Here is a 70557-nt window from a genome sequence, read left to right on the forward strand (position 1 = left end):
GCCGTAAAAACGGCAACGCCGGCAGCAGATGTCGCGGCGGCATTCGGAGCGCGGGTGCCACGGGCGGCAGAGGCAGCGCGGGCATTCATCCGCGCGCTCCGGGGGCGTGGCAGGCCGCGACGGTGCCGGGTCACGGCGAGGGCGGCGCCGGGAAGGGCGCGGGCGCCGATCTTGGCGGCCACGGACGGTGGTCCACGCAGGCTCGGGCGGCACCGGCAGAGGCTCCCCGTCCGGAAGAACGCGGTGGATCTCCGAGCGCGGCCCGGGGCGAGGAGCCGCGGCGACGGCGGCGGGGTCTGGCGACGGGGACCGGAGCACCTGGGCGTAGGACGGGGGACTGCCGTCCAGCCAGCGGAGCTCGCGAGACCGCCCGTGCCCAGGAGTGGGGGAGGGGGTCGCCATGCCTAGCACGGCGAGGGGCGCTGGGAGGTGGACGCCGGGGCCGGACTGGCCGCCGGCGGGAGGGGCTAGGCGGAGCGGGCTTCGCAACGTGTATCCTGGTGCGTGCAGCTGTTGCTTAAATAAACCAAGTTGCCGCGGATAGAGGACAAACTGGTGGTCAGGACACACATGCACCTGTCAATGTTGAGAAATATGGCCTGGTCACCCCCAACTATTGATAGGAACAACTTTCAGCGGCGGATGTCCACCTCGAAGATCTTCAAGGCACAATTCGGCCACGCCTTGGCTTCAAGCCCTGGGACACCATGCTGCACACCAACAAACTCCACAAGGTACTCCATATGTTCTGGTTGGCTAGTGAATATGAAGTGTAGGCCGGGGAGACTTTCTGTGGAGTAAACCTGGCATTTGCAGGGCTGGGCTTTGAAAAGCCCAACCTCAAAATCCCAAGTCTGAGCCCAGCCCGACCCGAAACGCATGAACAGAGTCATGGAGTCTTATTAAAATGATGTTTTGGGGGATATTTAAATATATATCATGTCTATATTTCTAACAAAATAATAATTTATGCCCTGTTCGGGCTTATTTTCGAGCTTTCGGGCCAGGCTTTGGGTGGAGTCTTATTAAAATGATGTTTTTGGGGATATTTAAAATATATACTATGTCTATATTTCTAATAAAATAATGATTTATGCCCCGTTCGGCCTTATTTTCGGGCTTTCGGGCCAGGCTTTGGGTGGAAAAGCCGAGCCCGAGGCCAACCCGGATGTCGGGCTGTCCATGCCCGGGTCTAGCGTGGAGGGTACGGCATCACGATCTCCTTGGTTAACCTCAAGGTTGTGAAGAGTTGTCCTTGGAAGGGCAAGAAGTTTTGAAGCTTGACCAGATCATGGTGAATGACCTCCCATGTCAATCGGCTTGGTTGCGTCCAGATGGGTTTTCAGGGGAAATGTGCCAGCGCTGAAAATGGACACATGGGCAAATGATACATCTAGACATATTTACTTTTTTAAATCTCTTTCTGTATTTTTGTCCTTTAATTTTTATAATTTGAATAAAAACTGTTTGGACCGACAATGTTTTCGTCACTATTTTGGCATGGTGTTTTTTTTTGTAGAAAGGTCTCCAAGAAAACCATGAAGAAAAAATCTAGAAGTTTCAGGAGAAAGAGCCACAGAGGCATGCCACGAGGTCACATGTGGGGCCTACGCAGCGCTGGGCCACGACCCAACTGATATGAGGTGGGAGAGCATGGGGCCCACAGGTGTCGCCTCTTCGCCCATATAACCCCTCCTTAAAACCGCGACGCGGAATTTTGCGATTTGTCTCTCGAGGCGAAGGTACTGCCTTATCTGACCTCTTTCGGGAGGTTGATCCGACCTTCAGAGAGGGGGCCGGGGGGTTCTTCATCGTCTTCATCATCAACTCCTTCTCCATCAATGTAGGAATATGTGTATGGGAATTGGATGAGATCCCTCATGTAAAGGTTGCGGAATTGTTAGGTTTGATGCCTAGCATCCTATATGTTTTGGGATTGATGTTTCCGTGATTTTCTATGCTTAAGGCTTGACACTAGGTCCCAAATGCTATGATTTCAGATTTAAACCATGTGTTGTTTTCATGAATATTATATGTGTTTGGATCATACTTGCAGGTTGTATGCACTTGTTATAGTTCTGCACGGGAGGCGCACAAGTGTCAATAATCGAGACATCAAAGGAATGGTTGTAACTAGGATTACATTTATTGATTGTTATTGCTTTCTCTGGTACTCTGTGAAATGAATACCTTAAATACCCTTAATTTCTATTAGGATCCCATTGAAACGAGATGCTATGACAAAAGATGTTGCGCAAATTCTTATTGCAAGCACGTATACCTTCATACAAAATATATGCATATCTAAGTTGATGACTTTGAGCTAGACTACTATCTCCCTATGCTACCAGCTATTACATAATTGACTATATCCATCCTCATGCCTGCGCTTTTGATAGTTGTTGCTCTTTTTAAGATACTTTGCACTTGCAACTGCCGAGTATTGCTCCGTCACCTTACCGCAATCAAGCTACAATCACTTCATCACGTTTGCTAGTAATAAATTATGTCAAGTAAGTATTTAGAATTGACAACTCAATTGCTAAAACTTATAAATATTTTTTGGCTTTTCTTGTGTCAGACCGATACATTTTGATTGTGATACTTCCCATCAAATACATTTTCTCTTGAGGAAAAGAGAAAGATGACGGGCTGGAGGAGATCTCTTGCGCTGGATGAGATCTGACTATAAGAGTTTAGACGACGAGCCTTCCATGGAATTGGACCAAAATATTCTTCATCTAATATCTTTTAGGTGTTCACAATCAATTAAGGACAGAAATACCCTTGGTTGAGCTGGAGTATACATAACACTTTCTCCATTCAAAATATAATGCACGTTAGTTTTGTCTTTTGTCAAACTTAGAAATAATTACCCCGTCCATGTTGTTAGAAACTATATCAACATCCACAATACCAAAATAAATGCCAGTATGATACTCCCCCCGTCCCATATGTAGTGTAAAAACGCTCTTATATTATGAGACGGAGGGAGTAGTATATTTCATGATGAATGTAATGATATATGGGTACTATAGATGTTATTTTTTCCCTGTAAACTTGGACAAACTTTGCCATAGGACAGTGCTAATACGAAGTATACTATCTTGAAATGGAGAGAAGATGCATGTATATGGCTTCCTAAGCTTTAAATATATTTTTTGATAATTTCCTAGGCTTTAATTTGGACTCAATTATAGTACGTATTTGAAGTGTTCCTATTTGAAATAGAGAGTAGATGGTTTGCCCGTCCTCTTCCTGGCCTCACCAAATGGAATACGCAGCTCTGCATCTTGCTTCCTGATTTTCTTCTTTAGTTCCACGAAGCTATCAAGTATGTTGTGATACTCATGAAACATGAGTCCTCTTGCCCTACAATACATAAGAGGGACCCAAAAAAATAAATTAGGGCGCGCGTCTGAAAAGAAGACACGACCGTGAATCCATGATCCTACTTCCTAGTAGGGAACTAGGGATACAAGGTAGATACTTACCATTCAAGATGATTGCAGTATGTGACAAGATGGTCGGCAATGGTGAAAGGCCGCGCTGAGGCAATCATCTCCATGTCGTCGCGTAAGAGGTTCCACGCCGATGGCCTCTCGGTGGAGCCACTGCTCAGGGAGTGTAGCTGGACACCGAATGCCGAGGAGCATAGGTAATAGGAACAGTAGACAGAGTTTCCGGTGATGGACGGGAAGTGGCTGGCCGAGACGGACAGGCACCTGTCCTGGCCGAGGATCAGCGCACTATCGCCGATGCTGCTCACGGGGGTCAGCTGCCGGCGGTCCAGGTCCACCGTGAAGATCTTGAAGGCGGTGAGCGACGGCGCATTGTACGCGTAGACATAATGCCGAACAGCGAGCAGCATGCGGCCGTTGGACTCGACGAGGAAGTAGCGGCACGACGATGGGCTCCCGAGCTCGTCGGGGATGGGGGTGTCCACAGGAAAGTCCTTGCTCGGAGGGTACACCTGCAGGATGTTGGCCGATGTCCACGTGGTGGCGTAGAGACGGCCGCGGAAAAGGAGGACGCTCTGGAGCTCGACGTCGAGGTAGATGGCGTCCCGGTTGGCGTAGCCGGGCTTGGCCCAGAGCACGGCGTTTGTCCCCGGGAACCAGGCCACGACGTCGATGGAGTAGTCGCGGGTCGGTGCGTTCATGCAGACGGCGGCGTTCATGCGGAGGAGAGAGTCCCGGCTCCCTGCCATCACGCGGAAGGTCGGGGCGATGGGCGGGAGGTCGAGCACTGCGCGGGTGAAGGGGTGGAGCACGCGGACGGCGGTGGTGCGCTTGTGGAGCAGGACGAGGAGGCCGTCGCTAATGGCGACGATCCTGTAGCCCCGGAGGTTCGGGAGGCGGACACGGAGGCGGCGGCCGGTGCTGGGCTTGAAGAAGGTGACCGCGCGGGCGTCGTCCGGGCGCACCGCGTCGCCGTCGCAAAGCGCGACCCAGCCGCGCGGGCGGAGGCACAGCTGCTTCTTTCTCCCTAGGCTTCCAATGCGGCCGTCGGGCGTGCATGCTCGCCAACCGGAGCAGACGGCGCGGAGGACCAGGTAGTCCACCACGTCCCCGGTGACCAGCACCCACGCGGCGACGAGGCGAACCATGTCGCTGGGGAGCGACGCCCAGCCGCCGCTCTCCTCGACGATCCCCCGGCGCTTGCGGCCGTCGCGTGATCGCACTCCACGCCTTCCTTTTGCTGCGTACGCGGCCATGGCCGTCGCGCCTTGGCCGATCGCAGCCGCCGCGGGGGCGAAGGGTGGTGCGTCTATCGCCATTATGATGTGTGACCACGTCTCCTGTTCCTCCCTCCCGAGTACGCGCGCGATATATTAGGGTGGTGCGGTGCCGTTCGATCGCTTTTGGCAAGCCTAAAAGTGAGGGAGGGTGGGGGATGCGGTGGGGGGCGGGGGCGGGGGCGGGTTTAGTCGATGCGAGGCGGCGAGGGGTTCCCGATCGGCGATCGATTGGCGATTCGGGGGATGGGATTGCCGTTTTTATTACGTTTTATTTATTATTAATTCCGATCTTTTGAGGGGCGAAGTGTCGATTTCTTTTCCGGCAGCCTATTCTTATTTCACGAGAGAGTGCTTTCGTTAGGAAGACTGCGGACAGCATTCTTGTCATCTACTAGTTTCACGAAAGAGTGCTTTCGTTAGGAAGACTGCGGACAGCATCCTTGTCATCTACTAGTAGAATGCCCGTGCGTTGTCACGGGCTTTTCAAATATTTTAGAGAGTTACGTAAACAATTATTATGTACAATTTCACATGTAGAGAAAAGATAGTACGATCACAATCGTATAAAAGTTTAAACCACTTCCCTTGCAACCTAAATTGATAACAAAAAGACAATTTGACAATGAATACAATATAGAATGATGATTCAATTAAAAATTGGTTACAAATTAAGATCTATTTGATGCTCTAAGAAATTATTGCATAATATCATAAATGTTGACTTTATTCATTGGCATAATATTTGAGCAAGTATAATAAAAACGTCTTTCTCAACTCATACATGTCATCCACAAGCAATATATGCAGTTGGCACGAATAATTCACGTCGAAGGTCTTAAAATGTACTCCCTCCGTCCCAAAATTCTTGTCTTAGATTAGTCTAGATACGGATGTATCTAATACCAAAATGTGACTTGATACATTCGTATTTAGACAAATTTAAGACAAGAATTTTGGGACGGAGGGAATATAACAGAGAATACTCGTCGTACAAATTGGGTTTACTAATTCTTTACCATTCCAGGTGAGCATAAAAAAGGAGCCAGACAAATCTCTCCAATTTTGTAAATTAATGTTATCTCGAATATATTGATAATACAAATAAAATGTATTAGTATGGTCCTAATGCATGGAAATTCGAAAGGAGTGCCTAAGCGAACTAAAAAGAAATTTATGTTTTAGTCAAACTCGCTTGCCGATGTTCTTTCTCCAAATGTTTTCCTTCTTTCTTCATCCGTTGATCCAACCACCTCCACTACACCCCACCTGAGAGTATCTACATCCCGAGCACCCCAAACCGCCCTTATAAGACTGGTTGCATGGCTCGGTCACTAACGGGTCAAAAAACCGACGCTGACCAATGCCTCATAACAACCCTATATGCCTGGCAGTTGCGCATCCATAATATCCAACCCAAATCTGGGAAAAATATAGGGAGGCCTGGGCGCACCCAGACGTGTACACCACATCAGCCCAATCCACATTGGCCCACACCGACTCCACTCCGTCCCACTAAAATCCCCTCCCGAAACAAATCCTAGTTTCACTTCACTTTCGATCCACACTCCATTGATTCCCCTCCAGCCCATGTCCATCCCGTTGTCCTTCCTAATGTCGAGCATCGGCGGTATTGGAGGCGACAGATCTGCCAAAGAGGACGACTGTGAACGCCTTCATTCGCGAGACGAAGGGCGACATGGGCGGCAGCTCGGGCTCAACTCCACCACCTGTTACCCGCCATTTTAGCGTGGATGCCAGCACGGGCCCGTTCGGCACCGCGCAGAGCTTCACGTGCTCATCCAGCTCCGCGCCACTGGACCGCTGCCCTCCTAACCCTCATCTCCATAGCTCCTAAAGGTTATCAGTGGGTGCTCGTTCTCGCCCCACCGGCGACACGCACGCGGATGTCCGAAAAAGAGGCACCAGCAGCCCGCCGTGAGAGGCAACGTTCAAGGGAGAGGCCGCCGGCGTAGGAGGCGGTCGCATAGTCCTCTCGATGTCGTTGTTGATTGTCAGTGATGACCGATGAAGAGTAGCTCCTCACAGATATCTACAAACAGCTCCCTGATGACGACAGAGATAGACGCCCGCCGGATCCATCGAAAGAACGCAAAGGCCCTCCGCCTCGAGCTCGAGCGGTCGGTGCGCGAGGTGAAGAAGAGGGCGGCAGCGGATGCGAAAGCGGCGAAGCTCGTGAGGCAGCAAAACCGCGTCGTTCGAAGGATGGTTGGCTAGATTGACTCCCCCAATATCATCGATGGTTGCGAGGCCCCCCTCTCCTACCACAGATGCCTACATTGACGGCTACATCCGTAGCAACGAGGAAGTGGCGAAGAAGTGCGTCCTTCTCTTCGACTTTGTTACAATTTTTAGTAACATTTGTTTAGAACTATGTTCATCGGCTAACTATGGTGCTCTTTTGATCTATGTCGGATTATGTGGATATCTATGTCCCGATTATGTAGATTTATATGTTTGTTTGTTTCGTTGATGGTCAAAATAGTTTGTTTCATGTTGCATGCATAGTATGGATTTGGGGTATCATATATGAAGATCGAGGCTATGGACGCGACGATTCAAGGGGTGACTTGTCATTGTCCGGACACGCCCACGGACGTATATCGTGCCTAATTTGATGACCCCTGCAACCCATAGTTGAACCCACCAACCCCCTGCATTGCTTCTCCTCCACTCGGCATTTCCAGACTCTTCTTGATAAATGTTGATCCCGTTAATCATTGATGGTTTTAATTGAAGAGCTAAAGATGCAAAGTTCACGAACTAATCTTTCCTCAAGATGTCTTGAACCAAGTATCGAGAGCACTCATAATTGTAAATGTATGTTATACTATATCAATGCCAACATCGTCCTTCAGAACATTGGGAAGAACAAAATACATATTTGATCCTTTTAGAAGAAATGAAAAAGATTACAAAATATATGTCCCATGTAGTCAAGAACTGCAAATTTTGAATAAGCTTGTGCTTGTACTCATCTTTCACTGCTATATGATGAGCCATAATAACTAACCATCCTCCATCACCTCTTGCAAATATCGGAACCTCCCATCCTTGATGCACTAAACTGACTTTCAACATGACCAGTTCTGTCCCTCACCACCCTGCTCAGATGAAATGGAGACTGAAAAGAACACGATATAAGTACATCAAGCAATCATATGAGGCTATTGACAATCCATAAATCCCGAGTCCTACTGGTGGTATACATGAATAACCAAATGCCATTTACAATTATCCTGAAGGTGGCTAAATAGAAGGGTTACTGGTGGTACTAATTATTCTGTTGTTGGTAGAAAATCCTTTTGGAGATCATGGATGACTAACACGATGTTGCAATCAATATAGGCTGGTGTATATGGAAAATCAAAGCTAAAAATGACTCGTTAAGTTAGGGATACATAAAAAAATATTGTAAAAAGTGATAAAAACAAATCTGCAGCAACTCGCGACCCCACGAACTCGTATTCGCAGTGAGCAAGTTAGTGAGGCCGCCACGGTAGGCTAGCACCAAGGGACAAGGGCAACAACCGCCTTCCCATCCAACCTACCGATTCTGTTGGCGCTACTTTCATCCTAATCCCATCAGTACCGCTAGTGTGTTGGCACATACAGAGAAACTATGAATTGAAATTTTCATCCAAAGCATGAAAAATGTTAATGTTCCTCTCCTCTTCCATCCCTCGTGTGAACATACCCAATTCGTGGTTGCCTCACTACATTCAGCGTACCTCTGATGTGCAATGTTGTCTCCTCCAACTCTTAACAAATTCATTGTAGCTCACAACTGGATGGGTCTTGCGGGTTGAAGAAAATCCAAACCTAAATAGAAGCAACAAAATGAGGACAACTTATAAGAAAGGGAAAAGCGAGGAAGCACACACCTACATGCCCAAACAAAATATAAGATGCAACTACACTATGATTTACTTTTTAAAGAGAGTTAGAAAGCACACCAATCAGTTAAAAGAGGCATCATTCCCTGTTCAAGTCTTCAATGTAATTTAGATTCGACAATAATAATGCAAACCTTTACATTGAATTTATGGTATTGAGACAAAATAATATGCACTAATAACTGCTAATTATATCCATCTATATTGTATTATTAGCATGCAAAAGCAAAATCACTCGACTATACGGAAGCCTCGAGTAACATCCTCCGGGACTGGACCTTCAAAAATGATTACTACACCAACAAACATAAGCATCAAACAGTAAGCTATTTAGTAATAGGATTTTCATACTATACCGGTGTTGGGGGTGGGAGAGAAGTAGAGCTCCAGGAGGCATCCTTTGTGGAGAAACCATTAGAGTGTTGCCCAAGGTTGGCATAATTAGTACTTACACAACTCCTGATAAAGCACACGATAATGTGTAATCCAATCCAATCTATTGCATAATGGGCGGTGGCTCTATCAAGCAATATCGTCCCCGTTCCAGGTGTGCCATAGAGCAGAACGCACATGAATGAGTATAGTAGTTAGGAGGGCATCTCAGGATGGTGATAACTGTATCGTTGCATCCCTGAGCTAACTGCATAATATGGTACTTCAAAGCACATTTTTCTTGAAACTTCCCAGGCGGCTTAATACTAACACGAAGAAACAGTTACAGATAAAGCAGAGGCGTAAATTCACCTTCTCCGCGATGATCCTTCACCATAAAAGGTTCAATTTTTACTTCCCGGACTCTAGCACCATTAAAAAACATTTCTTGAACCTAGGTACTATGACAATCGCATACATGTAGCAGAGAGGTATATTCTCAATGGTCAGTACCAATGCTCCTATGAAACACCATATAAGCTTGACTATCTTTTGTACGGAAGATTCAGACACTTGAAATCTGAAAAGAAAAGTAGTGTAGTCCAGAAAAGAAAGGCACTGAAATGTACATCTATATATGATATCCAGAGAGCTCAAAAATAGTAAATTACTGCATAGTTGGTTGCAGGAGGTTGATATTTTCCTCACTGTACTCTAAATAGAAAAATAGGCGGCAGTGTGATTAAAAAGACAATATATCAAGTCACCAGTACAACATGGACATGATTTTTTTAGTTGTTCCAACTAACAAAAAATGAGCTTCTTGAATAGGTGAAGAATTTATGACAGAAAAGGAGATAAGGACAAAGCAAACTGGAATGAGCCTTGATTAGGTAGAAGGAAACCCCAAACAGAATTGCTACAATCTGAAAAGGCTCTAAGTTGGCAGAATCATATTTAGATACCGGGACCAACTTGCGAGGATTCACCTATCTGGATATATATCGGCGAAAATTCGTTTCTGGTCCTGGGCACAGCTGAGGCCGATATCTTAGCCATTTGTTCGTCTAGGGATTCACGAGTATTCCGGTATTTCTGAGCGTAGAATGGGTGCGGAGGCGGAGTAGGGCGTGGAGTAGGGGCGTGGAGTAGGGCGCGGTCGAGGGTGCGGAGGCGGTGCTGCGCCTATCGTGGCCGGGAATCCTGCAATCCCACAGGCCCAGGAGCAGCGGGCACCCATCGGCAGGATGGCTGTGCGCAAGTCGGTAGATCTGCAGGGGGTCATTGCTGCGGCAACCCTGCTGGTCACCATAATCGCATTAGGCGTGGTTCTGCTGGTGTATCTGGGCGGAAACAGCCAGTAGATTTGTTATGTGTGGAACCTAGTAGTACCAGTGAGGTTTGGATTTAGATGCTGCCGTAGGACAGAAGCAATGTCCATATTCGAGTGTTTGTACTCGACGCCCCTCGTACTAGTGTGGTTTGGATGCAGGAGTAGGACTGATGCTGAATTCGAGTGTTTGTACTCGACCCCATAGTACTAATCGATGCTGTTTTAGTATTTTGGAAAATGTGGTCAAAGTCTTGTAAGCGACCAACAGTTGTAATGTGTTGTGCACTTTAACGGCTGCACCCTTAATGATATATGAATGTCTAGCTGGAACTGCTTATATTTTTAGAATGGCGCTCCTTTTTTACCTCCTTCGATTTTTGCAAGTTTAAGGTTGTCGACGTTCAGTTGCTTCGCCACGCGCACAATGAATCACCTCGTTCTCCAGGACCCAATTTTCTCGGGTGCTAGTGTTTCATTTTCTCGTAATCGCGCCTGTTACTCACTTTTTAGTCCTAATACAGTCATGATTGCATGCCTCATGTTCAACACGTGGCAGCTGGCATACTGGTGTGACTAAATGCACAACCCAAACCGTCCGTAGTGTGATACAACTCATCACATAGGAGGGCCTGCATAAGTTATGGACACCGCTCACCCAACCTCAGAACACCACTCCCCATCCTGCTGCCAGGCCTTGAGCACCCTTTGGAGCAGAAAGGGCTTGGGCAATGTAGATTTGGCGAAGTTCCTACCGATGTTCTTCGAGACAAAGTGGTGAAACGCGCTAGACGGAGACGGATCTGAGCGGCGTCGCCTCCGCCGGTGGAGGTAAGATTTTTTCGCAACCCTGCTCCACATGTCGGTTTTTGTCGCCAGCTTGGGTTCTTATGTTGGTTGATTTTTTTGGTCTATAGGCACAATGTCGGAGTTAGGTAGTTGTGGGAATGATTCGATGGAAGGATCCAACAGAGATGACCGGCATGCGGAGATGCAGCCGGCTGACATAGTGCAAGCCACATTCAGTGCTGATGATGGGGATCCACCGGCTGCTACATCAAGGATCTCTGTCAAGCATGCAGTTGTGGTCATACAGAAGTTCTCTGACTATAAGAGGTGGCTTGTGGAGGAGATTGGTTTTGGAGGAATGCTCAAGTTACCACTTCTGCATAAGTTGAATCTAAAGTACAGTGCATGGCTAATGAGAAAGGTTAGCGTCAGTCGCCGAGCTATCTTTCTAACAGAGTCGAAGGTGCTTAGGTTCTAGGCTGAAGATGTGCACAAGGTGTTTGGGATTCCATGTGGGAAGCGAAAAGTTATTGGTCGTGATGCCGTGATCAACCCCGATGCCATAAAGTTCATCAAGAATACTATTGGCATGAATCGTACTGGCGTTCATAGTTTGCGTGCAGTAGAGGAATTCCTTCTCAGGGACATCACGGAAGAATCATCGAAGCTGGAGAAGGACTGCTTCCAAATTGCATTTGTTATTTTTGTGATGGGTCTTGTTCTTGTGCCTAAGACGAAGTACGACTATGCAACTATTGATTTTTGGGGAGCCCTGGCCAGTACAGAAAACATTGCACAGTTTAACTGGTGCCAGTATGTGCTAGACGCTTTGCTGGATGCTGTGAGGAAGCTCAAGAGGGACATTATCTTGAATAACTTAAACACGAACCTTACAGGATGTCATCTTTTCTATCAGGTGAGAATCAGCCCGCAATATGCATGATACAGGCAATCTGATCTTTTTGCCAACTTTGGAGGATGCATTTAATTCATCATTGATTTTGTGCATATCGTCATCAGATTTTCACCCTTGATAGCCTGCACCTTGGTACGTTCAACAAGAAGCACGATGTATTTCCTCGTATAAGTGATTTTGACGCCGATTGCCTTCGAAATATGATCATCATGGCAACTGATCCAATAAAGTCGGCAAATTCGTGGTCGTATGCACCTGTGAGTGGTCAATTATAAATTCTTTTTGGTCCTTTTCTGTAGCATAGAAAAGAATGTTGCATGTTTTACCGACATTTTCTTGCTCTGTCATGTTTTTTTCAGTTACGAGACCCATCAGTTGTGTGCTACATGTGGGGTCAGTGCCGGGAAAAAAATGTGAAGACTTCACACAGCACATCTAGATCTCACAACAAAAAAAGCGGTGGAGCCTATGTTGCGCAACCTGTCCAGACGCCTAGTGTTGAACACGCTGACGCGCCCGTTGGCGCACCAGTTCCTATTTCCGCACCAATGGGTGACATAGGACCAATGGACCTTGGCAATTATTTGCGTCAACACTATCCGAAACTGGTTGCCTTTTTTATTGTCCAATTTTTATTCCCTACGGGTCTTGGGCAACCATTTTTTGTTTGATATCTGTAGCAGTTAGGACTGATGCATTAGCAATTTCGTTTCATTTGCCTCCGCAGGTTGCAGATGAGATATCACTTCTACTGAAGAAGCACAATACCAGAGCTTTGCTTCATCTAGCAAACGAAAGGCAGAGCATCATGAAAGACATGCTGAAGTTAGCAGATGATCTGTACTCATCGCTGAGCCGACGTTGTGTCTGTTGCCCTGCCAGGGGTTTTGCAGACTGTCCGTTAGGAGGTACAGGTAAAACAAGTTTCTTTTCTTTCTTTTTTTTGGTTATCAACTAGTGAAGGTACGGTTGCTAAAGCTCCTCCAATCTTTGTTATTTCATATCATCAGTGAGCAATCATGTGCGAGAGCAGTTCAGCACCCCCGTAACAAGCAAAATCGATGGCCGAAGGCTGGACCTATCAGGGTGTGGAGGTGAATAAGTTTTTAAGCAAAGTCAATACTGCCGTTTTTCATGTAGTTCAAATACTCTCGTCGTACTGGACCACCAATGATGTCTGGCCTCTTATTTTGCATTTTTGCATTTCCAAGCAAAAACCCCAGCAGATGAAGGCAGCGCTGGTGCTAAACTCAGCGCCCAGCCCCTGTGTCGTGCTGATACAGTGAAGCGAGTGCATGTTGATTTGGCTACCCCGCACGAGATCGTAGTGGAGGTCACTGAGTTCTGCAAGTCCACTTTCAGGGCAATCGCTGAGATGTATGCGGACCTGCCCTCTAATTTTACAGCAGTAGTTTTTGGTCAGAGCAACAAAACCCTGCCTAAACAGAAATACATCTTTCAACATGGGTACGCGACTGATCCGTGGGGGCGTGGGTGTGTGCCGTACCCGCCAATGCCGGATGTAGCCGAGCAAATTGAGCACTACTTCAACAATGCGCAGCCCGGAGTGCTCTCAAGGTAAGAGATGACACATGTGTGCTCTTTTATTTTTCATTTTTCATTTATCCGGTGAAGATAGTTGCGAATCTTGACATTGTTAACTTATATGTAGTTGTGACATTTTTTTCAGTTTGTTCATCATCCATGATTCTCCACGGTACATTAGAGTTACTGGTCTAGCACTAAAGCAACAGCTCGTGGGGGAAAGGTTGCTAGACCATGAGCTAATGTGTATTATCCTCCGGCGGTTTATGCAAGCACATGCAGGATGTAATCGGGATTCCCCATATCTCACTTGGCGGCACAGCCTTGAAGCAGATTTATCGGTAAATTACATACGAAGCGCGGTGGTCCGCGTCGTAGTTACTAGTCTATGGTTATCTTAATGGAGTTACTTCTATTCATTTTTTCACTCTTTTTTGCAGACCCTTGCGCTATCCGATCATGACTACACGTACTCGATTTCCATTCAGAAACAGCTAACTGGTGAATGCCACCCGTATGATATCACGACAGCTCAAATGGTACATGAATGAATATAGTCTTTATCTAGTTTACCCCGGCAGACGAAGTTCTATGTTTTGCTGGTCTGTGCTAACTATTGTCTTATATTTTGCTGCTGGTTTGTCATCCGAACCGAAGTTTCTGTTGCCGGTGCCATTACAAGATGGGTGGTTACTCATGATGTGGGACATGATTGCCAAGATTATCCATGTACTTGACCCTCTTGTTCGGCGCCACAGCACCAACCCAGTAGTGAAGGTACGTCAGGAGTTGGTAGAACGGAAGCTTCACAATGCTTTATTCAACTGCCTGAATGAGTATTATGCTGGGTGGCCTGTCGTGGAAGACAATTGGAGAACTGTCTTCCCTGCTCTCACGGACACCAATTTCTGCAAGTAAGCATGTCTTTTTTTCTATCATACCATACGAGCGATGTACTGTGAAAACTAACACTAATGATGTTTTCTTCTGTTTTTATTATATTTTATCAGGGAGGAATCTGGAATTGCCGTAGTTCACATTGCACGGCACTATGATGGCAGAAAGATGATGCTGCCACTAACGAAGGTAACCTGATATGAAGATGTTAGGATTTTTTCTTTTTGTTAATTAATGCAAATGAAGTGACTTTGTGGATGAACCGACCGCCTCACGCTGGACCAATCTCATTGCACAGCCCAACCTAGCAAAAACCAAGAAGCAAGCTCTGTTTGAGTGCTTGAAGCTTCAGGGAAACCAGACATCCAAAGCTGGAGATGCATTGTGGGCAGCACTAGCTCCCAGTGATTCATGCTTCGGCTCCTACTCCGAGACCTAGTGGATGCGGGGCACATCTTGTTTAGTTTGGGGAGGCGGCGGGGGTTGTGTGTTGGGGGTATATCGCATTTTATGCTGAAATGATATGTTTGCCATACGTGCTTCTGTATCACTCCAACATGACCCTGGAACAACACCATTTCGTTAAATGGAGTATGAAACCTGACATCCCTTATGTATGCTATTTTTTAGCAGTAATTGACCATTCGTGTGGGTCCTTTTTATTCATGAGAAGTGATCACGTCTTAGTACGAATGGCCACAACTGATTGTAGTGTTTTCCCTGAGAACCTTTTTTTGTTTGCATGGGTTATCATGTGCCAAAGAAATATAACCTAGGGAGGAACCATTTTTTCCGTTTTCCGCTGCAAGTGAGAAGAAAAATTAATCCCATTTGTCTATGGTAAATGTAGGGTGGGTAGTCATACTGTCTCAAAGCAGCTTCGACTCTCTTTCTTCTCTAAACTGACCAGATGGTAGCCCCATGAGTGTTTGCGATTAGCAATTAGTAACACCATTCACACAAAATAGCTGAGTAATCATGAATTTTTCTTGCCTACGTAGACAGGTGGTCCACCCCCCGTGCGCTATTGGTTCACTTTTAACTTCGAATGTATCTTTAAGCTAGCCCCGATTCCCCAGCCCAGAAAGCAGCACAGTTAATACTCAGTTCTAAATAGGTCAGCCCATGGCAGATGGAAGTAGTCGTTTTCGCTTTAAGGACTTTCATATACGCTAATAGAAGCCCACACATTAGTTCACTCCCAGGCGATATTGGTTCACGGACACTACAGACTTAAGTTCAACGTACAACTAGAACTGGATTTATAAGGTAGCCCCCCACAGATCCGATGGGGTCACACTTCGTACTTAGTTCAGCATAAAATAGATATTAAAGCAGTATGGTAGTTCAGCCTACGGCAGATGAAATGCACGCCTATTTGCCTGGCTCTTGGATGTAGTCCTTTTTGCCTCCCAAAAGGTCGTTCATGGTCTACTTCTTCACCAAAAGGATTGTTGACGCAGTTGCACGATTCCCTGTCAGCATTCACTCAAGGATCTCCAGGTACATGAAGTCGGGGAAGTCACCCTTGTTGCCTCTCATCGCAACTATCTCGTAGGCCAGCTTCTTCCTCAAGTACTCCAGCTCTCCCTATGCATTTCAACCAAACAGTTCATATTAATCCTTGTCGATGTGTGTGTGTCTTTGATTTATGCAAAGACATATGCTTACATTAGTCAGTGTACGGATGTAAAGGCCGTTGTAATCCCTGAGGTAGTGCACTATGTATATCCCACTGTTTTCCCTGTGTAAGACATAGTCAGAATTTAAGTTTTGTATGCGACATAAAACGATCTGTTAGTGATCGTATAGGGGTTTATACGTCCGGGCTTTACCTCGAGCATGGAGGATGCATTCCAGTGTTGTAACTGAAGGTCCAACCAAGGGATCCAACCAAACCGCCATGGCAGATATTGTTTACACACCAGCAGAACCCTTTAAGAAACAATTTCGCACTCTCCTCATGCTTCAGCTTCATGTTACCGCTCATGGTCTCCATAGGGTCCATCACCAAGATTTTCTTATGATCTATGTCAAGCACATAGAGAGACCAGGTACGTGCAAGCCACACAGGGAACATAAACTGCATAGGAGTGGAATTTCTTTCAGTAGAATCATTTTTGCACAGGAGTGGAACATGACATGATAAGGAATATGCGAAGTAAGAAGTGATAAAGATAGGACAGCTTACCATTTTTGCCCAGTCAGCTCTGCACCCTACATGATTTTGGCTTAGCATCTCCCTTATCAGGTCCAGATCAATGTCGAACTCATGGTTCAGGAGCTCATCCTGTGGTAGCAATGTCGAATTAGTCAAGCAGGACCCATATGCATGCTGGACCCATTAGAGTTTTGCTCAAAGGATGTTTTAAAATCCTGTTTTTGTCTCACCGCAAACACTGGGTCGAAGAAAACCCTCCATCGGTCCAGCCAGTCCTTGTACATCCTGCGCTCCTTCTCTAAGAGCATCTTGTAGATGCACCTCCATCCCACACGGCTTATCTTGCCCCCATGCCTGAATTCTTGTTGTATGTCGTGCCCAGACATCACCGCAACACGGAACACAAAGTGACGGAACCACTTCCTGCAAAATGTTTCACAAACAATGAGATAGATTTCTGGTTGTTTGTTCCTTGCAAAATTTAGAACTACAAGCCTAGTTGTTCATTCGTTTTAGGGTATTATAGGTATAGAGATTTTTTACCTTGAAAGATTCATGTCGCTCCCTGTCAACATTTCATCATAGAAGCGCAGGACAGATTGTGGGGGTGGCTCGTCATGTGACAAGCCGACGTGCCTTGGGAATCTTTCACCCCACTGAATTCTAACGTTTGGGGGATCTTGGCCTCTGTTAAGTTCAGCATTCATTGCTTGCACCCCTGTTCCGCATTCATCATCAAAATCAGCGGGGACACTTTTATTCGCAAAAGAAAATAGTATAGCTGAGGTGTTATAGTTACCATCGTCCCATCTTCTTGGTTGATGATGCATTGGACCAGCTGAGCTCTCTCCTCGTTCACGGACTGCATTTTTGGCATCCACGAGTTAGTTGAATGTTAGATTACAGGCCAGAAGACCGCTGAGTAATGCATGTTGAATCAACATAGCAACACTTTTGTAAAGAGAATGCTACCAAACCTGAGGGGATCACATTCCGTGCTAATGCTGCATGGTGTGTAGTGTGCCGTCCCAACAGCAGCACACCTCCGTCATTAGCAATCGCCTCATCACCTGTCCCCCTGCGTTGTTGGTGGGTGTGCTCCAAGTGTTCATCGAAAGTGACCATCCTTCTGGGCAAATAGCTAGCTCTGTTCTCTTCAGCACTGCGCTCCAGGACATACTCTGGGCTGATGGTTGGAACAACATCATGTGTTGCGCCTCCTGGCACAGGAGTGCTACTCATAGGTATAGAGCTGTTGTTCACTGAAAACACGAGATGGAATTTGCTTTAATGGGAATCAGTATGAGTGGAGCTACTTGTAATGTACATACACTATAGGTTTCAAGTAGCAATCACTATTATTGTGCCTTTCTTCTTCATTTGTTTTGGTCCCGTCACCGGCGCCTTCATGTTCTATGATGCTTTGTCCATCGCTTGGACTTGACCCCACTGCCACTATTCCTGCCACACAGAAGTTCATTGTTAGTGTTCTTGGATGATGAGGCATGCATTAGATTGTTTTCAGTTCCATATGTAGTGAGTACGTATCATCAACAGCAGTAAGCCAACGCCTGGTTGTTACCGCTGGAGCATTTATTTCATTATGTGCTTCAGTTTGTAGAACATCACCAGCTGGAGTAGTGGCGTTGTTGACGCCGTCGGCTGCGACAGCTGAGGAAAAACCTAGGGTGTATCACCATGAGCTTTTTTACTTAAAAATGGGGTCACAAGTAGAAGCTGGTCATGGATGCGAGGCACTAACCGTTCCCCTCATACAACGCCTGGAGATTTTCAGCCAATCTGTGGTCAGCTGTCTCTTGTTGGGTTTGCTCATGCTGCAGGTTCGACTCCAAATCCTCCACGTATGCATCCCAATCGAAATCGTCACCGCGTGAAGGACTATCAGAGTATGAACCAAACGCGTCTCCACTTGTTGAGTCATCAATGAATGGCTCTTCTCCTTCATATTCATTGTTGTCTGTATCAAAAAGAATATGTCATTATGTTTATATGAAAGCTTAAGGATTTTATGAATTCTCACTGTTCAGGAAAGATATCAGCACCACACTTACGAATTGGAGATTCTATTTGTTCTGAAAGAACATTGGCATTTTGTTCCAATCCCCCCGCGTTAGCTACTGTAGATGTAACTGTCCCATTCATGATTAAATGTTAGTATGTAGTACAAAATCTTTTCTGTGACACCACTATGCGGAAGTGTCAGGAACTCACTATCAACAACATATTCTTCAGCTTGTAGGCGTAACGCGTAAGCATCGTCAGTGTCAGCCACTTGATCGCATGCCAACATTACAAACAAGCAAGAACACCTTTTAGTTCTTTTTCTCGAGGGTCAACCTTGGAAAATATACAATATAATTTATGCTGATAATTGAACGTAGTACCTCGTGGAGTAGGATCGTGCCCTGTCGACACGTCATTGTGCACATGTCCTGTCAGAATTCCAACTACATACAGAAAATAGGATAATTACAAATAAGCCAAAGTTTGGGGCTCTAAAATGTAATGCAAATATAGTGTCATCTAAAAGGCAATCGTTGCGGAACCTGGAGCAGTTCCTGCCATTGGTGGTTCAAATAGGACCCTATCTCCGGTGTGCTCAGCTTTTACCGATGGAACAGGCTGTTGGATTAGGTCAACCGCTTCTGCTGTTACAACTGCATCAGGGCTTGTTGTTAGCGTAGGCATGGACAAGCCTCCAATAATATTGTTGATTAGTGATAAACTTCGCCCCCCTCTCTGAAACCGAGCAAATAAACCTCTGTTTTTGTCTCTGCCTGTATCAGCGGGATCAGTTTTTGTTATTATTTGAACACTTGTATTGGTAATGGAAGCAACAACTTTTTCAATCATGGCAAACAAAATTACCTGATTGATTGGTAATCCCAACGCCACCCCCTCCGCGTGATAAAGGATATTTAGCCTCCAATTCAGCGCCTGACAGGTACAGCAAGATTTAAAGCAGTCAGCATATTAATTGTAAGCATTTTGATTGTAGGTTTTCATTTTTTTAGTTTTTGTCCCCGTGTCTACTTACGGTGCATCTCCCATGCCAGCATGCCGTCTCTTTCTATCTAATCCTCATTTCCGGTTATCTTAGCTGCTGGTGGTTCACAACATACTTCATCCATTGGCAGCTTGCCCAACTCTTCGCGAGTTAGGCGTCGCCTCGTACCACCACTCACTTGTGTGCCACTTCCATACTCTGGGGCTGGGATTACATCTTGATCTGTCGGATGTGGGCCACGATCTCCATGGTTATTGATACCTGGAGCTGTGTGCATAGTACATTTGGTCAGTTACATGCATAGAACAGCATATGTTTGTAACGTGTGGGGTTTTTTCATTTTTTGTACCTGTTGTTAGTGTGTTGGCAGGCGATACATGAGGCGCTGGATCCACAGCTCCTGAGCAAATCATATTCATGAGTCAAATGTATCTTCTTCAAAATAAAGTAATTTGTGCATCAGAGAACAGGACGGAGATCATTTTGCTGCACCTGTACTGTCTTCATTTGTAGGTATAGTTACAGGAATTGCCCCTGTTGACAGTGCTGAAAGTGCGTTATATCGACTAGAGGAGGGGTGAATAGGCGATTTTTATGAAAGTCTTCAAAACATGGAAGTTATGAAGACAAACGATAGAAATAAACCTATTACCATGCAGCGGAAGGTAGACTACACTAGGCAAGCCATAGTCAAGTGTTCAATGAAGTGAAAGCACAATAACTTAATAGCAACAATGTAGTAAGGATCAGGTAGGAAGATATTATGAAGCCATACAGAGCATGCAGTCACTCAGTAAAGACAAAAGATAGTGCAAACATACAATGACTTCACAAGGAGCAACAGTAAGTAAAGGGAAGGGAAGATGAAACCAGTGACTCGTTGAAGACAATGATTTGTTGGACCAGTTCCAGTTGCTGTGACAACTACGTCTGGTTGGGGCGGCTAGGTATTTAAACCTTAGGACACACAGTCCTGGACACCCAGTCCTGAACACGTAGCTCAGGACACCCAGTCCTCACCGTATTCCCCTTGAGCTAAGGTCACACAGACCTCGCCCAATCACTCTGGTAAGTCTTCAAGGTAGACTCCCAAACCTTCACAGACTTCATTCACCGGCAATCCACAATGTCTCTTGGATGCTCAGAACGCGACGCCTAACCGGCTGGAGGATGCACAGTCCTCAAGTGTAATAAGTCTTCAGATCACACAGACAAGAAGACTTAAGTGATGCCCAATTCTCTCTGGCTCTGGGTGGTTAGGGCTTTATCCTCGCAAGGAATTCTCTCTCAAAGGCTTCGAGGTGGGTTGCTCTCAAACGACAAAAGCCGTACTCTCAATCTGAGCAGCCAACCGTTTATAGTTGTGGGGAGTGGGCTATTTATAGCCACTTGGCAACCCGACCTGATTTGTCCGAAATGACCCTGGGTCACTAAGGAACTGACACGTGTTCCAACGGTCAGATTTCAAACTCACACGGCAACTTTACTTGGGCTACAAGCAAAGCTGACTTGTCCGACTCTGGACAAGATTCACTCTCATAGTCTTCACTCGAAGACATAGGTTTTTGGTTAGGCATCACTTCAGTCAGTCTGACTGGTTCTCTTGGACCCCACTTAACAGTACGGTGGTTCCTTTGACTCAACACAAAAGAAAAAGAACTACGAAAGATCTAAGTCTTCGAGGTCCATAGGCTTCATGTGGTGTCTTCTCTTGTCATAGTCTTCAATGTGAATATCTTCATATACCACCTTTGACTTCAATGTCTTCATACATTTTTAGGGGTCATCTCTGGTAGGAAAACTGAATCAATGAGGGACTTCTACCTGTGTTATCATGCAATTCTCACAAACACATCAGTCCCTCAACTAGGTTTGTCATCAATACTCCAAAACCAACTAGGGGTGGCACTAGATGCACTTAGAATCTCCCCCTTTTTGGTGATTGATGACAAACTAGTTGAATTTTTCAACGGGGAATATAATCTGTGAAATTGTAAAGGATAAGGAATTGTCTTCATAAGTTGCAAGGGCTCCCCCTAAAGATGTGCATATAGGTAATTTGCTTTTGGAATGCAAATGCACATGGCAGGTTGTACTTGTGGAGATCCACTTCAACTTATGATGATAATCCACTATGCATGTGAAAGTATATGAAGATAATGACATGCATAATGGAAAATGGACGTCTGCAGAATGATCTAAGTGCGGAATTTATCGTCGCACATGCGGAATTTATCATCGCAAAACAAAGTGGCAGATAAGTAGCAGACGACCATCGAGTTTAAGTGTTACAACTCAAAGAACCAAATGTAGCAAAACGAGAGTTGTAAGCACGAAGCAAAATATAAAGCACCCGCCCATATGGACCCGCTTGAAGACTATCAACCTCATATGCTTCTCCCCCTTTTGTCAGTAAGGACCAAAAAGGTTTGAAGACATAGAGCATCTACTCGTTCCCATGCGGAGTAGGTGAAGTAGAAGGGTCGTTGGTGGTGTTTGGCGGTGCTGAAGAGCTTGGAGCAGAGTTGACGCGTGCTGAAGGAGGTGGTGGTGAAGTAGCATCATCTTCATCCTCGATAACTCTGGCAGTCACTGTTGCAGCAGATGAAGAGAACTCAGAGTCTTCAAGGTGTGGAGTTCCTAGCAGCACAGCTCTTCGAGGAGGTGTGGAGTCAAACTTGAATCGCTCAGTGAAGCCATCCTCTTGGAGATCATCTTCAGAACACATCATCGTTAGCCCTTCCCATGTACGGCGACATGTTTCATGGGCAACGAAAGCATTCTTGGTGGCAAGATTGCGAATGCGATTAACTTCCACCAAGAGGCTTTTCATCTTGACGCTTCAGCCAGTCATGATACCTATCCTGTTTCTGATGAAGGCCACCAGAAGCTCTCGGTCGTTGAGAACACGAGTGCGCTTCTTGGGTCTTGGAGCAGTTGTACTATCAGTGGCTTCAGTAGACGCAGGGTGTGGTGCACGTGTAGTGCCAGCCAAAAGATACACCCGAGTGACTGCTTCAACTCCTTCAATGTTCTATGAGAAACTCTGATGCTCTGCATTCTGAAGACTTAGAGGTTTCTTTGCAGGCTCAGGATAGATGGCTTCAGTAGAGATATCCACATCAGGCAGAAAAATCCTATGATTGCGAGCAGATGGCTGATATGAGATATCGGAGTGAAGTTTAATTAGCCGCATTACCCATGGGGCGTAGAACTTCAAGCCAAACAGATCAGAGCTCGATGCAGCAAGTTGGCGGATGAATAAGTCCTATGCATTGAAGCATTTTCCATGAAGAATATAGAAGACCAAAGTCTTCATTGCACCCTCAAGCTTGGCATTTGGAGAGTGCCCTTTGATGGGCCAGAGAGTTCGCCTGATGATGTGATAGATGGTTCCTGGCAGATACTCAAGGTCTTCAACGAAGAACTCTGTTGGATAAGCAGCATCTTGGGGCAATGGCTTCATCATGCTGAGCATCTGACTCATATCAGGTTCCGTCCTCTTAAAGATGCTCTCAATAGCTTCACTATGCAGCTGACAGCCATGCTCGTAGAGATTGCCAGGAGTGGGCAAACCAGTGAGCTCAATGATGTCAAATGCATTGGCTTCGTGATGAACATTTCCGGCCATCCACTCCAGGACCCAAATCTTCGGATCTCTACTGTACCCGCGGATGTGAAGTGTGGCATAGAATTGGAGCAGCAGCTCTTCATTCCAATGCTCTTGGTCAGTAACAAACGGCAGCAGTCCAACTTCCTTGAAGCAATCCAAAGCTTCTTCCAGATAGGGCAGACCAGCTATGGCTTCAATGTCAAGGCGCTTGTGTGGGAAGATGCGACCTTGGTTGTAAAGAATGCATGAGTAATAGCTTCGCTGAGGATAGCTCCAGAACCGATCAGATGATATCCTTTCCCTTGAGTAGGGGTTCCTGGAGCTATCGAAGAATGTGTTGTCTGCCTTGAAGCCATTGATATTGAAGGAGCCAGGTGCTGATGCAGGACCTGGGAACCTTGGCAATCTTGGGATTGGCTTCTATACCTGAGGCCTGTGCTCAACATGATAGTCGAACTGTGGACCGACAGCAAACTCAGGAACAGAAGTGACGGGATCAGTGGCTTTGCTGTCTTCTTTTTCCATCGGGGAGGGATCCACATTAGCTTCATTGGTGGTTGTGGCAGCCACAAGATTTTCATGCACGTTCTCCTTGAGAACTGCTTCTTGGTGGGACAGTGGAGTGGCAACTTGTGGGACTTCATCTTCCGCGGCTGATGCAGCCGGATTGTCTTCAGCAGAGACTTGAGGCCTTGGACCTTTGCGAAGCCTGCGCAACGCGGGCGATGCCTGTGGAGTTGGAGTGGGTTGGGCCTCATAGTCTTCTTCCTCTTGTGGGCGATCTGCCCATGAAGCATCCTGTGCAATTGGCGTCAGTGGACGACCAATGCTGATGAGTTCGCTGTTCTGAGAAAGGACTGCACCATCTTCTACATTGTCATGTTGACCAATGTCTTCAGCAGCGATGGGATCAGCTGCTGGAAAGTCTTCAGCTTCATGAGCCTCTGTGGAAGCAGGCTCATGGATAGTCAGTTGGCGTTCATGGCGTTCAGCTTCAGGATAGACCATAGAAATGGGTTCAACTATCAAGGGCTCTGTGGGAGCTGCCCAATCTTTCTTGGTCTTCTTCTTCTTCTTGAAGGGGGCAGTTGGAGAGGCTTCAGAATGTTTCCTCTTCCTAGCTTCAGCCTCAGCAGTCCTTGTCTTCTTGAGCTCTAAAGCTGTTGACCGGCTTTTTGGCTTCGAGCCAGTCATTTTAGTTGGGAAGACAATAGGAACTGCTTCCTGCCTTGGTGCGTCAGGTTCAGCCATAGCAGACTTCTTCTTCTTCTTTGCGGCCATCCTGGGGTCGATGCCAGGACGCCCAAGGGCCTTGCGCTTCTCAGCCTCATTATAGGCTTGCACACATCTGTCAGCCAGAATCTTCATGCGCTCACGCGAACCCTGAGCTTCTGCATGTTTCTTTACAAAGGCTTCCTTGAGCTCGTGCATCATACTCTTGAAGTTCTTCACTTCCTGCACGCTGAGCTTGGCCATATGCTTCTTGAACTGAGCCTTTTCATAGTTGCTTCAGTTCAACAATGCGTTGGGCAATAGCGAGTTCTGAAGCAATGGCGCCTTGAAAGGCGACACTGAGGCCAATTGGTAGCTGCAGATCTTCAAAGCTGATGTTTGGCGTGTCAAACCACTCGTCAATGAAGTTGTGGATGATGGTCACATCAAAGAGAGGCAGATCATTGAATATTTCTGCTTCTTCTTTGCTCTTGATGAGTTGCTCAAGAGCGTCATCTGCTAGATCTTCATCACTTGACAGATCAATGTCGTCATTGCGCAGAATGGCAGCAGCAGTTAGCTCTTGTACGGCGTGAGGCAGAGGCATCTTGACTTTCTGGGGCTTGGAGATGCGAGATAAGTCTTCGGACTGCACACTGTCTTTAGGAGGTGCAGTTGCCAGTGGCTTCGCCCTTGAGATTTTTGGTGAGGGGGCAGGCTTTGAAGCTTTAGGCTTCTTCATCTTCTTTGTCTTCGGCGCTGAAGGAGCTTCTTCTGATTCAGCATCAGCTGCAGGCTCATTCACTGCAGTCCCTTGAACTAAGATGCGGGTGATGAGGCCTTCAAGGTTGTTGAAAGGACCGATGACATTGGGTTCTGCATCTCGTGTGCCATCTGCCCTTGGTGCTGAGGGGCCAGGGTTGAAGTCTAACCCCAAAGTCTTCTTGTTATGCTTCGCTGAGTTCTGGGCAAACTGGAAGTTGCGCTTGAACAGATTGTCGTCACGACACCATAGTAGTGACGATGGGTGTGCATCAGCTGGCTGTGGCCCACGGACCATGCAGGGATAGAAGCCTTGAGCAATGGCTTCATCTCTGGACCTGGGTAGAAGATTCTTGTATTGGATGTCTCCCCACGGTCTCTTGATGGCATTTTTCTCAGCATATTTTTGGGTTACAAATCGGTATTTGAACCATTGTTCTGCCCAATATCTTCGAATCCACTGGATTCGGTTCTTGCGCTGATTGTAATCCTCTTCAGGATCTGTCTTGTACAGTTCTGAGAGTTCATCTGGCAGATCTCTGGATGTTTCTCCACGACGCTTTCTGCCACCCTTCCTTGCTGCTTTCTCTGAAGCCATAAACTTTAACTTGAAAGGCTTCAACACGTTCAAAGGCTTCAAAGGTTTTCGCTTGCTGGACCAACAGGAACTGGCTTCGGAAGAATTAATGTGATGCTGTAAGAATTCTGCAAATGAATGCAGACTATGAGAACCAAAGGATTCTCCCACGGACATGTACCTGTGACAGCATTAAGGTGCGAGGGAAGGGGAAGAGGTCATATGCATTCTCAGAAGATTTTGAAGATAAATCAGTTTAGAAGACATTGACCTCATTTTGCGAAGACATTCACTCATAGATAAGGAGTTGGTTCCAGATTTGTACGAATCCACAGATCAGTACCAAGTGAGGAATTTAACTACTTTGTGAAGCATAAGTGAATATACTAGGCATGTTATGAGATGCAGTATGAGAGAGATCTAACTTGTGTGAATAGAAACTGCTTGTGGTAGAAAGTGACAAATCCATAGGATCAACGGTGCTTGTAAAAAGGAAGTTCTATTTACCACACTAAGAACTGCTAGACGAAGTGGAAGATGAGGCCGAGCAGTTCGATCTTCCGTGCACTAACTTGGCGACGGAGGACACCTACACCGACGGCGGAGAGGACGATGTCCGCGGTCGGCGTGAAGACGGCGTCGGAGAGGTTGCGGCAGCGAAGCGCTTCGTCGCCGGCGTCGTCGAGGGCTAGCGGTGGCGCTAGGGTTCGTGCGAGAGTGGAAGAAGAGATAATGACCGCTGTGAAGTGTGTATTTATAGGTACATGGGCGGCACTGCGCTATTACACAGGTGCCCCTGGCGATTCGCATCTGAGGAACACGTGGCCATTATGCGGAATTTTGGGGTTTGTTCCACGTCCCACGCACGCCTTGATTGTCGGGTGGTCGTTCCTACTTCATGTGGAGGAATGAGCATTGAAAACGGACTTAATGGTTGTCTCTGTATCTTCTGCTGACAAGGACGCAGAGAAGACATTCGACAGTTTCAATAGAATGCATATGACTTGGAGAGATAGAATTTGAGATAGAAAGCATAGAGAGATTAGGGTCCGATCACATTCACTTAGTTCAAAAGATTCAACCAAGAAGACATAGCTATAAGTGAATGCTGTAGAGGACAGAACACTAGTATGTATACATCTATATAATCAACGTAGTGAAGATAATCATGAAGACATGTAGAGTTCGAAGCCAAACCAAATGTGAAGATATTGCAAGGTAACGCCTTGAGTGAAACACTTCAAAACAGAACATTTGGTGGTGGCGTTACCCACCGTATAGGAAGTACTAGACCCAGACACGGCGCACAATTATCGTGGCGCTCTGAAGTCAAATTCCACATTAATTTATTCACACTTAGAATGTATGTCTTCATTGATTTGAAGATATACTTCACTTCGTGTGTTGCACATCTAAGTCATCATATGCATAAGTGTTAGGATGTGTGCCTGATCACAGGACATTTGAGGATTCCAGGATATTTAGCTCACACCATAACTTACAAAACCTCTTCTCATCCAAGGGCTTGGTGAAGATATCTACCAATTGTTCTTCAGTGTTGACGTGTATGATATCAATGTCTTCCTTCACAACATGATCTCTGAGAAAGTGATGACGAATTTCAATGTGCTTTGTCTTCGAGTGCTGAACTTGGGTTGTTTGGCAATCTTGATGGCGCTTTCGTTGTCGCAGTAAAGTGGCACTTGCTTCAGATGAATGCCAGTCCTTGAGTGTTTGCTTCATCCACAGAAGCTGAGCGCAGCAAGATCCAACAGCAATGTATTCAGATTCAGCAGTGGAGAGAGATACACAGTTCTGCTTCTTTGAAGACCAACATACAAGTGATCGTCCCAGAAAGTGACATGTTGCCTGATGTAGACTTGCGATCAAATTTGTCACCTAGCATAATCAAGCATCCGAAAATCCAACCAAATCAAACTCTGAGCCCTTTGGATACCATAATCCTAGAGTTGGGGTGTGAGCCAAATATCGAAGAATTCGCTTCACAGCTAAGTGATGCGACTCCTTTGGTGCCGCTTGAAATCGAGCACACATGCAAACACTAAGCATAATATCTGGCCTAGATGCACATAAATAAAGTAAAGAACCAATCATGGAGCGGTATACCTTTTGATCGAACTCTTTACCATTGTCGTCAGGACCTAGATGATGTTTGGCTGGCATTGGTGTTGTGAAGCCTTTGCAGTCTTGCATACCGAACTTCTTCAGGCAATCTTTGAGATACTTCTCTTGAGATATGAAGACGCCATTGCGTTGTTGTCGTATTTGAAGACCGAGGAAGAACTTCAGCTCTCCCATCATGGACATCTGATATTGCTCTTGCATCATATATCCAAACTCTTCACTGTACTTCTGATTGGTAGCCGAAGATAATGTCATCCACATATATTTGGCACACAAACAGTTCACCATCATATGTCTTCATGAAGAGAGTGGGGTCGAGAGAACCAGGTATGAAGCCTTTGCTCTTCAGTAAGTATTTGAGTGTGTCATACCAGGCCCGAGGGGCTTGTTTGAGGCCATACAGTGCCTTGTTGAGCTTGTATACCATGTCAGGATGTTTTGGATCTTCAAAGCCAGGCGGTTGTGCAACATACACTTCTTCTTCAACCTTGCCATTGAGAAAAGCACTCTTCACATCCATCTGATATAGAAGTATGTTGTGATGATTTGCATAGGCCAGCAGTATGCGTATGGCTTCAAGTCTAGCCACAGGAGCAAATGTTTCATCGAAGTCAATGCCTTCCACTTGAGTATATCCTTGAGCAACGAGGCGAGCTTTGTTCTGACAACTTGACCATGCTTCATCTTGCTTGTTGCGGTATATCCATTTGGTGCCATATTATAATTGTTGCTTCCGTGGATTCAGGACGCTTAACTAGTTCCTATACATTATTCAGCTCAAACTGTTGAAGCTCTTCTTGCATAGCTTGAATTCCATTCAGGTTCCATGAAGGCTTCTTCAACTTTCTTGGGTTTTGTTATTGAGACGAATGCGAAGTGCCCACAGAAATTTGCTAGCTGAGTTGCCCTTGAACGAGTGAGTGGACCAGGTGCATTGATGCTATCAATTATAGTTTTTCAATCTGCACTTCATTGGCAACGCGGATGTACAGGGCGAAGACTTTGCTCTTGCTGATCATTGTCGTTGTTAGAAGGAATGTCTTCAGGCTGAGCATTTTGTCTCATGTTGATCAGGTGCTGAGATTGATAAGTTCTTTCTTCAGGATGAGCTTCAGAAGGTATAATTTCCTAGTTCCCATTAGCCTGATTGATTCACTGGATTGGACTTCATCTAGCACATTTGCAGTTGCTTCTTTTGTAACCATTGGTCTCATCGAACCGCACATCCACTGTTTCAACCACTTTGTATGAAAGAGATTGAAGACTCTGTAGGAGTGGAATCCTTTCCATATCCAAGCATAAAACCTCATGTTCTTTTGGTTGCAAACTTTTGAGTGTGATGTGGGTCCTTGATCCAGCACCTTGCGCTAAATACTCTGAAGTAACTGACATTTGGCTTCTTGCCAGTAAGGAGCTCATAAGATGTCTTGTTTAGAAGCTTGTGAAGATAAACACGATTGATTGTATGGCATGCAGTATCAATGGCTTCAGGCCAGAATTTTCTTGGGGTCTTGTATTCATCTAGCATCGTTCTGGCCATCTCAATGAGTGTTCTGTTCTTGCGTTCGACGACGCCATTCTGCTGTGGCGTGTACGGGGCTGAGAATTCATGTGTGATGCCCAAGGTATCAAGATATGTATCAAGGCCAGTGTTCTTGAATTCAGTGCCATTGTCACTTCTGATGTGCTTTATCTTGGCGCCATAATTGTTCATAGCTCGATTGGCGAAGCGTCTGAAGACATCCTGCACTTCAGTCTTGTAAAGGATTATGTGCACCCAAGTGTATCTAGAGTAATCATCAACAATAACGAAGCCATAGAGGCATGCAGTAGTAGTAAGAGTTGAGTAATGAGTGGGACCGAAAAGATCCATGTGAAGCAGTTCGAAGGGTCGAGTAGTGGTCATGATTGTCTTCGAGGGATGTTTGGCCCTCGTCATCTTTCCTGCCTCACAGGCACCGCATAAGTGATCTTTCTTGAACTTGACGCCCTCGATGCCTATGACATGCTTCTTCTTTGCCAGGGTGTGGAGGTTCCTCATGCCAGCATGCCCAAGCCTCCGATGCCAGAGCCAGCATTCTGAAGCTTTTGCTAGAAGACATACGGCAAGCTGTGGTCCTGCTGAGAAATCTACCACATACAAGATCATCTTTTCGATACCCTTCAAACACTAGAGACTTGTCAGATTCCATTAGTACAAGGCAACGATATTTTCCAAATATTACGATCATGTTCAAATCGCAAAGCATTGAGACAAACATTAAGTTGAAGCCAAGGGATTCAACAAACATGACTTTGTCCATGTGTTGATCCCTTGAGATTACAACTCTACCTAGACCCAATACCTTACTTTTACCAGTGTCAGCAAATGTGATGTGGCTCTTGTCGGATGGACATAAGGTTGAGTCCATAAGAAGACTTCTTTTGCCAGTCATGTGATTTGTACACCCACTATCAATAATCCATTCTGAAGACGCTGGTGTCATACCCTACAGTGCAGTTAGGGGGATAGGCTTCACCAAGAGCATTGTGAAGCAAAAACATTTGACGAACCAATGGGTTATGAAAGCTTAGATCCAGATTAGGACTAATAGGGAGAGTAGCAAGCGATTCAGGAACGAAGTACATAGTAATACCATTCGGGCATTTGATCTTGCGCCCTACAAGATGTTTAAGGTCCCCAGCAATGGCGTCAGACGATTTTGGTTTTCTACTGGAGACCTTTCCCTGCAAAAGAGAGTTAAGCTTTCTTAGCCACCCACATCTTCAAGGGTGGCTGAGAAGCAATAAGTCTAAGTGCAGCATCTGAGAATTTTGGCTTTGGAGCCCTAGCAAACAGTCTTGCAGGCGGACAATAGTACTCATAAGAATAAGCAGAATAGTTCTTGGTCTTATGAACATGGTGGTTTGATGAACCGCTCTCATATTCATATGCCTGAGTATGGTTTCCCTGCAAAACATTTGCGTTAGTGCGACTCAGGTGAGTCCTCTGTCTGTATGAAGCCTTTGGACCATATGAAGCCTTTGGTCTGAGGTTTGTCTTCTTCACGTGAGGTGTCATGATGACATTCACAGGAAGATTCTCCAGACACCTTTTCGGAACTCAGATCTTCTTCATAGGCAGTCCATTCCTGCAGTTAGTACCAATGTACCTGGCAAACACTTCACCATTCTGATTCTTAAACAGTATATAGTTTGCATCAAAGGATTCATCAATGATAATGGGGTTAGCACAGGTGAAGCCAGATAGATTGGATGGGTCTGCTGAAGGTTCCTTTGCAGCAACCCACATGGTTTTGGGGTACTGCTCAGGTTTCCAGTAAGAGCCATCAGCATTCATTTTCCTTACGAACCCAACACCCTCTTTCCTCAGGTTTCGGTTCAGAATCTGCTTTTTGAGGACATCACATAGTGTCTGATGCCCTTTAAGACTTTTGTACATCCCTGTTTCAAGCAATGTCTTCAACCTAGCATTCTCATCAGCAATAGCAGTGGTATCCTCAGTAGAGGGGTTAGTTACCACATCAACAGTTGAAGATATTGCAACAGTAATAGCAGTAGAACATTCAGCAACAGAAGTAGCATTATCACGCTCAATGCATTTAAGACATGGTGGTTCAAATCCTTCCTGAGCGGGACTGATCTGTTTGGAGTGAAGTGACTCGTTTTCCTTTTGAAGATCTTCATGAACCGCTCTCAATTTCTCAAGATCTTGCTTCCTTTGAAGATAATCATAGGAAAGCTTTTCATGAGTTGTTGAGAGAGTTTCATGACGACTTTCAAGTTCCTGATACTTAACGTGAAGATTTTTTATGTCTTCAATTAAGGATTCAGATCGAGTCATTTCAGCACCTAACAGATCATCGCTTCTGTCTAACAGTTTTTGAATATGTTCCATAGCTTTCTGCTGTTCAGTTGCAATTTTAGCAAGTGTTTTGTAGCTGGGTTTTGAATCACAATCAGAGTCATCGTCACTAGATGTTTGATAGTGAGTAGTGCGTGTGTTTACCTTGGCACCGCGAGCCATGAAGCAATAGGTAGAAGCGGAGTAGTCCTTGTCATTTGCATCGGTGTCGGTGACGAGGTCATTGTCTTCAGTATTGAAGATGGACTTGGCAACGTATGCTGTAGCCAGACTTGCGACGCCTGAATCGGACTCCTCCTCAGACTCCACCTCCGCCTCCTCAGAAGCGGACTCCTCCTCCGAGTCCATTTCCTTGCCAACAAACGCACGTGCCTTGCCAGATGAGCTCTTCTTGTGTGATGAAGACTTTGAGGAAGACTTGGACGAAGACTTTGAGTATTTCTTCTTCTTCTTGTCGTCAGAGTCATATTCCTTGCTCTTCTTCTTCTTTTTGTTCTCATTGTCCCACTGTGGACACTCAGAGATGAAGTGGCCAGGTTTCTTGCACTTGTGACACGTTTTCTTCTTGTAGTCGTGAGCAGAAGCTTCATCATTCCTTGAGCTTGATCGGGAAGACTTTCTGAAGCCTTTCTTCTTGGTGAATTTTTGGAACTTCTTCACAAGCATAGCAAGTTCTCTTCCAATGTCTTCAGGATCATCAGAACTGCTGTCAGATTCTTCTTCAGATGAGGAGACAACTTTTGCCTTCAAGGCACGAGTTCGCCCATAGTTTGGACCATAGATATCTCTTTTCTCAGAAAGCTGAAACTCATGTGTGTTGAGCCTCTCAAGTATGTCAGATGGATCGAGTGTCTTGAAATCAGAACGTTCTTGAATCATCAGGGCTAGGATGTCAAACGAACTATCAAGTGATCTCAGTAGTGTCTTGACGACTTCATGTTTGGTGATCTCAATAGCGCCGAGGGCTTGAATCTCATTTGTGATGTCAGTGAGTCGGTCAAAAGTGTGCTGGACATTCTCATTGTCATTTCGCTTGAAGCGGTTGAAGAGGTTGCGAAGGACACTGATTCTCTGATCTCTCTGGGTTGAGATGCCTTCATTGACCTTGGAGAGCCAGTCCCAGACCAGCTTAGATGTCTTCAAAGCACTCACACGGCCATACTGTCCTTTGGTTAGGTGACCACAGATGATATTCTTGGCAGTAGAGTCCAGTTGAACAAATTTCTTGACATCAGCAGTAGTGACACCTTCTCCAGCCTTGGGAACGCCGTTTTCGACGACATACCATAGGTCGACATCAATGGCTTCAAGATGCATGCGCATCTTATTCTTCCAGCAGGGATATTCAGTTCCATCGAAGACGGGGCACGCAGCGGAGACTTTAATTATCCCTGCAGTCGACATAGCTAAAACTCCAGGTGGTTAAACCGAATCACACAGAACAAGGGAGCACCTTGCTCTAATACCAATTGAAAGTGCGTTATATCGACTAGAGGGGGGGTGAATAGGCGATTTTTATGAAAGTCTTCAAAACATGGAAGTTATGAAGACAAACGATAGAAATAAACCTATTACCATGCAGCGGAAGGTAGACTACACTAGGCAAGCCATAGTCAAGTGTTCAATGAAGTGAAAGCACAATGACTTAATAGCAGCAATGTAGTAAGGATCAGGTAGGAAGATATTATGAAGCCATACAGAGCATGCAGTCACTCAGTGAAGACAAAAGATAGTGCAAACATACAATGACTTCACAAGGAGCAACAGTAAGTAAAGGGAAGGGAAGATGAAACCAGTGACTCGTTGAAGACAATGATTTGTTGGACCAGTTCCAGTTGCTGTGACAACTGTACGTCTGGTTGGGGCGGCTAGGTATTTAAACCTTAGGACACCCAGTCCTGAACACGCAGCTCAGGACACCTAGTCCTCACCGTATTCCCCTTGAGCTAAGGTCACACAGACCTCGCCCAATCACTCTGGTAAGTCTTCAAGGTAGACTCCCAAACCTTCACAGACTTCCGTTCACCGGCAATCCACAATGTCTCTTGGATGCTCAGAACGCGACGCCTAACCGGCTGGAGGATGCACAGTCCTCAAGTGTAATAAGTCTTCAGATCACACAGATAAGAAGACTTAAGTGATGCCCAATTCTCTCTGGCTCTGGGTGGTTAGGGCTTTATCCTCGCAAGGAATTCTCTCTCAAAGGCTTCGAGGTGGGTTGCTCTCAAACGACAAAAGCCGTACTCTAATCTGAGCAGCCAACCGTTTATGGTTGTAGGGGGTGGGCCTATTTATAGCCACTTGGCAACCTGACCTGATTTGTCCGAAATGACCCTGGGTCACTAAGGAACTGACATGTGTTCCAACGGTCAGATTTCAAACTCACACGGCAACTTTACTTGGGCTAAAAGAAAAGCTGACTTGTCCGACTCTGGACAAGATTCGCTCTCATAGTCTTCACTCGAAACATAGGTTTGTTGGTTAGGCATCACTTCAGTCAGTCTGACTGGTTCTCTTGGACCCCACTTAACAGTACGGTGGTTCCTATGACTCAACACAAAAGAAAAAGAACTACGAAAGATCTAAGTCTTCGAGCTCCATAGGCTTCATGTGGTGTCTTCTCTTGTCATAGTCTTCAATGTGAATATCTTCATATACCACCTTTGACTTCAATGTCTTCATACATTTTTAGGGGTCATCTCTGGTAGGAAAACCGAATCAATGAGGGACTTCTACCTGTGTTATCCTGCAATTCTCACAAACACATTAGTCCCTCAACTAGGTTTGTCGTCAATACTCCAAAACCAACTAGGGGTGGCACTAGATGCACTTACAAGTGCTGGTAAATCACCCTCCTGAATCAAGCTTTCTGCACCTGCTGCAATTTCTATTTTTTCCATCTCTGAATGAGTTTATTGATTTGGCAAAGCTCTAATAAGTCAGCTGCTTGCTATCAGTACAGTTGAAGTAATTTTGCTTACTTACCTGACGTATCATGAACAACAATAGAACTTTGAGTGGCTGGAATTGTCGTTTCATTTGCCATCGGGTGTGCACCGACATGCGTGCCACTATCCACTGCAGCTGCTACATGATATTTTTAGTTAGGAAGACATTTTCATCAAACACAGAGGGATGCTGATTGAGATGGTTAGATTGGAGGAATTCTTTTTACAATACCTGTTGTAGCCAATGTGCTCATTGATTTTGATCTTGTAGCAGCGAATGCATCCATGAGATTTCTAACAAAATCTTTTTTGTTGTCCTTGATTCCCTGCAGGAACTTCTCCATGGTGGCATCATCCTCCCCCCAGCACGTCCATCACAAATGGAACCTGGATGTTTGATACACCATGCTGTAACCGCATCTCTGAAGATCTTTTCAACCCCGTCATCCACGATAGCCCCAAGCTCTATGGGTGGCTGCGCAAGGTTGAACAGGATGATGCCACTAGTTAGTTAAATTTGTACAAACAATGATGCTTTGGAACGGTGAGTGCAATGCAGCTTACGCTATGTATGCCAAGGTCTGGTGGATTATCTGACATCATGGAGTGCCAAACCCAGTTGATGTTGTCCTTCCAGTTTTCTGGTTTGGTCTGTGACAATGAAGAATAATTGAATTGAAAAAACTAGTTCATGATCACCAAGGGTGTCAACAACAGTTAAAAAGTTGTGTGCGAGAGACATCACCTTGAACCGCCTAGGGTATCGCTCATCTAGACCAATTAGTTCTTTTATCTTGTCACCAGAGTAGGCTGATAACCTCGGCAGGCGTGTAGATGTCACATTTGAGTTGCCAAAGTCCATGTTGTCCAACACCCAAATCTGAAAATCACATTTTTGTTGTCAGAAGCAGTACATAACTGAAGGTTTGATAAATTCAGTACACAGTAAGGATGGAATGTGTTTTTTTATGTATTACCTGTGCTGATACCTGGCATCCTCCAAGCTCTATAGTTTTCTTGCCTCCACTGACATCGGCTTGGAATTTCCGTACTGCTTCCCTAAGTTTTTCAAATCCATACTTTGCAAGGTTGTAGAACCCAGTGCCTTGTGGATGCACAACACACTGTAGGATCTCATCTGGTACAGCAGGATATCTTTGGTTTGGTGCTACGACCAGAGCAGATCCCAATAAAGAGAATGCAACTGACATTGCCCTACGCTCATCTGGTTCTATGGTCATGTGATCCATCTACTGAAATGCATACAGTATGTCATTGACAGCTAGCCCCCCTACTGTTTTCCTCTCTAGGCCAACTATGTCCTGTCTCTGCTCAACAAGTTCTGCCCTGTTCGGAGGAGTATCATATGTTACGGATTCACCGGAATTTCTAAACCCCATGATGGAAACCATGTTAGAGACTCTAAACCTACAGATCTGCTCATCCCTAAACCTAAAACTCATGTCATGGGGGTTGAATCGTGACAGGATCCATGCGTAGTGCTTTTTCTTTGCATCGTTTGCTATCTGCGTGGTCAGCAGGCCCCCCATGTCTGAATCGGCAACAGCAGGGTAGTAAGATGGCCCTAGACCAAGGAATGGTCTCATATTGAACGTGCTCTTGCAACATTTACCCCGAAGAAAATCTACATCTGCTCGCCGGCCAGGACGGTGGTCAACCGCACGAACGATGGCGCCGCTTCCCCACCCGCTATGCGGGAGATGGCAGTCGCTGACGGAAGCTGCATCTCGCTCCCTCCGAGAGTGTGCTCTCTTCGGCTTGTAGAGAGGGTCATCTTCGTTGGCCGATCTACGCGTTTTCCTCTTCCGGCTGGACGGATCCATCACTCGTCAACGCTAGGGTTGGCTGCATGCGAAAACAGGGGAAGCGTAAGCATGGATTTCCCCCCAAAAAAGAAAGATTCCACACCATGGAAAGGGGAAAGAGACGGGAGAATCTTGTTCGGACGTGTACCGTCTTATCCGCGGGTCGATCGTCTTTCTGCGGCCACTGCTATCATCAGATCTGCTTTTCCCCTCCTTTTTCCACCGGCGGCTGAGGTGATGAACAGTGCACTGTGTGACAGCTCGGTTCTTGAGGAGGAAGCGTGGGGAGAAGAGTGGTTTGAGTGAGTGAGAGGTGAGCAGGGGGCCGTGTAGATATACGCTGCTACATGGCCACACGGGCAGTTACAGCCCATTTTAATTACCTAGCTACCCCTCAGGTGTGTGCTTTCTTACCCATTTTTGGGTTACTATGGCGGGAGATCTTCCGCGCCGAGCACTGAAGTGCGACGCAGTTGTTACTGTTGGAAATATGCCCTAGAGGCAATAATAAAAGCATTATTATTATATTTCCTTATTCATGATAATTGTCTTTTATTCATGCTATAATTGTGTTATCCGGAAATCGTAATACATGTGTGAATAATAGACACCAACATGTCCCTAGTAAGCCTCTAGTGACTAGCTCGTTGATCAACAGATAGTCATGGTTTCCTGACTATGGACATTGGATGTCATTGATAACGAGATCACATCATTAGGAGAATGATGTGATGGACAAGACCCAATCCTAAACATAGCACAAGATCGTATAGTTTGTTTGCTAGAGTTTTTCCAATGTCAAGTATCTTTTCCTTAGACCATGAGATCGTGTAACTCCCGGATACCGTAGGAGTTTTGGGTGTACGCAAACGTCACAACGTAACTGGGTGACTATAAAGGTATACTACGGGTATCTCCGAAAGTGTCTATTGGGTTGACACGGATCAAGACTGGGATTTGTCACTCCGGTATGTGACGGAGAGGTATCACTGGGCCCACTCGGTAATGCATCATCATAATGAGCTCAAAGTGACCAAGTGTCTGGTCACGGGATCATGCATTACGGTACGAGTAAAGTGACTTGCCGGTAACGAGATTGAACGAGGTATTGGTATACCGACGATCGAATCTCGGGCAAGTAACATACCGATTGGCGAAGGGAATTGTATACGGGGTTGCTTGAATCCTCGACATCGTGGTTCATCCGATGAGATCATCGAGGAGCATGTGGGAGCCAACATGGGTATCCAGATCCCTCTGTTGGTTATTGACCGGAGAGCGATCTCGGTCATGTCTACATGTCTCCCGAACCCGTAGGGTCTACACACTTAAGGTTCAGTGACACTAGGGTTGTAGAGATATGAATATGCAGTAACCCAAAAGTTGTTTGGAGTCCCGGATGAGATCCCGGACGTCACGAGGAGTTCCGAAATGGTCCGGAGGTGAAGAATTATATATAGGAAGTGCAGTTTCGGCCATCAGGAGAGTTTCGGGGGTCACCGGTATTGTACCGGGACCACCGGATGGGTCCCGGGGGACCACCGGGTGGGACCACCCATCCTGGAGGGCCCCATGGGCTGAAGTGGGGAGGGGAACCAGCCCATAGTGGGCTGGTGCGCCCCCTTGGCCCGCCCCCTACGCCTAGGGAAAGGAAGAGTCCTAAAGGGGGAAGGCACCTCCTAGGTGCCTTGGGGAGGATGGACTCCTCCCTGGCCGCACCCTTCCTTGGAGGAAGGGCCAAGGCTGCGCCCCCTCTCCCTTGGCCCTATATATAGTGGGGGGAAGGGAGGGCAGCCACACCTAAGCCCTGGCGCCTCCCTCTCCCTCTCCAACACCTCCTCCTCCTCCGTAGAGAACGGCGAAGCCCTGCTGCGGTGACTGCTGCATCCACCACCACGCCGTCGTGCTGCTGGATCTTCATCAACCTCTCCTCCCCCCTTGCTGGATCAAGAAGGAGGAGACGTCACGCTGACCGTACATGTGTTGAACGCGGAGGTGCCGTCCGTTCGGCGCTAGGATCTCCGGTGATTTGGATCACGTCGAGTACAACTTCCTCATCCCCGTTCTTTGAACGCTTCCGCGCGTGATCTACAAAGGTATGTAGATGCAATCCGATCACTCGTTGCTAGATGAACTCATAGATGGATCTTGGTTAAACCGTAGGAAATTTTTTGTTTTCTACAACGTTCCCCAACAGTGGCATCATGAGCTAGTCTATGCGTAGTTCTTTTGCACGAGTAGAACACAATTTGTTGTGGGCGTGATGTTGTCAACTTTCTTGCCGCTACTAGTCTTATCTTGCTTCAACGGTATTGTGGGATGAAGCGGCCCGGACCAACCTTACACGTACGCTTACGTGAGACCGGTTCCACCGACTAAGCATGCACTAGTTGCATAAGGTGGCTGGCGGGTGTCTGTCTCTCCCACTTTAGTTGGAGCGGATTCGATGAAAAGGGTCCTTATGAAGGGTAAATAGAAGTTGACAAATCACGTTGTGGCTTTCACGTAGGTAAGAAAACGTTCTTGCTAGAACCCTATTCGAGCCACGTAAAACTTGCAACAACAATTAGAGGACGTCTAACTTGTTTTTGCAGCAAGTGTTTTGTGATGTGATATGGCCAAAGTTGTGATGAATGATGAATGATATATATGTGATGTATGAGATGTTCATGCTATTGTAATAGGAATCACGACTTGCATGTCGATGAGTATGACAACCGGCAGGAGCCATAGGAGTTGTCTTTATTTTTTGTATGACCTGCGTGTCATTGAGAAACGCCATGTAAATTACTTTACTTTATTGCTAAACGCGTTAGCCATAGTAGTAGAAGTAATAGTTGGCGAGCAACTTCATGGAGACACGATGATGGAGATCATGATGATGGAGATCATGGTGTCATGCCGGTGACAAGATGATCATGGAGCCCCAAGATGGAGATCAAAGGAGCTATGTGATATTGGCCATATCATGTCACTATTATTATTTGATTGCATGTGATGTTTATCATGTTTTTGCATCTTGTTTACTTAGAACGACGGTAGTAAATAAGATGATCCCTCATAATAATTTCAAGAAAGTGTTCCCCCTAACTGTGCACCGTTGCGACAGTTCGTTGTTTCGAAGCACCACGTGATGATCGGGTGTGATAGATTCTAACGTTCACATACAACGGGTGTAAGACAGATTTACACATGCAAACACTTAGGTTGACTTGACGAGCCTAGCATGTACAGACATGGCCTCGGAACACAGAAGACCGAAAGGTCGAGCATGAGTCGTATAGAAGATACGATCAACATGAAGATGTTCACCGATATTGACTAGTCCGTCTCACGTGATGATCGGACACGGCCTAGTTAACTCGGATCATGTTATACTTAGATGACTGGAGGGATGTCTATCTGAGTGGGAGTTCATTGAATAATTTAAATAGATGAGCTTAATTATCATGAACTTAGTCTAAAATATTTACAATATGTCTTGTAGATCAAATGGCCCACGTTGTCCTCAACTTCAACGCGTTCCTAGAGAAAACCAAGCTGAAAGACGATGGCAGCAACTATACGGAATGGGTCCGGAACCTGAGGATCATCCTCATAGCCGCCAAGAAAGATTATGTCCTAGAAGCACCGCTAGGTGACGCACCCGTCCCACAGAACCAAGACGTTATGTACGCTTGGCAGACACGTGCTGATGATTACTCCCTTGTTCAGTGCGACATGCTTTACAGTTTAGAACCAGGGCTCCAAAAGCGTTTTGAGAGACACGGAGCATATGAGATGTTCGAAGAGCTGAAAATGGTTTTTCAAGCTCATGCCCGGGTCGAGAGATATGAAGTCTCCGACAAGTTCTTCAGCTGTAAGATGGAGGAAAATAGTTCTGTCAGCGAGCACATACTCAAAATGTCTGGGTTGCATAACCGCTTGACTCAGCTGGGAGTTAATCTCCCGGATGACGCGGTCATTGACAGAATCCTTCAGTCGCTTCCACCGAGCTACAAGAGCTTTGTGATGAACTTCAATATGCAGGGGATGGAAAAGACCATTCCTGAAGTATTTGCAATGCTGAAATCAGCAGAGGTAGAAGTCAAAAAGGAACATCAAGAGTTGATGGTGAATAAAACCACTAAGTTCAAGAAGGGCAAGGGAAAGAAAGCTTTCAAGAAGGACGGCAAGGGAGTTGCCGCGCCCGGCAAGCAAGCTGCCGGGAAGAAGCCAAAGAATGGACCCAAGCCCGAGACTGAGTGCTTTTATTGCAAGGAAAGTGGTCACTGGAAGTGGAACTGCCCCAAATACTTAGCGGACAAGAAGGCCGGCAAAACGAAAGGTATATGTGATATACATGTAATTGATGTGTACCTTGCCAGTACTCGTAGTAGCTCATGGGTATTTGATACCGGTGCGGTTGCTCACATTTGTAACTCAAAACAGGAGTTGCGGAATAAGCGGAGACTGGCGAAGGACGAGGTGACGATGCGCGTCGGGAATGGTTCCAAGGTCAATGTGATCGCCGTCGGCGCGCTACCTCTACATTTACCTTCGGGATTAGTTTTAAACCTTAATAATTGTTATTTAGTGCCAGCTTTGAGCATGAACATTGTATCAGGATCTCGTTTAATTCGAGATGGCTACTCATTTAAATCCGAGAATAATGGTTGTTCTATTTATATGAGATATGTTTTATGGTCATGCTCCGATGGTGAATGGTTTATTCTTAATGAATCTCGAGCGTAATGCTACACATGTTCATAGTGTGAGTACCAAAAGATGTAAGATTGATAATGATAGTCCCACATACTTGTGGCACTGCCGCCTTGGTCACATAGGTGTCAAACGCATGAAGAAGCTCCATGCTGATGGACTTTTAGAGTCTCTTGATTACGAATCATTTGACACGTGCGAACCATGCCTCATGGGTAAAATGACCAAGACTCCGTTCTCAGGAATAATGGAGCGAGCAACCAACTTATTGGAAATCATACATACTGATGTGTGCGGTCCAATGAGTGTTGAGGCTCGCGGTGGCTATCGTTATGTTCTCACCCTCACTGATGACTTGAGTAGATATGGGTATGTCTACTTAATGAAACACAAGTCTGAGACCTTTGAAAAGTTTAAGGAATTTCAGAGTGAGGTTGAGAATCAACGTGACAGGAAAATCAAGTTCCTGCGATCAGATCGTGGAGGAAAATACTTGAGTCACGAGTTTGGCACACACTTAAGAAAATGTGGAATAGTTTCACAACTCACGCCGCCTGGAACACCTCAGCGTAATGGTGTGTCCGAACGTCGTAATCGCACTCTATTAGATATGGTGCGATCTATGATGTCTCTTACCGATTTACCGCTATCTTTTTGGGGCTATGCTTTAGAGACTGCCGCATTCACTTTAAATAGGGCTCCGTTGAAATCCGTTGAGACGACACCGTATGAATTATGGTTTGGGAAGAAACCTAAGCTGTCGTTTCTAAAAGTTTGGGGATGCGATGCTTATGTCAAGAAACTTCAACCTGAAAAGCTCGAACCCAAGTCGAAAAAATGCGTCTTCATTGGATACCCTAAAGAAACTATTGGGTATACCTTCTACCTCAGATCCGAAGGCAAGATCTTTGTTGCCAAGAATGGATCCTTTCTAGAGAAGGAGTTTCTCTCGAAAGAAGTAAGTGGGAAGAAAGTAGAACTTGATGAAGTATTACCTCTTGAACCGGAAAATGGCGCAACTCAAGAAAATGTTCCTGAGGTGCCTACACCGACTAGAGAGGAAGTTAATCAGGATACTTCTGATCAAGCTCCTACTGAAATTCAAAGGTCCACAAGGACACATTTCGCACCAGATTGATACGGCAACCCTGTCTTGGAAATCATGTTGTTAGACAACGATGAACCTTCGAACTATGAAGAAGCGATGGCGGGCCTGGATTCCGACAAATGGCTGGAAGCCATGAAATCCAAGATAGGATCCATGTATGAAAACGAAGTATGGACTTTGACTGACTTGCCCGTAGAGCGGCGAGCCATAGAAAATAAATGGATTTTTAAGAAGAAGACAGACGTGGATGGTAATGTGACCATCTATAAAGCTCGGCTTGTCGCTAAGGGTTATCGACAAGTTCAAGGGGTTGACTACGATGAGACTTTCTCACCGGTAGCGAAGCTAAAGTCCGTCCGAATCATGTTAGCAATTGCCGCATTCTACGATTATGAGATATGGCAAATGGACGTCAAAACGGCATTCCTTAATGGTTTCCTTAAGGAAGAATTGTATATGATGCAGCCGAAAGGTTTTGTCGATCCTAAATATGCTGACAAGGTGTGCAAGCTCCAACGCTTGATTTATGGGCTGGTGCAAGCATCTCGGAGTTGGAACATTCGCTTTGATGAGATGATCAAAGCGTTTGGGTTTATGCAGACTTATGGAGAAGCCTGCGTTTACAAGAAAGTGAGTGGGAGCTCTATAGCATTTCTCATATTATATGTAGATGACATACTTTTGATGGGAAATGATATAGAGCTTTTGGACAGCATTAAGGCCTACTTGAATAAGATTTTTTCAATGAAGGACCTTGGAGAAGCTGCTTATATATTAGGCATCAAGATCTACAGAGATAGATCAAGATGCCTCATAGGTCTTTCACAAAGCACATACCTTGACAAGATATTGAAAAAGTTCAATATGGATCAGTCTAAGAAGGGGTTCTTGCCTGTATTGCAAGGTGTGAAATTGAGCTCAGCTCAATGTCCGACCACGGCAGAAGATATAGAAGAGATGAGTGTCATCCCCTATGCCTCAGCCATAGGGTCTATTATGTATGCCATGCTGTGTACCAGACCTGATGTAAACCTTGCCGTAAGTTTGGTAGGAAGGTACCAAAGTAATCCCGGCAAGGAACACTGGACAGCGGTCAAGAATATCCTGAAGTACCTGAAAAGGACTAAGGAAATGTTTCTCGTTTATGGAGGTGACGAAGAGCTCGTCGTAAAAGGTTACGTCGACGCTAGCTTCGACACAGATCTGGATGACTCTAAGTCACAAACCGGATACGTGTATATTTTGAATGGTGGGGCAGTAAGCTGGTGCAGTTGCAAGCAGAGCGTCGTGGCGGGATCTACATGTGAAGCAGAGTACATGGCAGCCTCGGATACAGCGCATGAAGAAATTTGGGTGAAGGAGTTCATCACCGACCTAGGAGTCATACCCAATGCATCGGGGCCAATCAAACTCTTCTGTGACAACACTGGAGCTATTGCACTTGCCAAGGAGCCCAGGTTTCACAAGAAGACCAGGCACATCAAGCGTCGCTTCAACTCCATTCATGAAAATGTTCAAGATGGAGACATAGATATTCGTAAAGTACATACGGACCTGAATGTAGCAGATCCTTTGACTAAACCTCTCCCTAGAGCAAAACATGATCAACACCAGAATTCCATGGGTGTTCGATTCATCACAATGTAATTAGATTATTGACTCTAGTGCAAGTGGGAGACTGTTGGAAATATGCCCTAGAGGCAATAATAAAAGCATTATTATTATATTTCCTTATTCATGATAATTGTCTTTATTCATGCTATAATTGTGTTATCCGGAAATCGTAATACATGTGTGAATAATAGACACCAACATGTCCCTAGTAAGCCTCTAGGTGACTAGCTCGTTGATCAACAGATAGTCATGGTTTCCTGACTATGGACATTGGATGTCATTGATAACGAGATCACATCATTAGGAGAATGATGTGATGGACAAGACCCAATCCTAAACATAGCACAAGATCGTATAGTTTGTTTGCTAGAGTTTTCCAATGTCAAGTATCTTTTCCTTAGACCATGAGATCGTGTAACTCCCGGATACCGTAGGAGTGTTTTGGGTGTACCAAACGTCACAACGTAACTGGGTGAGTATAAAGGTATACTACGGGTATCTCCGAAAATGTCTGTTGGGTTGACACGGATCAAGACTGGGATTTGTCACTCCCTGTGACGGAGAGGTATCACTAGGCCCACTCGGTAATGCATCATCATAATGAGCTCAAAGTGACCAAGTGTCTGGTCACGGGATCATGCATTACGGTACGAGTAAAGTGACTTGCCGGTAACGAGATTGAACGAGGTATTGGGATACCGACGATCGAATCTCGGGCAAGTAACATACCGATTGACAAAGGGAATTGTATACGGGGTTGCTTGAATCCTCGACATCGTGGTTCATCCGATGAGATCATTGAGGAGCATGTGGGAGCCAACATGGGTATCCAGATCCCGCTGTTGGTTATTGACCGGAGAGCGATCTTGGTCATGTCTACATGTCTCCCGAACCCGTAGGGTCTACACACTTAAGGTTCGGTGACGCTAGGGTTGTAGGGATATGTATATGCAGTAACCCGAATGTTGTTCGGAGTCCCGGATGAGATCCCGGACGTCACGAGGAGTTCCGGAATGGTCCGGAGGTAAAGAATTATATATGGGAAGTCTTGTTTTGGTCACCGGAAAGGTTTCGCGCATTATCGGTATTGTACCGGGAGTGCCGAAAGGGGTCCGGGGGTCCACCAAGGGGGTCCACCTGCCCCGGGGGGCCACATGGGCTGTAGGGGTGTGCGCCTTGGCCTATATGGGCCAAGGGCACCAGCCCCAAGAGGCCCATGCGCCAAGAGATGAGGGAAAGGAAGAGTCCTAAAGGGGGAAGGCACCTCCTAGGTGTCTTGGGGAGGATGGACTCCTCCCTGGCCGCATCCTTCCTTGGAGGAAGGGCCAAGGCTGCGCCCCCCCCCCTCTTCCTTGGCCCTATATATAGTGGGGGGAAGGGAGGGCAGCCACACCTAAGCCCTGGCGCCTCCATCTCCCTCTCCCTCTCCAACACCTCCTCCTCCTCCGTAGAGCTTGGCGAAGCCCTGACGGAGTACTGCAGCTCCACCACCACCACGCCGTCGTGCTGCTGCTGGAGCCATCTTCCTCAACCTCTCCTTCCCCTTGCTGGATCAAGAAGGAGGAGACGTCACGCTGACCGTACGTGTGTTGAACACGGAGGTGCCGTCCGTTCGGCGCTAGGATCTCCGGTGATTTGGATCACGTCGAGTACGCCTTCCTCATCCCCGTTCTTTGAACGCTTCCGCGCGTGATCTACAAAGGTATGTAGATGCAATCCGATCACTCGTTGCTAGATGAACTCCTAAATAGATTTTGATGAAACCGTAGGAAAATTTTTGTTTTCTGCAACGTTCCCCAACAGTTACCACATTAGCGTTGGCCGGACCGACCCCAACGTGCATGCACACATGCGTACTAGCTAGCACAAGAAACTGATCTCGTCAAGAAATGGTTTGCCAGCCGGTATAGCTGAACAATTTTTCGTCGCACCAAAAAAATAAGGTGACCGTGTCCATATGCGCCCGGACAATTTCAGCGCAAGCAGAAAGCGACCCATGATGCCTGCCGCTGTACGCTACAGTAGTCCGGACGCTTTTCTATATCCGGTCCCCCATAGACTCTTCGCCCCAGCATCAGAGTACATTTCCCCGGGACCAGCGTCCGTGCCCGACACGATCTACAAAGTGGTTAACTAGCCAATGATCCGTGCTCTGTTCGCATATGGATCCACAAAAAGGGATGTCTCCGCATCGGGAATCAGCCGTGTGGTGCGGGGGGAGGGAGGATGGCTGGTGGGTGCTGCCTTTTTTTCTGGGGACAGAATATGCATGCATGCATGCAAGCAGGTTAAAATAATTGCCGCATGGACCTACAGTGATCGGGCTTAGTTTAATATAAGATCGCACCTCTTACCCTCCAACGCTAAGCAGAACATTTTTTTATGCCAAATCCACAGATGCCGGTCGTTGGGGGATATTTTTTTTTGTTAGAGTCAGCTATGCCACAAAAAATGCGCCACGCTCTAATGGTTCACATATTATATTCAGTCAACGGACCAGGATGCCATTTTTGTTGCATGTGTCCACTTAATTTGTCGCCAAATTTTATTTTAGTCGCTTGGCCACGTCGGTGCATCTTTACACCCTTGGTTTTTATTTAATAGTAAGCAAACAAACAAAAAGGAATTTCGAAAAAATTTAGGGAGAAATATCTGATTTAGGTCGATTTAAAGTTAAGGTCTCCTCTTGTGCACTAGGACCCCGGGGAATCCCTCCTTATTCACCGGCCCGACAAGCCACGGGCGGGATTAACCCCCGAATATGCAGTGTACCCTTCGGACACCCATCTTGGTGATGGGTGATTGGCCCTTCGCACGGCCTCTTAATGGGTGAGAGGATCACGCCCCTGATGGTATGTCATGGAAAAACCTGCTTTGCTGGTTCTTGTGACCCAAAAGCGCCGGCATATCAGTACATCGCGAGCTTCTCTGTATGGCGCGCCGAAACTGCAGCCGCGCTTCCCTATCCGCCTTTGGTAAGCCTCCTCACACCCCCCCTCCCCATATTTTTTCCTTTTCGTGTCTAAATACCAATGACAATCGAACTGAGGATCTCAAGTGCGCAATGAAATCACCCCCTAGTGGTTTATTGCCATGGGTTTACCATCCCAACAACAAAATTAACCCTAATTGTGAACCACCCCCGCACCGTCTCCTTTTCCATTTTTTTCTTTCATTTCTTTATTGTGTTGTCCAGAACAGTCGAATGAGGAAACTATTTAAGATGTAGCAGGGTTTTATCGTTGGTCCCAATGCTTCTCATCGTAAATCGGAGATAACGAGGATATTCTCTCACGTCATTAACTCGTTTTTCGTACCATTGAGATCTATTGATTGACATTTCATCTCACTTCAGTGATCCAATCTGTACTTCACATTTTTTTAATGCCACAACATATGTTAGGTCGCGCGGCATGTCATGATCACCGGCAGCAAAATTTTTAAACACGATAAGTTTGTTTACATCTTACCTCGTAAGAGGAAAACATCAATACCCCCCCCCCCCAACAACAAGATGTGTTTTTCTCGTGGTTCATGTTGTTCTCCTCTTACGAGGTAAGAAGCAAACAAACTTATCATGATTAAAATGTTTGCTGACGGCGAAAGTGCGCTGAATAGGTTAGGGCGATAACGCATGCGATGTTCATTTACTTATACTGACGATGTTTTTTTTTGCATGGTGGCACAATGCACGCGATGATCTACCCGCTCATGGTGCAACATCAGGTATCGTATGTTGTTTGCAACAACGCGCCCATGAAGCCTCGTCTACGTGTGTTAGTTCTGCTGGTTCTTCGGTGCACCCTTTCCAAAAAGGGGATGTTTTTACTCAAGGGTTTTGTGCTGTATCGCGGGGGGACGGGGTGGGGTGTGTGTCAGGGGGGTTGGTGTGGTTTGTGGTAGGGTCCCCTCCCCTACCCTCAGCGAGAACTCCCATTCTTCCAAACAAGGAGGGATCCCGGTTGTCTATTCATCTCAATAGACTATGGCAGGATCGACTTGACAATTTTTATTTAATAACAAGAAAATAAACAAAAAGGAATTTTGCAAAAATGAATGGAGGAAAGATTTGATTTAGGTCGTTTTAAAGTTAAGGTCTCCTTTTGTACACCCAGATCCCGGGGGAACCCCTGCTTATTTTTCCGGCCCGAGAAACCATGGGCGGGATTTACAGTGTACACTTAGGAGACCCATCTGGGTGAGGGACGATCGGCTCTCCCCATGGCCTCTTACTGGGTGAGATGCCCACGCCCCTGATGGTTTGTCAAGGGAAACCCTGCTTCGCTGGTTCTTGTGACCCCAAGGCGCCGGGATATAAGCAGAACGCGAGCTTCTCTCCCTAGCGCGACGAAACTCCGGCCGCGCTTTCCCTATCCGCCTGTGGTAAGCCCCCTCATCCTCTTCCCCCTGTTTCTTCATTTTATTGTCCAAATACAAACGATGATTTAACTGAGGATCTCAAGTGTGCAATGAAATCACCCCCTTGGTGGTTTATTGCCCGGGGTTTACCATCCCCAACAACAAAACTTAGCCCTAATTGTGAACCACCCCTGCAACGTCTCTTTCTCCAATATTTCTTTCATTTTCTTTTATTGTGTTCTCCATAACAGTCGAAAGAGGAAACTACTTGAGATGTAGCATGGATGATTCGGTGGTCCCAATGCTTCACTTCATACATCGGAGATAACGATGATATTCTTTCCCGCCATTAAACCGTTTTTCGCACCATTGAGAGCTACCGATTGACACTTCATCTCACTTCAGTGAACCAATCTATAATTCACATTTTTCAATGCCACACCACATGTTAGATCGCGTGGCTTGTAATGATCGTCGGCACCAAACCTTTTAATCCCGATATTTGTTTACTTCTTACCTCGTCTACACATGTTAGTTCTGACGTTTTTTGGTGCACTCTTTTCATAAACGCGGTGCCTTCACTCAAGGGATTTGTGCTGTATCAGGGGGACGAGGTGGGGTGTGTGTTCGGGGTGGGTGTGGTTGGTGGTGAGGTCCCCCACCCATCCCCTCGGTGGGAACTCCCATTCTCCCAAACAAGGATGGATGCCGATTGTCTGTTCATATCAATAGTCTATGGTGGAGTCGAATTGACAATTTTGCACATGACGTGGCATGACAACATCATCAGTAGCCATATTTTCTTTGCTCAAATACTTGTTTTTTTCCTAACACGCCTGAAACAATTCATATCTGTCCCTGTTTTAATATTCAATGTTTTTGTTTTCTCATTCGTCTCATCGCAGTTCAGCACCATGGGGAAAAAGGAAACACAGTGTCTTTCTCTACAACATGACACGATATTTTCATTTTCCACCAACACACAAGCAACTTAGGATTAGGACACACATCGTAATTGACATAAACCGTCCAACATAATTGTGGTAATGAGATATTACCATGCATGCACACACTCAGCACACTAACTGTAGCTATACGCGCTCGTGGTCCTCACCACGAGCACACTTTAGGTGATGGATGCAGACATAAACCTTCCAACATATTTTTGTGGTAATGAGATATTACCATGCATGCACACACTCAGCACACCAATGTTTAGTTATACGCGCATGTGCTCCTCACCACACACACGAGCACGCTTTAGCGGATGGCTGTAGACTTCATCTTCTCCATCGGATTCAGTATTTGTGATCCTCTCCGCAGCAGAGTTTTCACCGTCATCCACCTCCCCTGAACCAAGCTCAACCAGCTCGCTTATCTCATCTGGATCGTGCTCGCCAAACCCCTCCTCCTGACATGCATTGTTTGCAACGACTTCGCCCCCCCTTGCTGCCACGGTTTCGTCGATCACGACGGCCTGCAGGTTAGCAGTTTAAATCCAAGGTTCATATGATGTACAGAAGCTTTAGTGTGTTTTGGGGGCAATCATTTGCAAAACTTGTCTCCGCCTGATCACCCATAGGTGCACTTTGCTGTGCATTGCAGCTCAGAGCATCCGATGCAGCATGAACTTCTGGGGGTGGCATCAGCTGGGATGGATCCTGAAAAGCAGTTTCAGATTCAACCACGGGACTGGGAGCAAACAGGATTTGTTTTCACAATAACGGAAGCCACATATTTCACTTACCTCTTCAGAGCTGGTCAACGGAGTTGCCGTGTGATCAAGAAGACTTGCTGACACGGATCCAAGGTCGTCGCTCACCACCGGCGCCATGGCTGCTCCGCCGAGCTGCTTGAACCTTGAAGTACATCAGACGATCTGTTTTTGGGTACAGCTCTCCCCTGTCCACGCCATTAAGTACAGCGAGGCCAACCTAGCGGAAGCGCCATCCGCGGTTTGAATTTTGAAATCACGGCCGCATACGCGTGCTCACATGAGGGCACAAACATGGACACGTGTGAAGACTCATTTAAGTTCCTAACGGCTCCCCATATGTTCAAAAATGCCAGCCGGGAAGCACTCACATTCGGCGATTTCATTTCCAAACTCAGGCACTTGTGGCCAAACATCCGTCATGGGGGATTTGGGCGGTCAAATGACGTCGCACAGCGCGGTCATCTACGGGTTTACAGAGCGGCCGAAAACGCAAGATGATGCTATACGTTCATTGTTCAGACACAACATACAGTTCTTAAGGGCCCAACATCTATCTAGCCATTTCACAATGAAGGACCGTACAGTCCTTGTGGATTTCTACATAGGTCTCGGTTCAAACATAACAGATTATTCAGAACAGAGGTTACAGTCAGTACAAGCAAATATGGAAATTCATAAAAATGCAACACAGTTGGAAAAATCCACCAGTACTCTACGTCTACATGGTTGCAACGTAAATTGTATCATGCGTTGGGCACGAGCGGCCTAGTGCACGAGGTGCGCCGATGCCCTGTGACACCGCAATTCTTGCAAGTGGCAGGCTTGCGAGGTTGTTTAGGAACATCACCGCGATCTGGACATGTAGTCCTCTTGTGCCCTGGAAGCTTACATATACTGCAGAATCTCGTCCTCTTGCTCAGGCCTTCATACGGTGCTTTCTCTCTGCTTGAGCATGGTCTACCCACACCTTGTTTTTTTGCTGGAGCTGACAGCACAGCGAGCGCATCCCAGTTGCCAGATGCGGTTACGCTGTTCTCATTTGCGGCCACCTCCGGATCGATGCTTCCCACCGCCATTACTGAGCCATTTTTCTTTTTGCTTGCTTCTGCAACTATCCTATCCTCAATTCCAAGACCATCTCTGTTTTCAGCTAACGGAGATGCCTCAACGATCAGGTCTTTTACCTTTGTTAGTACTAGCTCGTAGGCAGCTACCGACGAGTCTCCAATCCTCACGAGTTCCATAGCATGCAGGTACAGAGTCGAACTCCGACAGGTAAAGGACTGATTAGCAGCTTGATCTTTCTGGAAGTGAGCAATGTGTTGTGGCAATATGTCCCTAGCATCTTTTGTCCACCTTTTTAGAATGTGCCGTTTAGGTATCTCCTGCACGCCAATGTGGTCCATCACCTGATTCAACGTGAAAAGCTAGTTAGTTAGTCCACATGATTGTTACCAATTTTTTTTTGTGGCACCAGTTATTATGTAGTTGAGCAGAGAGTCCAAATAACCTTTAATGCATGGCAACAAAGCATCCCCATGTGTGCATACTGCCGCATTCACAATCAAACCACTCCCCATCGTCGGATATGGTCACCACATATTCAACCTTGCTCCAGCTTTCCCGTTTTTCGGCGTCATTGTGCCTTGCAATGTATTTCTTTTTCCTCTCCACTTCTTCAACTTGGTAAGATCCACCCTCATACAGATTTTCACCAAATATTTCAAACATCTTTCGTGTATAAACCTTACTTGCGTGCCTTTCGATAGCAATGTTTGTCCTCATGACAGCACCACTCTGTGACAGGACCAAACAAAAAAATAGATAAGTTAGTCTTTGCTTCTATCGAGTAGAATCACACACTCTACAAAAACACAAGTAAAGCTAGCTCACAATCCTTGTTCTTTTTTCCTGGTAGCTTTCATCTGATTCACGGTCGAATTGAAGCCTCATGTACTGACGCACGAATACATGCATTGGGCTAGCTGGCGGCATGTAAATCTTAAGCATGTTGTTGGCGCTCTCGCTACGCTGAGTGCTGGTCATTTTTGCACAGAACACTCCCTTGAAGTATGGCTTAGCCCACTTGTGTCGTATCTTGTACAGGTTTGTCATGTAATTGTGGGATTTCAGATTATATTTCTCTACAAGTGAACCCCATGCCATCTCAAATTCCTCCACGCTTATCATGTGATTCACCACTTTGTGGAACTCAGCCCTGAACTCGCTCTTGCTTGTGTACAGAGGGCCAAGGCTTTCTTTTGCCTTTTTAAGCACATGCCACTTGCACCACCTGTGGACAGTATTAGGGAGCTCGCTTTGGATTGCTATCTCCATGGCTCGTGCTTGGTCTACAAATTGTACAACATATTAGAACAGACTCGAATATGTGAAATTATCTAATAATAGACACCAGGAAATGCATTTTTTTGCTTAGATTGGCACAAACCTGTCAATATTGTCTGCGGGTGTTTCCCGCCCATCATGTTGATGAACTCAGAAAATACCCATTGGAAGCTCTCTACTTGTTCATCGCGCATCAGCACTCCAGCTAGTATTATGCTTTGGAAGTGATTGTTCACTCCCACGAACAAACCAAATGGCATGTCATACAAGTTTGTCCGGTATGTTGTATCGAATGTGACAACATCGCCAAAGAACTTGTACTGCAGCTTGATGTTTCCATTTGTCCACATAAGGTTTTTTATTCTGCTTTCCTCGTCACCCTAGACCCTATATGTGAATTCCGGGTCGTTCTGCTGAATCTCTTTGAAGATGGCAAGGGTTTTGTTGACATCATCATCAGCTTGGTCTCTGCTTATTCTCCCGCACAGATTGCGCAATGACCTTTTTGTAAAAGGCACGCTCTGTGTTGATCCGAAGAAGCTCCCAACTATGCTATACACCTTGTTGAGGTTCACATTGTTTTCCCTAAGCTGTTTCACGAGATCCTTTGTGTACACATCTGTGTGTTTGTGGGATGGCCAGTGAACCTTTTCCCCGCATGTAAGAGATAGCGAATGATTGTGGCTTGCCCGGTGCTCAGCAATGTACCATCCATTGTCTGCAGCTCTTAGTAACCTCACCATCGCAGGGCACTCGCAACGGCAAGATCTGCTATTCTGCTGCTCAGGTTTCCCCTGCAAACATTTTCATTCACATGTCAGACAGTTCGATATGAAATTGCAGAGGTCACGATATTTCGCAAAAGTATATAAAAACAAGTGAGTTTCTTGTTGCTGACCGAGCATCCACAAACAATCTCTTGCATACATTTAGTCCTCTCAACATTGAGACGACTCTTGCCATATCGTATACCAAATCCAAGCTCCCACGAATATAGATTATAAAAATCATAAGCTTCCCCAAGGGAATCAAAACTCATCCCAATCTGCGGCTTTACTACACTTTCTGTAGGTTTGTCGGCATATCTCCTTATGGTTTCTTCCAATGGAGTTACTCTACCAGCACATGGAACTCTATCAAGGGGAGCGCGCCCAATTCGAAGCCTGAAATTTGAGGGAGGCTCACTTTTTAGTTTGTGAATGTTATATATTATCTCAGGAGTTTATCACTAGTCATGAAAAAATAAGACATTTTTCTATTTTTTGCATCACCATAGCTGACACTAATTTTTTCTGTAGAGGATTATCTACTACTCTACTGAAATTGTACCCATTTTGTAAAAAAATTCCATGATTCGGTTATGTACCTCCTCGTCCGCCCTGGTGCCTCTGGGTTAACCTTCCCAGTAGACTCAGCAGATTTCATTGGTGAGAGCGGCCTCTTGCAAGGGGATCTGACATGGTGAGTTGAAGCGCCGATATGACCAAATACACTTGCGGAAGATGAGTCGGCAGTTGCTGGCGCCGACCGCCGGACGTCCACCAGCACCAGCGGATCTGGCCGCTCAACGTCGGCGGTGACCTCATTCAGCGGAAATCTATGGATCCAGGGGGGAAAACAAGAAGCAGTCAGCATTTTTCCATCGGTTGTTCATCTATGCGACCAGAAGAACAGAGTGGTCAGATATACGTCGTACCTGTCGACTGGATCTAGCAGAAATTCAAGCCCGTTCTGCAATTCTTCCGCACACATCGTCGCACTTCCCTCCTCTGCCATTTGTGGAACTTGCGCCGTCTTCACTTGGTAGGGTTTGATAATGGAGGGCGGCGCGGGGGGGCGGCGTGGAGGGGAATTGCTCATTTTTGGGAGAAGACCGTCATATCTCTGGGTTGCCCCACAGAGGACCACATTCTCGCAACGGAGCTGAGCCACGGACCGGCTCATTGCCATCACGGCACGCTCCTACAATGTGCCAGCCAGCTGTCATACAGAACTGTTCACAACCGTATTCCGGCATCCGATTCGTTTTACCACGACCGTATTCTCTGATATGGCCCCACTAGCGCATATCTCTAGAAGTGGACCAACGAACATGATAAAGTGTTCAGCTGCTGCCGCTCTCAGTAACGCCGCTCTCATAAAACATTAACTACATGATTATTTTCCCATGAAGTTTTGTACACAGCTTACAATAAAATAGCTCGGTTCATCTACACTAATTTTTGCTCAGATCGATGGCGGTATGTGACAGAATGGTACACGTAGCCTAAGCAAGAGGATTGAGAAATCCAAAGTGGAAGGCAATACACCAACCATTAATCAACCAAGAATAGTCAAAAAATTAAGAGCATGTGCCATACTCATACCAAATGGAGAAAGATTGAAATGAGAAAATGTTTTTCCATGAAGGAACAAAATTAAGACAACATGAATGGATAAAGTAAGAGGATTGGTCCTTTGTAAAGAAGAACTGGGAAGGAAGTACAAATCTAACCTTGGAATGAGGATTGATTATTCTTGTCTATCATCCCAACAAAGCATTTTCTCAAAGCTTTCTCTGCAATGTAGCGTGCTAGCACTCTACAATGCAAAAAAAATCATGAATATATTAGTATGTGAATGTGAATAAGATAAATAATATGAAGTCATGTATATGCATTAGATACTTGCTAGTGCCTGTGCCACCATCACCAGAATCCTTTAGTTAGGTTCAGAATATTTACTTTGAGTTGTAGCAGTCATCATCTATGCATAACCCAGTTTTAGGGGAAATACTTAAGAATGATGAGGAAAAAAATATCTATATAAGTAGCTCACATTTTAAAGCAGGCAGGCACACCTATTCCACAGCGGTTTAGTTTTAGGGAGCTTGTAAAACTAAAAGATATAAACTTTTTTAAACATGTACTGTCTTTGGGAAGCTTTAAGAATGTAGTGTATTAAGTAAGAGGCAGGAGTTGTGGATGTTTGAAAAATAACCCCTGAAAGAAATATGTGTCTAAAAAGATAGGAAATCAAGGTGCTCATGTTACCTTTTGAAGGTAGAAAATCACATGTAAAGCAAGAAGTGAGATATAAGGGATCATATGCATTGATGCTTTTTTTATAGGGTGCACTACTAAAATACTATGGTATAGTGTGTACGCAAGTAATGGGCAACAATTGATACATGTAGATTATTATGTTAGAAGTATTTAGTATAATCAACCCACACAAAGTTACTGTTTTCTATCTAGTATAATGTCATACATGGAAACATGAAACTGGTATGGCTACAATCATTTAGACCTCTCTCTCTCCCTCTCCATGGCCCCTGATCTCTTTCTCATCATTGGTGATACAACATAAAGAGAAAAGAGAGACTAAAACACATGAGAGCTAGAGGATATACATTTTATCTACATTTTAAGTATGTACAGAGAAGTAACTATGGATGTCAATGTTAATGCAACAAGGAATCTAATGGTTTTCCAATGCATATAAGTAGCCTGATCAACATAGTTTCTGAATATATATGTAACTCATTTTATTGATTAGAGTAGCCATTGTATCAGGCAGTTTTGGATCTTCTGAATCTCAAGCAAAAAGATTGAAAACCAACTATTTCCTAAAATTACATATCAAAGAATATCCTATTTCAAATATAGATAAAGTAACATGTCAAAGCAAGCAAATTTAATAAATATGGGAGATTATTTATTTCCACAAGCTGAATCGAGCTCTTGACCAACATTTTCTTACCATATAAGGAAGCTCATGTCTAGAGCCGCGGAAGTGCAAACGTCCAAAGATATAATATTGCGCAAAAGCCGCTAGGCAAGCTTTCATGGAGTACTCGGCGTTTCAACTGTTCAGAGATGAGACATCCAAATCTGGACATCGCGTCAGTATTATCTCAGCCTGCATAAAATGAATTAAAATGTATGAGAAAGATAAAATATTCCTGAGTTTTAGGAAGCTAAGAACCAATTAATATATTTTTGGGAAAGAAAGAAGTGTATAAAATTAGAATAACAGGGTGTAGTACAATCTCAATAAATAATTTAAGCTAGGAAAAAAAGAGTACATAATTCAGTCTGGTGTTTTTATTTCCATTCACAATTCATTGACATCAATTTATCTTCTCTCTTCCTTTGTGCGAGACTGCCGCTACATATTTAAGTCACATATGTACATGAGCTTTTTTACGCACATAACTAAACTAAGATCATGCTTTCGCTTTTAAATCCTGATTGGATGCTAGCATTTATTCCATGGCTCCAACATCAGTTAACCAGAAGGTTTGATACAATACAATCCATCATCGCTGCAGCAGCTGATACAATCAATTTATAATGTAAAATGGATGGATCAAGCACAAAAAGGCCATGAAAGTACACACATGCATAGATTCACCACCATTTGGAGAAAAAAAATTCATCCACCACTCTCTGGAAAATTCCTTACTTACCGCGGCTTAGTGGTGAGGAACACTTCCGGCCTTGGACATCCTCCAACTCAGATGTGACAAAAGACCGGCTCATTGTGGAACCGTCGCTCCCAATAGCACAGGAGCTTCCGTGACTCCATCCCCCTCCTATAGAGTCGCTGTTCTTGAGCAGGCCCAAGTTGGCGGCAGCCCCATCACCTAAACAAATTGAACTGTTAATGATCCAAATCATAGGTACCAATAGTAACTCAAAATGGCAGTAACGAACGCACTGGTGAATCTGAAGCCATTGAAAGAAATTAGTGAAATTCAAAAGAATAAATCTGGGACATCTCTCTGAAGTATCTTAGTATGATCCAAAATGTCTGAGAACAAAAACAATGTTGAAATGGAAATTACCCCAAATCTACAGGTACATGTTGCTAACAACAAATTGCATGACTTATAAAATACATCAACTATCTCACAAGCTATCAGGACTTCCGAATCATAATGAGTTTCACATTTAGTGTACATGAAGAGTCCAACCTATTAATATATGATCTAGAAAAGTATACATGCACATTAACTTCAGTACTCTCAATCAAACTAAGCAATTGACTTCACAAACATGGGATTATAGAGAACACGACAATAATAAAGAATGTTTCGGGTTTAAAAATAAGGATGATCAGGACTAACCTGCGTAAACACGTTTTAGAATGTGTCTCAGTGTCTGAGTATATTCATCTTTGGACATCTCCTTGATAGTTTCCAAATTTCTCGTGCATCGCCTAGACAGAGCTTGGGGGAGGCTCTCTTCCTCTCATATGCATCTCTTTCCTGATGAAATTATGAAAGCATATGATAAAACAATGTTAAGAAAATAAAACATTTGCTGACGTCTTTTGTGCAAGTATCTTAACTGTAACTAAGGGTGAGTTGGAAACAACATGTCTCTTACCTTGTTGTCAGGGATAGCTAGCGCCTAGTAAACAAAAATGATTTCAGTTGGAAAACATAATTTCTGGGGAAGTAGCATGATATTTGCAACCAGTCTGATTTGCTTCTATGTATTTTATTGAAGAAGAAAATCTACACCAGCACCAACCAGAACGTGGGAACGAAAAAGAAAACGCAAAACTGTGTTGGTCATTGCCATAGCTGCAAGTCAATGAATTCTAAGATATTCTCCAACTCAAGAGGTACACCACCGTACATGCAATGCAAGCTAAATCATTATCATCTCCGAATGATCTTAATTCACAAAAGGAGTCTATTCACCATTAGTCAGTAGAAAGGAGATACAAGTCTTATGTGTAAGTAACATGATGGAAAATTAGATGCCAACCATTTATGTGATATTCAAACTTACTATATATTCCAAATTGCAAAAGAAAAAACTTTAGACAAAAGCCTGCATGATTACCGTCTAGATCTCATATAAAAATTTATTCAGAAGCCTAGAGCGGTGATTACTGAATAGTACTAATGCTAGTGTAGAGAGTATTAACTTGTTGTGAAAACGGAAGAGGATATGGCCAAGAGTTTGTTGCGCCCAAAGGGTATGGCATCCTCCCGTGGCCGACAGCGACGTGCAGCGCCCTGGATCCACCGTCCATAGCGACCTCCTTGACGCGACAGTTCCCGCCGTCTAGCGCGTGCTCAATGCCTGGGAAAAAAACCCCGCCCAAATCAGGATCCAGCGCAAAAAAAACAGACTCCCAAATCAGAGGCGATGCAGGGAAAAATCCATGATGCGGCCGTGGTGGCACCAATCTCTGCCGGGGAAGAAAAGAACGACGCAATCGTGTAAGAAGGGCCAGCCGCTTGACCCGATGCCTGCGAGGTCGTCGCTTTCCTCGACGCGACCCTCCATGCGATTAACGTGACCATGCCCTGTCGCGGCGTCCATGGGAATCCGCCATGGAGGAGATCGGGAGCCAACGGCGGCGCCGCTTACTCGAGGGGATCGAGAGGACGGCGGCGGCGACGGAAGGGGATCGAGAGGAACGGCGTTCCTCCTGCGGGGTGGTTTTCTTGGGGGTGCGTGCGTGGGGTGGGGTGAGGTGGGGTGGGAGGTGGGCGAAGGTTAACCGACGAAAAAAACCGGACGAAAGTGGTGGGACAAAAATTGTCCGGCGGAGATTAGCAACTGCTCCATTAGAAGTAGAGATGAGTTGTGTGCATTTGATAAAAAAAAGGGAAAGCACCCCTATTTTTTTATCAATGAAGGGTCCCCCCTCCCCCCGGTTTTCATTAAGGCCTCGTTTGGCCAGGAAGGTTTCCAAGCTGAAGGGGCCGGGGATTTGGTAAATTCGTTTCCTTCATCAAATTCCCACCAAACCTCTTCCCCCTCTCAAACCCCTTTCTCATGGGTGATACTGAATGTTTGTCACGTATAAATTGGGGATTTTACTCAAGCTTAATTTTACCATATATAAATGGCTAATGACTCTTCACAACCTACAATTTCACTCCATAAAAGCACATAACACGTCAAAATAAATCCAATCTTTACTACAACTACTGGAAGCAAAACAAATCTTTTATTGCTAAAAGGACATAGTCCATCCCTAGCTTCAGTGGCATATGAAAAAAGAGCATCAAAGGCAAGCATGCATCAGGATGCAAATCAAACACCCATTTGCTGAACACCACCACAATCTACTTAACACCATGGTCATTTTGCATGACTTTCAATCAAATAAAACGATAATATATCATCTGGGCTAAAGAAAGAGAATCGTGACAACAGTTTCTCATAGCAGTTCACGACAAAAGTTCATATTTTTTCATTTTGAGTGGCAACAACACTCGATATCATGTTACTCTTATCATTTCATCCGCCTTGCCTTCACTTTGCACTCTTGGGAGCGAGCTTCTTCCTTGGCTGAAAATAAAATTTGATCATCATTTTTTGTTGGACCAAAAAGTATAAAATCATGAGCTTGCGGTGTATATAATAAGTAATAACACAACAAATTGCAGCTGAATGAAAATATATAAAGTGTCAGCTAGCTTATTACTACTAGATACTAGTAACCATCCATAGCTAGGATGTAAAAGTCCACCTGGCTACTTTCTAGTGAAGCAAACATACAATGCAGTGTGACATGTACAAAACTATAGAGAGAAAGAATAAAGTTCTATGCACTTCTTTCTCTGGATTTAAAGATTAAATGAATCACAACAGATTTGGAGCTCAGCAGTTGTAGCAAAAGGAAATGAAATATCTGAGGAGTAAACAGAAAAGAAATAATACTAAGAAGAAGCACACTTGCACACTCCTCTATCCTAAAATGGAGACATCACGAGCTCACTCCAGTGCCATAGAAGGAGAACATCACAACAGGGAGAGAAGAACAAATTCACAGATTTTTCAGCTACCCAGCTCCCATGATCTCCTAACTTGATGAACAACAATTAATGTTTGGCTCCATCTTTCTGGAGTATTTCATTTTTTTTTAAAATTGTGGTGCGGTGCCTTCCATCTTGTGCACTAGAGAAATGCACTTGCAGATGGAGAATTCTTGCCCATTTGTTGATCCAACACTCTCTTTTGTCAGCAGGGCGACTTCATCCTCCGCTTGTTTCTTCTTTATATTCACGTACTACTGCATCACTTCCACCATTGCATCTCCAGTCTTCTTTCGCTTCTTTGCCTCCTTCAGAGGCTTCATTCTTGTAGTAGCACCAGCAGCAGAAACCCTCTTTTCACCGTCTTGTTCATCAGTTTCTCCAAGATCAGCGATGGTAACCCTCTAGGATCTATCTTGATCAGCAACATCCTGTTCCTCCAGGATCTACAACTCGTCAGCATCTACCTGTTCTGCCTCCTCTTCTTTGATGTCATCTTCCACTTGTAATATTTGGTACTTGTGATGGTTTAGCTTGTTGTGATGGTTTAGAAGATATGAAATTGTAAGTACCCTCAACTATATGGCCTACACAAAGCACATGGTTCAGTTTTCTGTTAAGCATTAAATTCAGAAAGAAACAACATGCTTGAGAAAAAATATTTATGAAAACATAATGGGGGTCACTTTCTGTTCAAATTAAGCTTACCATTGTATAAGTCCCCTAACCTCTCATATAGGGGGAAAGATCGTCTCCTGAATTTTCTGATTCTTTTCCATGTCTATAGACAAGAGTGAAATAATTAACACCAAAATAATACTAACTTCAAGCATGAAGTTGTAGTTGCAATGTTGGTAAAATAACTTACTGTGATCATTTTATTCCAAAGTTTTGCATCAACAATTATGGTGCATCTGACATCATCCCTGTCGGTGTCAAAATCGATGGATCTCGGGTAGGGGGTCCCAAACTATAGATCTTGGATCGATGGGGAACAAGGGACGCATGACACGATATTTACCCAGGTTCGGGCCCTCTCTAAGAGGTAATACCCTACGTCCTGCTTGATTATACTGCTTGTTTATATGGGGATTACAGAGTTGATGTACCTCGAGATCAGAGGAACTAAACCCTAACTAGTAGGATGGCAATTGTTCTCCTAGCCTCTACGGACTAAACCCCCTTGGTTTATATAGACACCAGGGATACTAGGGTTTACAGAGATAGTCGGCTACATCAAGGAAACGCCAGATCTTTCATCTTGACTTGGGGTACACACCAAGACACAAGTGTCATCGGTCCAGACACGGTGCGACCCAACAATCCGGCCCACGTGAGATGAGCCAGTACCCAGAGGACCCCCTAGTCCAGGACTCCCTTAGTAGCCCCTGAACTAGCCTTCAACGCCAGCTTCCTGTAACTCCCTTGACTGCAAACTCCGGCTGCTTGCAGGCGAGTTCCCTTGTCCCCTGAGTATTCGAATAATCCTCCCCTAGAGAAGTCTTCAAACGATGCCTGATCCAATTCGGCCATACGCCGAGCCGTTTCCAGAGTCCGAGCTATCTGTTTTACTTAGCCCCAAAGGCCAATCGTTCGAATGTGAACGGTATCTTTGACTAACAACTTTTGGCGAAGGGTCGCGTTTGGTCATATAAACATGAAGACTCGATATGCGGCTCGAGGCTGCCCCTTCATAGGCACGTCTCTTCGAGGTGGAGATCATGTCCCATTTTTAAGGGATTTGATCAATGATTTCATAGTATCCCACTCGCGCATAACGCCACGAGTTTATCGGGAATAGGCGAGGTGAGTGGCGCATTCATAGGACTCCTGGTATTACGACTGCTTATAAAAGGGAGTAGCCACAATTGTCCCCATACGCCTTCTTCTTCCTCTCGCCACAACCCTTCTCAATCTACAGAGCTCGAGCGCTCCAACCCATCTCTCCGCCATGGCTCTGCTCCCCGTTCTTGGCAATGGCTGGATCTGGTGCGGGGGATAAGTGGGAGGCCTCGACCATCACTAATAAGGATATCGAGGACTTGAAGCGCGCAGGCTACCTCCCAGCCGCTGTTGTTCATCGGGCCCCAGAAGTAGGCCAGGCCATTCCCACACCATGGCCTGGTGAGAGGGTGGTGTTCGTCCCTCACTTTGTTCGAGGGCTAGGCTTTCCGCTCCACCCCTTTGTCCGAGGGTTGATGTACTTTTATGGGCTAGACTTTCACGATCTAGCCCCGAACTCCATCCTCCACCTTCGATGCTTCAGCATCATTTGTGACGCTCTACTTCGCATCCATCCGCACTTCGGCTTATGGCTGAAGGTATTCAATGTGAAGCCGAAGATTGTGGATGGCCAGCAAGCGGACTGCAGGGAGCCATGGTCAGCAAGCTTACCCGTGTAGAGTGGCCGGCGGGTACGTTCATGGACACGGTCAAGGTTTGGCAGAAAGAGTGGTTTTATATCACAGAACCACGTGACGTGGCCTGGGCGACGACCCCGGAGTTCAAGTCGGACCACCATGAGGCTGACCTTGTGGACCAAGAAGAGCCCTGACTGGGGGTCTCCCGAAGAAGTGGAACTGCTGCAAAAGCGCATCCTCAGCGTGAAGAAGGCTGGTGTCAATATAACTAGCGTGATCCAAGTGATGCTCAATCGGTGCCTCCTCCCTTGCCAGCAGCGGGTGATACGTCTCCAACGTATCTATAATTTTTATTGCTCCATGCTATATTATCTACTGTTTTGGACATTATTGGGCTTTATTATCCACTTTTAGGGACTAACCTATTAACTGGAGGCCCAGCCCAGAATTGCTGTTTTTTTGCATATTTCAGGGTTTCGAAGAAAAGGAATATCAAACGGAGTCCAAACGGAGTCCAAACGGAATGAAACCTTCAGGAACGTGATTTTCTCACCGAACATGATCCAGGGGACTTGGACCCTACGTCAAGAAACAAAAGAGGAGGCCACGAGGTAGGGGGGCGCGCCTACCCCCCAGGCGCGCCCTCCACCCTCGTGGCCCCCCTGTTGCTTCACCGACGTACTCCTTCCTCCTATATATACCTACATACCCCCAAACGATCAGATACAGAGCCAAAACCCTAATTCCATCGCCGCAACTTTCTGTATCCACGAGATCCCATCTTGGGGCCTGTTCCGGAGCTCCGCCAGAGGGGGCATCGATCACGGAGGGCTTCTACATCAACACCATAGCCCCTCCGATGAAGTGTGAGTAGTTTACCTCAGACCTTCGGGTCCATAGTTATTAGCTAGATGGTTTCTTATCTCTTTTTGGATCTCAATACAATGTTCTCCCCCTCTCTTGTGGAGATTTATTCGATGTAATCTTATTTTTGCAGTGTGTTTGTTGAGACCGATGAATTGTGGGTTTATGATCAAGTCTATCTATGAACAATATTTGAATCTTCTCTGAATTCTTTTATGTACGATTGGTTATATTTTCAAGTCTCTTCCAATTATCAGTTTGGTTTGGCCTACTAGATTGATCCTTCTTGCAATGGGAGAAGTGCTTAGCTTTGGGTTCAATCTTGCGGTGTCCTTTCCCAGTGACAGTAGGGGCAGCAAGGCACGTATTGTATTGTTGCCATCGAGGATAACAAGATGGGGTTTTCATCATATTGCATGAGTTTATCCCTCTACATCATGTCATCTTGCTTAAAGCGTTACTCTGTTTTCATGAACTTAATACTCGCATGCTGGATAACGGTCGATGAGTGGAGTAATAGTAATAGATGCAGCCAGGAGTCAGTCTACTTTACTCGGACGTGATGCCTATATACATGATCGTACCTAGATATTCTCATAACTATGCTCAATTCTGTCAATTGCTCAATGGTAATTCATTCACCCACGGTAGAATACTTATGCTCTCGAGAGAAGCCACTAGTGAAACCTATGGCCCTCGGGTCTGTCTTCATCATATTAATCTTCCAATACTTAGTTATTTCCTTTTGTTTTACTTTGCTTTTATTTTACTTTGCATATTTATCATAAAAAATACCAAAAATATTATCTTATCATATCTATCAGATCTCACTCTCGTAAGTCGCCGTGTAGGGATTGACAACCCCTTATCGCGTTGGTTGCGAGGATTTATTTGTTTTGTGTAGGTGCGAGGGACTCGCGCATAGCCTCCTACTGGATTGATACCTTGGTTCTCAAAAATTGAGGGAAATACTTACGCTACTTTGCTGCATCATCCCTTCCTCTTCGGGGAAAACCAACGCAATGGTCAAGAGGTAGCAGCAAAAAGGATTTCTGGCGCCGTTGCCGGGGAGGTCTACGCAAAAGTCAATATACCAAGTACCCATCACATACCCTTATCTCCCGCATTACATTATTTGCCATTTGCCTCTCGTTTCCCTCTCCCCCACTTCACCCTTGCCGTTTTATTCGCCCTCTCTCCCTATCCTCCCTCTCTTTCTCTATTTGCCTCTTTATGCCCGCTTGCTTTTTGTTTGATTGTGTGTTAGTTCGTTTTCTTGTCGTTATGGCTAGTCCCTTATCTTCTGTGTTGTCCCCTGAGTTTGAAATCTTTCACTTCAAACAAAGACTAGGAGAAAACTTAAAAGATGCCTTTATAAGAGTGTGTTCTTCTAGTTCCTATGAAAATAAAGATGAAGATCTAAAAGTTATTGATGTGTCCCCTATTAAATCTTTGTTTTGTAATATGAATTTTGATAATGATGGGACTGAATATGATCCACCTTTACCTAGAAGGCGTTCCAAGAATTCGGAGTCTTTAGATCTTGATGCTAAAATTGATAAAAGTGGGATTGAAGAAATTAAAACCCTAGATGTTGCTAAACCCACTATTTTGGATTTCAAGTAATTTAATTATGAAAATTTCTGTTTGATTGATTGTATTTCCTTGTTGCAATCCGTGCTAAATTCTCCTCATGCTTATAGTAAAAATAAAGCGTTCACTAAACATATCGTTGATGCCTTGATGCAATCTTATGAAGAAAAACTTGAATTGGAAGTTTCTATCCCTAGAAAACTTTATGATGAGTGGGAACCAACTATTAAAATTAAAATTAAAGATCATGAATGCTATGCTTTATGTGATTTGGTGCTAGTGTTTCCACGATTCCAAAAACTTTGTGTGATTTGTTAGGTTTCCGTGATTTTGATGATTGCTCTCTAAACTTGCACCTTGCGGATTCCACTAGTAAGAAACCCATGGGAAGAATTAATGATGTTCTTATTGTTGCAAATAGGAATTATGTACCCGTAGATTTTATTGTTCTTGACATAGATTGCAATCCTTCATGTCCTATTATTCTTGGTAGACCTTTCCTTAGAACGATTGGTGCAATTATTGATATGAAGAAAGGAAATATTAGATTCCAATTTTAGTTAAGGAAAGGCATGGAACACTTTCCTAGAAAGAAAATTAAATTACCTTATGAATCTATTATTGAGAGCCACTTATGGATTGCCTACCAAAGATGTCAATACCTAGATCTATCCTTGCTTGTTATGCCTAGCTAGGGGCGTTAAACGATAGCGCTTGTTGGGAGGCAACCCAATTTTATTTTTATTCCTTGCTTTTTGCTCCTGTTTAGTAATAAATAATTTATCTAGCCTCTGTTTTTGGTTGTGTTTTTGTGTTTAATTAGTGTTTGTGCCAAGGGAAGACTTGGGGAAAGTCTTGTTAAACTTGCTATAAAAAACAAAAACTTTAGCACTCAGGAGAACTGCTTCCATTTTTATTTGTAAAGTGCTATTTAGTTAATTATTTTTTAAGATTATTAATAGATAAATTCCTCACGTCCATCAATTTATTTTAGAATTTTTGGGGTTTCATATCTTGCGCTAGCTACAGATTACTACGGACTGTTCTGTTTTTGACAGATTCTGTTTTTCGTGTGTTGTTTGCTTATTTTGATGAATCTATGGCTAGTAAAATAGTTTATAAACCATAGAGAAGTTGGAATACAGTAGGTTTAACACCAATATAAATAAATAATGAGTTCATTACAGCACCTTGAAGTGGTCTTTTGTTTTCTTTCGCTAATGGAGCTCACGAGATTTTCTACTTTGAGTTTTGTGTTGTGAAGTTTTCAAGTTTTGGGTAAAGATTTGATGGATTATGGAACAAGGAGTGGCAAGAGCCCAAGCTTGGGGATGCCCATGGCACCCCCAAGATAATCTAAGGACACCTAAAAACCAAAGCTTGGGGATGCCCCGGAAGGCATCCCCTCTTTTCGTCTACTTCTATCGGTAACTTTACTTGGAGTTATATTTTTATTCACCACATGATATGTGTTTTGCTTGGAGCGTCTTGTATGATTTGAGTCTTTGCTTTTTAGTTTACCACAATCATCCTTGCTGTACACACCTTTTGAGAGAGCCGTACATGATTTGGAATTTGTTAGAATACTCTATGTGCTTCGCTTATATCTTTTGAGTTATGTAGTTTTGCTCTACTACTTCACTTATATATTTTAGAGCACGGTGGTGGATTTGTTTTATAGAAACTATTGATCTCTCATGCTTCACTTAGATTATTTTGAGAGTCTTAAATAGCATGGTAATTTTCTTAAAATCCTAATATGCTAGGTATTCAAGATTAGTAAAATTTTCTTATGAGTGTTTTGAATACTAGGAGAAGTTTGATGCTTGATGATTGTTTTGATATATGGAGGTAATAATATCAAAGTCATGCTAGTTGAGTAGTTGTGAAATTGAGAAATGCTTGTGTTGAAGTTTGCAAGTCCCGTAGCATGCACGTATGGTAAACGTTATGTAACAAATTTGAAACATGAGGTGTTATTTGATTGTCTTCCTTATGAGTGGCGGTCGGGGACGAGCGATGGTCTTTTCCTACCAATCTATCCCCCTAGGAGCATGCGCGTAGTGCCGAGGTTTTTGATGACTTGTAGATTTTTGCAATAAGTATGTGAGTTCTTTATGACTAATGTTGAGTCCATGGATTATACGCACTCTCATCCTTCCATCATTGCTAGCCTCTTCGGTACCGTGCATTGCCCTTTCTCACATTGAGAGTTGGTGCAAAATTCGCCGGTGCATCCAAACCCTGTGATATTATACGCTCTTTCACACATAAACCTCCTTATATCTTCCTCAAAACAACCACCATACCTACCTATTATGGCATTTCCATAGCCATTCCGAGATATATTGCCATGCAACTTTCCACCATTCCGTTTATCATGACACATTCATCATTGTCATATTGCTTAGCATGATCATGTAGTTGACATAGTATTTGTGGCAAAGCCACTGTTCATAATTCTTTCATACATGTCACTCTTGGTTCATTGCATATCCCGGTACACCGCCGGAGGCATTCATATAGAGTCATCTTTTGTTCTAGTATCGAGTTGTAATCATTGAGTTGTAAATAAATAGAAGTGTGATGATCATCAATTTCTAGAGCATTGTCCCAAGTGAGGAATTATAAAAAAAGAAGAGAAAGGCCATAAAAAAAGAGAAAGGCCAAATAAAAAAAGTGAGAGAAAAAGAGAGAAGGGACAATGTTACTATCCTTTGCCACACTTGTGCTTCAAAGTAGCACTGTAATCTTTATGATAGAGAGTCTCTTGTTTTGTCACTTTCATATACTAGTGGGAATTTTTCATTATAGAAATTGGCTTGTATATTCCAACAATGGACCTCCTCAAGTGCCCTAGGTCTCCGTGAGCAAGCAAGTTGGATGCACACCCACTTAGTTTCTTTTGTTGAGCTTTCATACATTTATAGCTCTAGTGCATCCGTTGCATGGCAATCCCTACTCCTTGCATTAACATCAATCGATGGGCAGCTTCATAGCCCATTGATTAGCCTCGTTGATGTGAGACTTTCTCCTTTTTTGTCTTCTCCACATAACCCCCCTCATCATATTCTATTCCACCCATAGTGCTATGTCCATGGCTCGCGCTCATATATTGCGTGAAAGTTTATAGGTTTGAGATTACTAAAGTATGAAACAATTGCTTGGCTTGTCATCGGGGTTGTGCATGATGAGAGCATTCTTGTGTGATGAAAATGGAGCATGATTAAACTATATGATTTTGTAGGGATAACTTTCTTTGGCCATGTTATTTTGAGAAGACATAATTGCTTAGTTAGTATGCTTGAAGTATTATTATTTTTATGTCAATATGAACTTTTGTCTTGAATCTTTCGGATCTGAATATTCATACCACAATTAAGAAGAATTACATTAAAATTATGCCAGTAGCACTCCGCATCAAAAATTCTGTTTTTATCATTTACCTACTCGAGGACGAGCAGGAATTAAGCTTGGGGATGATTGATACGTCTCCAACGAATCTATAATTTTTGATTGCTCCATGCTATATTATCTACTGTTTTGGACATTATTGGGCTTTATTATCCACTTTTATATTATTTTTGGGACTAACCTATTAACCGGAGGCCCAGCCCAGAATTGATGTTTTTTGCCTATTTCAGGGTTTTGAAGAATAGGAATATCAAACAAAGTCCAAACGGAATGAAACCTTTGGGAACATGATTTTCTCACCGAACATGATCCAGGGGACTTGGACCCTACGTCAAGAAACAAAAGAGGAGGCCACGAGGTAGGGGGCGCACCCTCCACCCTCGTGGGCCCCCTGTTGCTCCACCGACGTACTCCTTCCTCCTATATATACCTACGTACCCCCAAACGATCAGATACGGATCCAAAACCCTAATTCCACCGCTGCAACTTTCTGTATCCACGAGATCCCATCTTGGGGCCTCTACATCAACACCATAGCCCCTTCGATGAAGTGTGAGTAGTTTACCTCAGACCTTCGGGTCCATAGTTATTAGCTAGATGGCTTCTTCTCTCTTTTTGGATCTCAATACAATGTTCTCCCCCTCTCTTGTGGAGATCTATTCGATGTAATCTTCTTTTTGCGGTGTGTTTGTTGAGACCGATGAATTGTGGGTTTATGATCAAGTCTATCTATGAACAATATTTGAATCTTCTCTGAATTCTTTTATGTATGATTGGTTATCTTTGCAAGTCTCTTCGAATTGTCAGTTTGGTTTGGCCTACTAGATTGATCTTTCTTGCAATGGCAGAAGTGCTTAGCTTTGGGTTCAATCTTGCGGTGTCCTTTTCCAGTGACAGTAGGGGAAGCAAGGCACGTATTGTATTGTTGCCATCGAGGATAACAAGATGGGGTTTTCATCATATTGCATGAGTTTATCCCTCTACATCATGTCATCTTTCTTAAGGCGTTACTCTGTTTTCATGAACTTAATACTCTAGATGCATGCTGGATAGCGGTCGATGAGTGGAGTAATAGTAGTAGATGCATGCAGGAGTCGGTCTACTTGTCTCGGACGTGATGCCTATATACATGATCATACCTAGATATTCTCATAACTATGCTCAATTCTGTCAATTGCTCAACAGTAATTCGTTCACCCACCATAGAATACTTATGCTCTCGAGAGAAGCCACTAGTGAAACCTATGGCCCCCGGGTCTGTCTTCATCATATTAATCTTCCAATACTTAGTTATTTCCTTTTGTTTTACTTTGCTTTTATTTTACTTTGCATCTTTATAAAAAAATACCAAAAATATTATCTTATCATATCTATCAGATCTCACTCTCGTAAGTGGCCGTGTATGGATTGACAACCCCTTATCGCGTTGGTTGTGAGGATTTATTTGTTTTGTGCAGGTGCGAGGGACTCGCGTGTAGCCTCCTACTGGATTGATACCTTGGTTCCCAAAAACTAAGGGAAATACTTATGCTACTTTGCTGCATCATCCCTTCCTCTTCGGGGAAAACCAATGCAGTGCTCAAGAGGTAGCAGCGGGACACCCCGATGTGGGTATAAAAGTCTGAAGACCCCACCATCGTGCGCCACTTCCTCACACCACCTATGACAAGATGTGGAGGGCACTATTTAAACCCCCCAAAGAGGATTGGCCAGCAAAAGATGAGGAGGACACCAGCGTCGATGCCAAACACCCTCCCAAGAAGGTAACAAGACTTTTATCCATTCTAAAGTCGGACATTCATATTATAGTGGATTGATTCTTCGCTCTCCTGTTCCCACGGGGTTGGCTCGAGAAGGCCAAGAAGATGAACAGCCTAGCCCGCTGCCCGAAGACCCCCGATCGGCCCAGCTAGTAGAAATGCTAGCCGCGGCGCCTTATAAGGCGCCAGAGAAAAAGTAACACAAGAAAAAGAAGAACCCCGCAAGGGAGGCCCGGGAGGGTCTCCTCCCGCGGATCCCTTCGGACACCAAGTCCGGGGATACCCATTTCCCCTCCATATACCAGGGGGAAC

At 44.9% G+C, this 70557-nt stretch overlaps 4 protein-coding genes across 14 annotated transcripts; 1 reads left to right on the forward strand and 3 right to left on the reverse strand.

The window, feature by feature from the left end:
• Positions 1–10988: 10988 nt before the first annotated feature.
• On the forward strand, positions 10989–35517 carry LOC125509283. Of its 3 annotated transcripts, none has more exons than XM_048674211.1 (12): positions 10989–11188; positions 11275–12062; positions 12167–12319; positions 12422–12670; positions 12790–12976; positions 13073–13156; positions 13274–13640; positions 13753–13948; positions 14048–14146; positions 14265–14521; positions 14618–14693; positions 35148–35517. In XM_048674211.1, the coding sequence occupies exons 2-12, from the start codon at positions 11736–11738 to the stop codon at positions 35328–35330; spliced, it is 2178 nt and encodes a 725-aa protein (XP_048530168.1). In that variant the 5' UTR covers positions 10989–11188; positions 11275–11735; the 3' UTR covers positions 35331–35517. The 3 variants fall into 3 exon arrangements, with proteins under 3 accessions (XP_048530168.1, XP_048530169.1, XP_048530170.1); XM_048674212.1 differs by having other exon boundaries at positions 12790–12970; XM_048674213.1 differs by lacking the exon at positions 35148–35517 and adding an exon at positions 14803–15170.
• Positions 15633–20366, reverse strand: LOC125509284. 4 transcript variants are annotated; one of them, XM_048674215.1, is made up of 18 exons: positions 20186–20366; positions 20043–20093; positions 19724–19960; positions 19555–19623; positions 19446–19463; positions 19233–19343; positions 19071–19133; positions 18898–18957; positions 18738–18815; positions 18428–18643; positions 18022–18126; positions 17643–17927; positions 17465–17527; positions 17209–17383; positions 16896–17088; positions 16430–16794; positions 16176–16248; positions 15633–16094 (listed from the first exon to the last, which is right to left on the reverse strand). In XM_048674215.1, exons 3-18 carry the CDS (start codon positions 19743–19745, stop codon positions 15990–15992), a joined length of 2001 nt encoding a protein of 666 aa, XP_048530172.1. In that variant the 5' UTR covers positions 19746–19960; positions 20043–20093; positions 20186–20366; the 3' UTR covers positions 15633–15989. The 4 variants fall into 4 exon arrangements, 3 of the variants coding, with proteins under 3 accessions (XP_048530172.1, XP_048530171.1, XP_048530173.1); XM_048674214.1 differs by having other exon boundaries at positions 19233–19401; positions 19444–19463; XR_007284030.1 differs by having other exon boundaries at positions 15886–16094; positions 16327–16794; positions 19233–19401; positions 19444–19463.
• Positions 34536–36962, reverse strand: LOC125509285. 5 transcript variants are annotated; one of them, XR_007284032.1, is made up of 7 exons: positions 36790–36961; positions 35793–36681; positions 35561–35695; positions 35048–35466; positions 34853–34951; positions 34702–34769; positions 34536–34613 (listed from the first exon to the last, which is right to left on the reverse strand). XR_007284032.1 is itself a non-coding variant. In XM_048674217.1 (4 exons), exons 1-4 carry the CDS (start codon positions 35157–35159, stop codon positions 34563–34565), a joined length of 333 nt encoding a protein of 110 aa, XP_048530174.1. In that variant the 5' UTR covers positions 35160–35324; the 3' UTR covers positions 34551–34562. The 5 variants fall into 5 exon arrangements, 1 of the variants encoding a protein (XP_048530174.1); XR_007284033.1 differs by having other exon boundaries at positions 34539–34613; positions 34702–34754; XR_007284034.1 differs by having other exon boundaries at positions 34551–34613; positions 34702–34754; positions 34853–34954; positions 36790–36962.
• A 13718-nt stretch (positions 36963–50680) lies between these two features.
• Positions 50681–54444, reverse strand: LOC125509287 (protein FAR1-RELATED SEQUENCE 5-like). 2 transcript variants are annotated; one of them, XM_048674218.1, is made up of 7 exons: positions 54183–54444; positions 53853–54083; positions 53385–53649; positions 52590–53280; positions 52034–52491; positions 51651–51937; positions 50681–51549 (listed from the first exon to the last, which is right to left on the reverse strand). In XM_048674218.1, exons 1-4 carry the CDS (start codon positions 54434–54436, stop codon positions 52867–52869), a joined length of 1164 nt encoding a protein of 387 aa, XP_048530175.1. In that variant the 5' UTR covers positions 54437–54444; the 3' UTR covers positions 50681–51549; positions 51651–51937; positions 52034–52491; positions 52590–52866. The 2 variants fall into 2 exon arrangements, with proteins under 2 accessions (XP_048530175.1, XP_048530176.1); XM_048674219.1 differs by lacking the exon at positions 53385–53649 and having other exon boundaries at positions 54183–54334.
• Between the last annotated feature and the right edge of the window lie 16113 nt (positions 54445–70557).

Source organism: Triticum urartu, chromosome 5 (assembly GCF_003073215.2).
Source record: "Triticum urartu cultivar G1812 chromosome 5, Tu2.1, whole genome shotgun sequence".
NCBI lineage: Eukaryota > Viridiplantae > Streptophyta > Magnoliopsida > Poales > Poaceae > Triticum > Triticum urartu.

Coding starts and splice junctions, on each gene's coding strand:
- LOC125509284 (XM_048674214.1), bottom strand. CDS start 19,745: ATGCTGGCATGGGAGATGCACC. Junction 18,644..18,737: donor ACAAATAGAATCTCCAATTC/GTAAGTGTGGTG, acceptor TTTTTGATACAG/ACAACAATGAATATGAAGGA. Junction 17,089..17,208: donor AGCGACATGAATCTTTCAAG/GTAAAAAATCTC, acceptor AACATTTTGCAG/GAAGTGGTTCCGTCACTTTG.
- LOC125509287 (XM_048674218.1), bottom strand. CDS start 54,436: ATGGCAATGAGCCGGTCCGTGGCTCAGCTCCGTTGCGAGAATGTGGTC. Junction 54,084..54,182: donor CTGCTAGATCCAGTCGACAG/GTACGACGTATA, acceptor CTGGATCCATAG/ATTTCCGCTGAATGAGGTCA. Junction 53,650..53,852: donor GCACCAGGGCGGACGAGGAG/GTACATAACCGA, acceptor CTCAAATTTCAG/GCTTCGAATTGGGCGCGCTC.
- LOC125509283 (XM_048674211.1), top strand. CDS start 11,736: ATGAATCGTACTGGCGTTCATAGTTTGCGTGCAGTAGAGGAATTCCTT. Junction 12,320..12,421: donor ATTCGTGGTCGTATGCACCT/GTGAGTGGTCAA, acceptor TGTTTTTTTCAG/TTACGAGACCCATCAGTTGT. Junction 14,522..14,617: donor ACGGACACCAATTTCTGCAA/GTAAGCATGTCT, acceptor ATATTTTATCAG/GGAGGAATCTGGAATTGCCG.
- LOC125509285 (XM_048674217.1), bottom strand. CDS start 35,159: ATGGAGAAGTTCCTGCAGGGAATCAAGGACAACAAAAAAGATTTTGTT. Junction 34,955..35,047: donor GAGCACATTGGCTACAACAG/GTATTGTAAAAA, acceptor AATATCATGTAG/CAGCTGCAGTGGATAGTGGC. Junction 34,614..34,701: donor AGGGTGATTTACCAGCACTT/GTAAGTGCATCT, acceptor TGAGAATTGCAG/GATAACACAGGTAGAAGTCC.